Source organism: Trachemys scripta, chromosome 9 (genome assembly GCF_013100865.1).
Source record: "Trachemys scripta elegans isolate TJP31775 chromosome 9, CAS_Tse_1.0, whole genome shotgun sequence".
NCBI lineage: Eukaryota > Metazoa > Chordata > Testudines > Emydidae > Trachemys > Trachemys scripta.
Window position 1 is genome coordinate 25,929,282 of NC_048306.1, and position 70,641 is coordinate 25,999,922.

Sequence of the window (70,641 nt, forward strand, 5' to 3'; positions counted from 1 at the left end):
GCTCATGAATTCTAGAATATGGAATATCTAATTCATTACAACCTAGTGCATTAGTATCATCCAGCATTATCGCTGGAGCACTTTACACGCTCACCTGTATACTCCCTAGCGGATAGCACCATATGCCCACACAATTAAACAATAGAGCTCTGCAAACATTTCAAAAGTAAATACCAATAAAGGAAACATTCTAAAGAGCTTGTTAACTTCCTATTATAGTGCCTCTATGTACTTTACACTCCCAATTTCCTGGCTTCTTTGCAGAAATGCTAACACATGTGGTGCCAAGTCAGGTCACGCTAGGGACTTGTCGGGGGCTGGGGGAAGCGTTTCACTGGCTTTAGAAATGCTTGCTGGAGTTCAGCTAATATTTGGCAGAGAAAAATGGAACATTAAGTGGTGACTCTTCCTTGCCTCTTGACTCTCACCACGAATCTAAGGGGCATATTTCAGAGGCTGAAATGCCAGAACCTATGTAAACAAGCCCATCCTCAGTTGGGCAAGAGGCACTGAGACATGGTGGGAGTGGGGGTGGATGGTGCTGGGGTGTGTGAAAGCCATTTCAGGTATGATCTGGTGGGGAAAATTAGCAAAAAAGCAGGGGAAATGCCCCCTTCCTACCACAGGCCTTTCTTCTTGAGTCTCAAACCTTTCATTTGAATACTTGAGCCCACTAAGTGCAGATCTAAAGGGACTGGGAAAATTTCCCCAGCAGGAGCAATGTAGCTGTAAAACATGCTGAGCTTGGAGTCTCCATTCGGTACAATACCAACCTCACAAATCATCTAAGACCTGCTTTGGAGGCCCTGGGAAACCACCTGGGCCTTCCCCTTTACAAGACCTATCAGGAGGTAGCAGGTGTGCCCTCAGTTATTTCCCCACTCTGACTGCAATGGAAAACTCACTCTGGCCATTTCCAAGAGTCCTGAGGGGTGAAACTGGCTCTGAACTCTCCTGAAGCCCGAAGGAAATGTGCCAAGCCACTGAGCCCGGGCAGACATGTCACCTGGCATTCCATCCTTTCTCAGCTTTCAGCAATGGACACGTCACAGCCTGGCTGCGCCAAATGGACCTTCAATGAGGCATTTAAAAGATTCTCATGCATGCCAGTTCTCTCCTGTTTATTGATTTCCTGGTGGCAATAGGGAGGGAAACAGTCCTGGGCCTTAGGAAAATTGCTCAGGAAAACATTTTATTCATGGATCAATTAGTTGCTTTCATGGGCTTCATTGTCCTGGGGGCTCTGCCCACCCTCCAACCACCTGGAGCTAGGAGAGTTGGGAGCAAAGGTGCTGTGGTGCCTTCTCTGTTAGTTAAAGGGTGAGTCATGCCCTCCCATACACAAAGGGACCGAGACATGTAACAGCATGTACAATACACACACAATTCCATGGCCACTCCGCAGGCTTTAACTCTGTGTGCATCCCTACCCCATCACCTGCATCCTGCCAGAGCCAGCCCCAGTCTCTCTTCTGCATTGCTAGAACCAGTGCCCTGAAAGTGCTTCCTTGCCTGCCCTGGCTGCCTTGTCCACTTGCGTCTGAAGCAGGGAATTCGCTACCTGTGAGTCTCTCGTACTCTTCATAAGACAATCCCTCTGGCCTCCTCCATTTCCTTATGGGACGTAGGGGTCTCTTCTCTCTGCACTCCCATTGGCATTACTCTGGGCAGTTCTCCCATGCTGTGACAAGACAGGGAATATCCCTGGCTCTGAGATGGATGTTTGGTCTGTGTGAGGGGGTGGAGCATGCTCGGAGAGTGGGAATGTAAACCACCTAGTTCAAAAGCATTCAGAGGTTAAACCTGGTGCCAGAATGTTTGTGTGAGAAGCAGACACAGCACAGTGGGGAAATAATTCACAGAGATTAGGAGGAGATGGAGAAGACCTCCGTTCTGGAGTGAGACTAACCCAGCAACTCTACTGGCTTCCCTAATGCTGGTCCCACATTCTGGCCTAGATGCATACTGGCTCCCCAGGCTCTAGCTCTTTCAATACCCCTTGCTGCATCCATTGTCTGTCAGTTTCACCCCCTTTTCTCAGGCATCATTGATGGAGTAGCTGGCACCTCGGGAGGTGGAGAAGCCATTCTTCTTGAGTTGTGAGACAAGGGCTAGAGTAGATGGGTTCTCAGATTTGGGCATTTTGAGCGCAGCCCGACGCAGCCTTCCCCTGTACTTATCCCCAGCCAGGAAGTACAGGATGGGGTCTATGCAGCTGTTGATGCTGGCCAGAGGCCGTGTGATCTTGTAGGTGAAGTTGACAATGTTGAGGGTCCTGCAGTTGGCTTGGAAGAGCCTGGCAGTATAGTACAGTGTCCGTGTGATGTGGAAGGGTAGGAAGCAGATGGCAAAGACTGTGATTACAATGATGATAATCTTGATAGAGCGTTTCTTGTAGAAGGGGATGCTCTGGTTGGAGCTGGATGGGCTGGGTTTCCAAAGCCTCTTAGCCATCAGACTGTAGCACACGACGATCACCAGAAAGGGGATGCCAAAGAGGAGGGCCATGATTGAAGAGCTGTAGTGCACATAGTGGTCAAACTCTTCGGGCTTGGTGGTGTCATGGCAAAGAGTGTTGTTGCCGCTGGTGCTGATGGTGACAAAGATCAGGTTGGGTATGAGGCAGATGGTGACAATGAACCACGCACCCACGCAGATGAGGCGGGCATGCTTGGTCTTCACCCACCCGAGTGATTGAATGGGGTGGCAGATCCCCACGTAGCGGTGCACGCTGATGCAGGTGAGGAAGAGTATGCTACAGTATAGGTTGGCATAGAAGAGGAAGCGCACAATCTTGCAGAGTCCCTCCCCAAAGGGCCAGTTGTTGCGGTCAGCATAGTAATAGACCAGGGTGGGGAGAGAAAGCACGTACAGAGTGTCTGAGACAGCCAGATTGAACATGTAGGTGGTGGTGGCGTTCCAGGGCCTCATCTTACAGATGAACATCCACAAGGCCCAGGAATTGAGCAGCAGCCCCACCACAAAGACAAACCCATAGGACACGGGCAGCAAGATGAATTTAAACTCCTCATTGAAGACGCAATTCTCCTCACCTTCGCTGGTGGTATTTGCTGTCAGCTGGAAAGCAGGTGTTGGAGTCAACAGAGCAGCTGGGAATGTCCCCACCGAAGTGGCCATTGCCTGAAGCCGATCTCTGAAAAGGCAATAATAAAAACATCTGTTAATCACTGATCTCAGCCGCTGTCAGATATGAAGAATCCAGGGGGCCAGATCTTCCTCTCCCAGGCACTCCTGCTGCTTTGATGATCATTTATGGGGGTTTTCCAATGCCTCCCGCCTTTGGGCCTTTACCCAGCCAAGGAAGATTTGATAACTCCCCTTTCTAAGCCCCCTGAGTGACACAAAGCACCTATGAAACCCTACAAGTATGCGTCAGAAGAAAAGCCTGTTTCTCTCCCCGCCACCCCAAACTCTAGCAGCTACTCAGATAATCCCACTGTTTTCCTAACAATGAGACCTTTGTGAGCCATAGCAGCCCCACACTCGATGCCAGCACAGCCTCTCAAAAATTGATTCAGACTAATTAGCATGTCCTCAATGCTGCTGCAAATCCCAGAGGGGTGATTTACAAAGGAAAGAGTGTAGGGTCACTGGAGTGGAAAGAGTCTCACCTGGAGGCACATTCTGCTCTGGAGAAATCCCTGAGGAGCTGCTAAAGGGGCCTCTTGGAAGAACATTGTCCATCAGCATTGAGAGGGGCCTCAGCTTCCCCCGAATTGGAGGCATTCCCAGTTCCAGAACATTGATCTCTGAGCCACACAGAGAAGAGTCATTATAAAGCTGAGTCTCATCCCAGTGCAGCTGTGAGCTCAGAATCCAGGTCGGATATGTCCCAGGTTGCACATCAACAGCAGGGGCCCAGGAATTGTGTGTGTCTGGCAAATGAATCCCCAGGGCAGGGAAAGAGCCATAAAATGGCTCCACTTGCATCTCAGAATATCTACAGCCCAGAGTCCTGATTCTCCCCTGCAGGAGATGAGTAACTTGCATCCACTAGCTTCATCCCATGGGGGCATCGGGCCCCAGAAGGTTCTGAGTACCTCAGCAGCCCCCAGAATCTCCCTAAAGATTTTGAAATTAGCTCATTTACCTGCCTGGCATTTTCAGAAAGGCAGCAGCCCGTCACCCAGGGCACCAGCTGCAATGAGGGACCACAGGCAGAAATCAGGAGAAGGCAAATGACAAAACTCACCAAAAGCTCCTAGTGTCACAGAGGACAAAAGTGCAGCTAACTGAAGCAAAGCAGCTGCTCCAGGCAGGCACTGGATGACCTGGGCACACTTGCTTTACCACCATGCCCCAGTGCCCGTTCCACTGTGAAGCCAACAATTGTGTAGCTCCATTAACAAAAGGCCAAAGTCACATCAAGGGCAAGGCCAAAAGGCATTAGCTGGTGAATGGTGTGCTGGGTGACAGGGCCCCCTCCAAGAATAAAGGGTATCTACAGTATTTGGCCTCTCAATCCCAGAGCAGGAGCGCAGGGTAAGCGGTGCCCAGCAGGCCCCAGTGCTCTCAGGATTGCCACTAAGTCTGGGCCACATCCCATCACCAACCAGACTAACATGGCTACCACTCTGAAACCTGAATCTACAGACATCTGCTGGTAATCCTTCTCACAATGGATTGTCCTGAGATCAGCAACCTGCAGAAACCGTCTCTGAAGCCCTGTTGTGAGGGGCAAGCTTCTTGCCAGAAGCTGGGGATGGAGAAAATATATATTTTGGCTGTAAAGGGCGCTAACTTAGATCTGTCTTTTGCACCAGTGACTGACTGGCTGGTCATTCCCACCACCATTTGCAGCATCAGAGGATTAAATGGATTAAAAATAATCTCACAAAATAACCGTAAACAGGGAATAGTCATCCAATGTGGGTGTTCCTAGCAGGGGCCTGTTCTTGGCCCTAATGCTATTAAATAGTTTTATCAATAATCCGGAAGAAAAGCTAAAACCACTACTGGTAAAATTTCAGATGACACAAAAATTGGTAAATAATGATGGGGACAGACCAGTTGTCCAGGCTAACCTGGATCGCTCAGTAAGGTGTTATCATTTGAATAATATGCATTTTAATACAGCCAGTTGCAAGTCATATTAGCAACAAAGAATGTAGGTCACATTAAATGATGGAACACAGTACTCTAGAATGCAGTGACACTGACAAGGACTGAAGGGTCATGGTAGGTAACCTGTTTAACATGAGCTCCCAGTGCAATGCTGTAGCAAAAAGGGCAAATATGACCTTAGGGCATACATGTAGGAGTAGGGAGCTGGTATTATCTCTGCATGGGGCAGTAGTCAGACCACCACTAGAATAGTGTGTCCAGTTCTGCTGTCCACTTTTCAAAAGGAATGTTGAAAAATTGTAAAGGGTTCCAAAAAGAGCTAAAAGAATGACTGGAGATCTGGAAAACATGCCTTTGAGCTTCTTAATGCTTTCACTCTATCTATCAAGTTAACCAAAAGAAGGTTGAGAGGTGACTTGATCACAGCTATTAGTATCTACGTGGGGGGAAAGATTTTTGATAGCAGACAGCTCTTTAATCTAGCAGAAAAAGGCATAATGTAATCCAAAGGTTGGAAGGTGAAGCTAGGTGCATTCACATTAGAAATAAGGTGCGTATTTTTTACAGTGAGGTTAATTAACCACTGGAACACCATCCTTAGGGATGCGGTGAATTCTCCATCACTTGAAGTCTTTAAATCAAGACTGGATCGTTTTCTAATAGACATGTTATGTGCTTGATACAGAGTATATTGGGTATGGTTCTCTGGCCTGTGTTATACTGGGAGTCAGACTAGATTGTCTTAATAATACTTTCTGGTCTTAAAATCTATGACTTAATGAAATTGCTACATTCTTCTCATCAAGAGCATGATGCCCAGAGAAGCTGCATGTGGCTCACAACTGTAGACATGTTCAGAAGAAGACAAGGTGATAGTGCATGGTAGTGGGGATGCTGGTTTACAGTGGTGCAGGGCAGAAGCCTGCAGTAGCCAGACCTCTGTTTATTTTGTTATAGCAACCTCCCATCCTGTTTGTCTCTTTCATCCACCTGTTTTATCCTATCTGACAGTAGATTATGAGCTCTCTGTGGCAAGGACTATCTTCCTCATTACTTGGCTGTACAGTGCCTAGTACAACGGGGCCCTGATCCTTGACTGCGGTTCCTGGACCTACAGTAATAATAATCCTCCAGGTGGACTGGGATGCAGGTGAGACTGACATGCAGAGGGTGCATATGAGACTGCTGTAGGTTTCCACCTGCAGGACATCCAATGCTAGTGTCAATCATATCTCTTGATTGCAGTATTTACTTGTGTTCTAGATGGAACTGGATCTTGAAGCCCAAACTAAACACTCTCTGCAATTCCCCTCCAGCTACCAAAGGTGCAGATTGCTGCATAGGTTTATTACAGAGCTAAATTATATTTAGTATCCTTGGAGAGCAAACGCCTTGAGTTCAGAGGGCAGACAGGCCCTATCAAATATTAACAAATGGAGCTCAGCCAATTCCACTGTAAACAGATGAGAAAAATGGGAAAGTAGGAAAGTCTAGCAACCTTCACAGAAGCTGCTGTTACCAGATGCAGGACACTTCTGCAAGCTGTGACTTGGCTTTCCTGTGGGGAATGCTGCAGGATTGTAGCATTGTCTTTGGTTATAACAACTTGCTTGAGAAAACACCAAGGGAAATCCAGACACTACAGGAAATGTTGCTGGGGATTTAGGAGGTGGCCCTTGTCCCTCTGAGTCAGTGCTAAATCAACACCCCACTGTGATGCCAGGTGACTGTGCTGTGGGAGGCATGATATTCCAGAGGAGATGAAATGCTGAACCACCTGTGATACTTTTCACAAGAATGTCAGGTTCTCAGCCCCCTAAGGAGGGCGGGTGCAAGGATGTTTCCCGCCCTAGGCGAAACTTCCACCTTGTGCCCCCCCCCCCCCCCCCCCCGGCCNAGATAGGAACAGGGCTGGTGCAAGGATATTTTGCGCCCTAGGCGAAACTTCCACCTTGTGCCCCCCCCCCGCCCTGTGGCAGCTCTCTGCTCCGTCCTAAGGTGCCCCCCCGCGGCAGCTCCTCACCCCACCCCCCTCCACCCTGAGGCGCTCCCCCCGCAGCAGCTCTCCCTCTCCACCCTGAGGCACCCCTCTCCACGGCAGCTCCCCCCGGCCCAGGGAACCGTGCGGCAGCTCCCTGCCCCAGCTCACCTCTGCTCCGCCTCCTCCCCGAGCACGCTGTCGCCGCTCCACTTCTCCCACCTCCCAGACTTGCAGCACCAATCAGCTGTTCCCCTGCGTGCTGCCCCCCACACCCTTACTTGCTGCAGGCGGCCCTCCCCGCACCCCCCCTGCCCCAGCTCCCTCCGCCTAAATGCCGATGACAACCGGGGCGGCCGAAGATCCGGCCGCCGCAGTTACCGCCAAAGGACCCAAAATGCCACCCCCCAAATGCTAGTGCTCTAGGCGACCGCCTAGGTCACCTAATGGGTTGCACCGGCCCTGCCCCTAAGCTAACTAGTTTACGTAACCTTGTGCTTCCCTAAAATTCCTTTGCAGTTTCTATTGGATCCAGGATTCTTCTTTCTCTCCTCTCCTAAAGTGCCATAGAATGTTGATATTAATCAGCAATCATGTGATGAGCGTGATATACATACCCAGTGATCGATTAGATATCTTCAGGTTCATAAATCAGTAGTGCTCTATTGAAGTTAATAGAAATATGCCAGTTTACACCAGCTGAGAATCTGGCCATAGAACCAGCTGCCATGTCCCACCCCAGGGCTCTGTCTGTCAATTCCTTTTTGAATATTCACACGGTAGAGGCTTCCTTTGAGTGTTTACTGGCTAGAAGATCCTTCTGGGTCAGGTGAAGTTTGATTTATTTTGAAGTGGTGCCCACTTCAACCAGGCAATTGGTTTGGCCGGTGTGTCCCTGCGAAGCATTAAACACTTTCTCTCCTAACTGAAGGGTGGTGTAGATCTGGCTTGCTGCCCAGACAGAAGCTGCTCTATTGAACAGTCCTATACAGAAAGGAAGGAAGAATAAAATGGGGTGAATGGAACAGTGGGGACCAGCCTGTGTCCACTCAGCTGCTAAGGAGCAGTTGGAGTTTTCTTTCTAGTAGTAACCACGTGGAAACCATGGGATTCTCCCAGGCAGTCTCTGGACTCACACATGCAGCCACACATATGTTGAAGCCTATCTTCAGTCTAGGACTGGATATTGGAGATGTCACCATCATACACTTCCTCATCTAGGCAGAGACCAGAGCCGTTCCACAATGGTAATGAACAACCAAAGCTGGTCCACCGCTGAAGACTCCTGAACTCCCTAGGTTTTCAACTCGCCCTAGGAGAAAAGCCACACAAACACAAGGCCAAAGTACCAATGAGTTAGTACAGTACAATCACCTGTTGTCCACTACCATCGGCACCCAACCCATCCATTTCCCCCACCCCCGACTGACCAAGAAGACACAAGGGTTGACAGATGAACTACAGCAGCTGAGGCACACACACAGAAAGTTCAAGTTTTGCATCCAGAGATGCAAAAAACATTCTGAATCCCTCAGCCAGCAGCACAAACAACACTTCCAGGACTAGGCCACTGCAGTAACAGAGTCAAAATGAGCCTTCTACTCATCAACAATCAATGCAGCAGAATCAGGGCCATCAGAGCTATTCCATACAGTAAACCAGTTAATCAACTCCGACTGTGTAGCCCAGACTCCAGAGCCAAGCATCGACCATTGTGAAGAACTGTCAGCATACTTCACTGATAAGATCAGCCGAATACCTATGGAGCTAACTGGGACAGGAAATTCCTCCCTGACATGATTTGTATTACCTGCCCCATCGTCTATGACTGAGTCTGGCTTAATCACACAAGCCAAAGCTCAAAAAGCCCTGAAACATATTAGAGCCACAGCCTACGAAACAGATCTATGCCACTTCTGACTGGTACAAGCCAAAGAATAACAAGTCTGCCTACTCCTAATGGAAATAGTCAGTGCCCCTGAGAGATGCACACCTACCAAACTCCTTGGAAAATGCAATAGTTCACCCAGTCGTCAACTATAGCCAACACTTGACCCTGAAGATCTCTCCAGCTACCATCCTGTCTCCAACCTCCCATATCTGGGCAAAATAATTGAGAAAATAGCTCCAACATATGACATCAGCCAACACACTGGATATCTCAGAATCAGGGTTCAGCTCAAGGCACAGCACAAAAGTCACTCTAGTTACACTAAAAGACAATCTTCTCATGGTCATGGACACAGGTCAGATCTCCATGCTCACTCTGCTGGACCTCTCTGAAGCCTTGGATACAGTGGACCACAAGGTGCTACTAACACATACCTATGTGACAAAGCTGGAGTAGTCAGCTCAGCATTACAGTAACTCCAATCATTCCTCTCCAACAGACCCAGAGTGTTGATGGGTAGTGGCTCTTCCTCTCCAAAGGCCTCACCTGCTGGGTCCTGTTGGATCCACACTATATATCCCTGCTTCTCTTCACTACTTACATGAGACCACTGGGAGAGAGAGACACACCTCATGGGCTCAGTTGCCAACAGTATGCCAAGGACACAACTGTTTATCTCATCCTCAATTGATGCAACCACTGCCACTACTGAAGTGTCAGAATGCCTACAAGAAATAAGCTCTTGGATGAAGAGCAGCTTATTCAAGCTAAACCTGAGCAAAACCAAAAGGATGCTAGTTGGAAACAGGAAACACTTTGAAGAGCTGGCCAAGATGTTGTCTCCACCTTCCATTGAAGGCATGCAGTCCCTGTTGGTCAGAATGGTACAAAACCTCAGAGTCTTGTTAGATTCCTTGCTAAGCCTGGATAACCAGGCAGTATCAGTTTCCAAAAATGCCTTCTTTCACCTTCAGATTGTTAGGAAACTTAAGCCATTCCCCCTGGACAAGGACCTGTCCATACTAATCGATGCATTTGTCACCTCCAGACTGGGTTACAGTAAATCATTATATCTGAAGCTGAATGTCAAGATGATGCCCAGGCTCCAACTGATACAGAATGTGGCTGCCCGCCTTCTCCATGGCATGTGCTCATGGCAGCCTATCAGGCCTGTGCTCAAGTCCCTCCACTTGCTCCAAGGCAAGTTTAAGGCCTTGGTCCTAATTTTCAAAGAAATTAATGGATCAGCTACAGCGGGGACTGAATTTTGAACTGTGAATCATCATGACAGCTGTACTCCTCTGGAGCAATAAAAATCTCAAAGCCCTGGGCAAAGCACATGAGGGCTGGGGACAATGCATGGAACAGTCTTCCAGAGGTGATCAAGCAAATCCAGAGCCTGACTATCTTGAGGAACCACTGCAAGGTCTTCCCCTTTGAGAAAGCCTTTCCACTCTATGTGGTGCTCACAATATGAACACCCCCTTCTATTTTCAAACCCTTACCCACTACTATCACCCCCCAAAATACAACCCCACACTCTACCCTAAAGAGTTTTGATTCTGAAAAGGGAGGAGTGTGAGAGACTTTATGAAGTCCACTAAGGACTTTGCTATTGTTCATAGAATCATAGAATATCAGGGTTGGAAGGGACCTCAGGAGGTCATCTAGTCCAACTCCCTGCTCAAAGCAGGACCATTCCCCAACTAAATCATCCCAGCCAGAGCTTTGTCAAGCCTGACCTTAAAAACCTCTAAGGAAGGATTTTATTGTTGATTTTATGTGGATGGTACTATAAAACCCTAAGATAAATAGTAACTACTCATTCCTCCTTTAGCACTGGAGGCTGCAGAGAGCCTGAGATAGAAGCAACTATCAGATTCTCAACTGACACATCTTTCTGTGCCAGGGTCTCTCCTTAGTGGACATAACCTGGCAGTAAAATGTCATGACAGCTGGGAGATAGGGAACATTCCACAGCTCCTTATCTCAGAAGATGGAATGATTAACAAATGGAAACCCTGTAAGCTCTGCAATTCACCATGGGGACAGCAACATTATCTCACTGGTGACAGCAGCTTAAGGTGTTTAGGATTTCACAGAGTGAAGAAGTGGATGTGTCCTCTTTACAAAACTTCACAGGAAACTCCCCAACATTGCACAATGAGCCTAGTTTCAGGACTGAAGGAATGAGTCACTGAGAATAGCAGGCATGAAATTGCCCTGGGTAATTTGGGGAATCTCCCATATAGAACAGAATAACACAAAGCTCCCCAAGGCTGATACACTCTGCCCTGAACTTAGGTTTGCTGAGCTCTATGTGGTGATGAGACCTCAGCTGTAGAACAAATCTTCCATGAGTGGCTTAGGCTGAGCCTGTTCAGATCTCGGGGCAAAAACCATCTCTTCACTGAGATCTCCCCTAGGAATGGCATCTCCCTAAGAGAAGAACATTTCCAGGAATGGGAAGAGACAAAGAGCTGCATCATGCAAATGTTAGTTGTTTGACATTTGAATGCTGTGGTGATGGGCCTTATGAATACCGGAGATAGATACCATCTCCTGAAGAGGATGGAGCAGGGCCAGGGCAAGGAGGAAGGTAGGGAAGAGACATTTGGAATCCCTCTGCTCTGGGGCGAGTTCCTCCTTCAAGAAGTGTTACCAATAGTGGCAGAACAAGGCTCCCAAAAGCTCATCTTCTCATAGGGCAGAAGGGTGTGAGACAGTGACACCCAATATGACACGTCTGCTGCCAGCTCACAGAGAGGGATCCCGGCTTCTCTCCATGCCCTGTCCAGCTCATCATCAAGGGGCACTCCCCTGCCTCCCCACCCTCACCTCCCTGCTGATGCCCTCCCCTCAGCCCTGCCCCTCCCAGCAATCACTCCTATCAGGTTTGTGCTATCCTGGGGCCAGAGCTCTATATTTGCTCTCACTGTTGACATTGGCTGTGAAACTGACTGGGGAAATGAGAAGAAGCACCCTCCAGATGGGATGCAGGAAGACATTCTCAGGCCAGATGCAGCTTGGAGCAGCTCAGAACAAGAACAGGATTCTGCATCCAGCCAAGAGGATCCTCGGTAGCGGTTCTCCAGGATCCCTCCCAGTCCCAGCTGCTCAGCCTAAAGTGCTCCCAATTTCACAATTTCAGGTGTCCTTGACAGGGCACTGAGGATTCATAGGTTACAAAGCCAGAATTGACTATTGTGATCATCTAGTCTGCATAACTGCATAACACATAGGACTGCCCTGAATTCATTCCTGTTTGAACTAGAGCAAATCTTTTAGAAAAATATCCTATCTTGATTTAGAAATGTCCTCTGATGGAAAATCCACGACAACCCTGGGTAAATAGTTCCAATGCTCAATTACCTTCACTGTTAACAAACTGCATCTTATTTCTAGTCTGAATTTCTCTCGCTTCAACTTCCAGCCCTTGGATCTTGTTGCACCTTTGTCTGCTAGATTGAAGAGCCCTCTATTATCAAACTCCTGTCCCCATCTATCCAGAGATATCGGAGCCAAGTCAGTCCCAGAATATTAGAGAAACAAGGTCCATGAGGTAATGTCTTTTATTGGCCCAACTTCCGTTGGTGAGAGAGACAAGTTATTGAGCTTACACTGAACTCTTTTTGAGGGCCCCTGAAAAAGAGCTCTGTGTAAGCTCAAAAACTTGTCTCTCTCACCAACAGAAGTTGGTCTAACAAAAGATATTCTCTTTCCCCATGAAGGTACTTATAGACTGATCAAGTCACCCCTTAACCTTCTGTTTGTTGAGCTAAATAGCTTGAGCACTGGGAGTCTGTTTTAATCATTCCCATGGCTCTTCTCTGAATCTTCTCCAATTTATTAACATCCTTCTTGAACTGACTGTACCAGAACTGGATTCAGTATTCTAGCAGTGATGCCAAATACAGAGGTGATAATAACATCCCTACTTCTACTTGAGGTTTCTGTTTATGCATTCAGTGATCACATTAGCTCTATTGACCATAGTGTTGCACTGGGAGCTTATGTTCAGCTGATTATCCACCAGGACCCCAAGTCCTTTTCAGAGTCACTGCTACCCAAGATAGCATCTCCCATCCTGTAAGTATGGCCTGCATGCTTTCTTCCTAGATGTAGGACTTTACATGTATAAAAACATATTGTTTGCTTGCGCCCTGCTTATCAAGTGATCTGAATGACCTGCCCCGTTCATTATGTTTTCGGTCAGTTCATTGATAAAAATAGTAAATAGCATAGGGCCAAGAACTGATCCCTGCTGGACCCACTAGAAAACACACCCACGCATTCATGAGTCCCCATTTACAATTACATTTTAAAACCTGTCAATTAACCAGTTTTTAATGTGTGCTGTGTTGATTTTGTGTGATACCATCTCAAATGCCTTACTGAAGTCTGTCTATTACCTCACTGCTATTACCTTTATCAATCCAGTTTGTAATCTCATTCAAAACAAAAATCAAGCATTGGGGGGGAGGGCAGGGTTCAGGTCCCATACACTGCACAGAATGGGATCCTCAGAAACTTCTTCACTGTGGCTTATTGCATCTGAATGTGTCAGTGCTCCTGGCCCTGATACATGGGGAATGCCTACAGTGGAGCTGGAGGTGTAATTTCCAGCTCAGGCAGACATACCCACACTAGCTTTGATCAAGCTAGCACCCTAAAAATAGCAATGTAGCCATGCTGCATGGTCAGCAGGATGATAGCCAACAGAAGGAGCAGTATTGCCAGATTCTGGAAGGAAATGGGCCCCATCTGCCTAAGAGAAGGGCAGAGCCTATAGCGGGGGAGGTGATGTAAGGGGTAGAACAGTGATGATCCCCAAAAAGATGTTCAATCAGTGTCAGGCAAGCAGCATGGACTCCCTCTCATAAGCAGCCCCTATGCTTCTAACCCACATGCAATGCTGTTAGTGAAGCACCAGCCCCTGCAATGGCCATGCATGCAAATCTACAGTGTCCAAGAAACAGTGAGTGCCACAGCTGATGGAGGCACTAGGGAATGCCCAGTATCAAGGGGGTATGCACTGGCCTCAGCCCTTTGACACAGGAAGGAAATCTCCTCAACTGCAGACTGAGACTCCAGGCCCTGCCTGTACTCTACCACCCACTCCTAGCCCTGCTCAGACCCCCACTGCCCACTTCAAATACAGTCTGCTGCCCAGTGGCATAACCAGGTTCTAAGAGCAGGGGGAGCAAATATTAAAAAGGTGCCCCCCCCCCCGGCTCCTCCTCCGGTCACTCCCCCTCTGGCTCCCCCTCTGGTCGCCCCCCCCCCCCCCCCCCCCCCCCCCCCCCCCCCATGGCTCCTCCGGCCGCGCTGCGGGCTGCCATGTGCTGTGCCCCCCGCCCCGCTCCTCCGGCCGCGCTGCAGGCTGCCATGTGCTGTGCCCCCACCCTCTCCTCCAGCCGTCCGCCCCCCCCCGCTCCTCCGGCCGCGCTGCAGGCTGCCATGTGCGAGGCGACGGCTGAGGCTCAGGGATTCCGGCAGCCGGATGGTACAAGCCCCTGCAGGGAACCACTGCGGGGGGCGGAGCAGCGCCAGGGTCTGCCACAAGCTTCCCACCTGCCCCACCACGCTCATCGACGCGCAGCTCCCAGCCGCATCGCCGCGCCGCGCGGGGGGCTTTCCTTCGCCTCCCTGGGGCGCTGCAGCCGGGAGCCGGGCACCATAGCCAGGCTCCCCACCCACCGGCTCGACTCCAGGGCGCTGAGACGGCCCCGGAGACTGAGCAGCTTCTCCCTCCCGCCAGCAGCGGCGCAGGCACCGGATACCACCCCGGGGCCCTGCTGCCTGAGCTGGGGAGGGGCCGAGCGCTAGGGCGCAGCGCCCCCATCTCTCCAAGGCTCAGGGCGCACAGCGCGCAAGCGGCTTTCCGTGCTGAAAGCGCCTCCGAGCCCCCCTCGCTCCTCCGGCCGTGCCGCCCCCTCCCATGGCTCCTCCCGCCGTGCCGCCCACCCTTGCCTGCAGGAGCCCAGCAGCTGGCCTGGCAGGCCAAGCTTCAGAGCGAAGTGTGGGCCCTGCCTGCTGGCGCCTCTTTTGGAAAATGTGCTGAGGGGAAGCGGCTGCTTCCCCTGCACCCCCCTTAGCTACGCTACTGCTGCCGCCCCCTCCCACAACACGCCTTGCCATCTCCCACTGCCCATGTCAAATGTGTTCCACTACCCATCTCCCACTGCCTGCACCAAATGCTTCCTGCTGCCAAGTTTTAAATCAAGACTGGATGTTTTCCTCAAAGACCTGCTCTGGGAATTATTTTGGGGATGTTCTGTGGCATGCACAGTACAGGAGGTCAGACTAGATGATCACAGTGGTCCCTTTTGGCCTTGGAGTCTATGAAACTCCCTTCACCTGCACTCGCTGCTGGAAAAGGATACTGAACCCTACTGTGTGACTTTATTCCAGGTGCCTCCTAGTTTGTATATTTACACAGGCAGTTTAAAAGTGTCAATAAAATGAATGAGCCTGTCAGTAAAGAGCCCAGATTTTCCTTTAGCAGCTCAAAGCTCCTGTCTCCTTCCAATGATATAATTCTCTGTTCTATCTGTGTGACGCACCTTTTCTTGGCAGGAAATTGCAAGGGTGTGTGTCCTAAGCCAGCACTCCGGGGGTTGGAGTGCAGATTGCACTGTATACAGGGATGGGCATTTGGGAGTTGCTGATAGAAAGACAAGCATCTCGGTGATTTAGCAGCTGAGGAACAAACCCAGTCAGGGTTATCCTGTGACCTGGGTAGGGAGTAGGGTGACCAGATGTCCCGATTTTATAGGGACAGTCCCAATATTTGGAGCTTTTTCTTATATAGAGGCCTATTACCCCCCATCCCCTGTCCCAATTTTTCACACTCGCTATCTGGTCACTCTAGTAGGGAGGGGCGCACCTTCATCGTCTTCCACACTCCTCTAGGAAATTGCAAAACAAGAGAGGAAGTAATGTAAAAGCTTCCTGTGTAAGGCCCCTGGTCTGTAATCACTATGCCACAGTTCTGTCACAAGGGGAGCATGACCCAATTTCTCTCTTTGAGCCTTCCCCTCACAGCAGCAGCAAAAACAGGCACAGTGGGGCCAGGTCCCCAAGGACCTTTCCCTGAAGCTAAAGACACAGCCCAACACTGCCACACACGTCACATGCAGCCTGCTTCTCCCCACAGTGACCCAGTTTCTCAGCCAGGCAGGATGGGAGGTGAGGGCGCTTTCCTTTTCTCTGTCAGCAGAAAGATGCCAGGAGCCAGTGTTCCCACCCAACAGACCCTCATGCAATGGGATGCATGGGGATTTCACCCTTCACACGCCTTTCGGGAGGCAGGAGGGAACCTGTGCAGTCTTTCAAAGATCAGTGCAAGGAGCAAGTCTACCTTACACCAAGGTGGCCATGTAGGGTGAGGAAGAAGGTGAGGGGGTGGCCATGTTGAATTGAGGAGGGGGAGGCCATGTTAGAAGAGGCAAAGAAGGCAGCCATGTTGGGGTGAGGAGGAAGAGGTGTGTTGAGTGAGGAGGGAGCCACGTTGGGACATGAGCCGGGGCTCTGCCTGGTGACGCCACACATTGCTCTCGGTGAGTCATTCAGCTATTTCTATTTAACACCCATAAAACTCAGACCCCATCCCTAGAGAAGCTTGGGGACAGCTCCTCTTCAGGGGCAGGAATAGTACCATTGTGGCTTGCCTGCTGAGGTTAGCCCAAACACTGCTGGCCTGGACGTGGGGCCAGTGGGGCTGGGAGGGGATAGCTCAGGACTCCATGCTCGGGAGGGTTCGATTACCCGTGTTTGGACTGTGGTGGTGCCAGAGGCTCCCATCAGGAATCAGGGCCCCACTGTGTTAGGCGCTGTACACACAGATAACAAAAAGATAACCTCAAAGCGGTTACAGTCTGTGTCTGAGCACGTCTTGTGTGGGCCCTGGAGTGAAATTTGTTCCCCTCAAAGTAATTGTCTCCCCAGTCCTGGCCACTGCTCCTTTGTTTTCCCCAGCTGATTTTGTTTTGCTGGTTGCTGGTTCTGGAGTGAACCCCACTCTCCAGGGCAGGACCCTCCCTCACTTGGGTTTATTTGCCTTTCTGAGCCTCTGGTGTTGATAGAAGGTTAGTTTTGTGGCAGCACAACAATTCATCCCAGACCCTAAACACCACAGGATGGCGTAGGGCTCCAATACAGCTAGAGGATCTGGGTTTTCTCCCTCCCCCTCCTTTGTGCAGAAGGGTGACCAGACAGCAAGTGTCAAAAATTGGGATCGGGGTGAGGAGCCTATATAAGAAAAAGACCCAAAAATTGGGACTGTCCCTACAAAATCAAGAACTTTGGTCACCCTAGTGCAGGTTCTTGCAGTACCTCTCTGTGGCCCTTTGGGTCAGGCTGGCCATGTTGCCACAGCTCCCTACAGGAACTCCACAGTCTCCCCGCATGCCCAGCCTCACCTGCTCTCCCTGGTTTCAGGGTCAGTTCCTCAGGTGATATGTGTCCCTGTGTTGGGCTGGGCCCAAGCTTGATCCCATCCCTGGCCAGCCGGTGTTGCAGTTCCTCCTGGTCACCATACAGCTTTTGTTCTCCCTGGGCACTTGCAAAGTTTCAGGCTTGCTCTTTGAGCAACGTGCTAAGGAGAGGGAGGGCCAGGGGTGGGGAGAGGCGGGGACAGAAGCCAGAGGCTGTCAGTGCCAACTCCCTCCTTCCATTCAGCTCACCAGCTCAATGTGCACTTCTGAGAACACCCCCTCCTGAAGCCTGCCTATCCAAGGGGCACAGACCCAGCCAGAATCCCTGATCTGCAGCCTCATTGCTCCCCGCTTATTCATTCCCTTTGCCCTTCCTCTGCTCCATTTCATACACTCTCTTCGCTGCCTCTTGGATTGCCCAACAAACTTTCTGGTCCTTTGTAGATTCACCACACTGTGACACTCCCACTGATTAGACTAGAGTGGGGATACAGGGGCTTGGAAGCTGCAGGGGAAATGGGTGCCCTGACTCAGATGCCTGCCTGAAAAGAAACTGCACTGCAATGGAGGGCAGTGAGAAACTTGTCGGGGGAGGGGAAGAGGAGGGAGTGGAAGTCACTGGCTTTTTGATCCCCCATCACAAGTAGGTGAGCCACCACCCCTCCTTTCAGCTTCCCTGCCTCCCTTTGCCAGCACTGCCTTCTCGCAGCCCCCGAAGGGGACCCGCTGGATTCCTGCTGCGGTGAGACAGGACCAAAGGCTCCTGGTTCAGGAGAAGACTCAGAACCCCTTGCTTTGCTGAGCTTTGCTGTGACGGCCCTTGAAGATTGGTTTTACTAATGATGCTTTGCACTGACCCGCTCTCTTGACACCTGCTGTCCAAAGGCACAGCCAGCATTTATGTTGAGCCTTAGCATTCCCTTGTCTGACATTTGGGCCCCAATCCTCCATGCCCTCTCTGCAGCCTCAGATCCCCTGCCCCTCCGTGCTATCTTGCCTGTGGCATCTGGCCTGGCCATCCCATCACCAGACACCTGGTCATCAAAAAACAAATAGTGCATCATTTTAGAAAATTGAACTGAATAATATGAGATTCCCATTTGTGGGACTAAGGTGCCAGCTGCTTTTCAGCCTCGGCCCTGTGCTACGTTCCATACCCCTTGCCTGTGTCACACCCGCTACTCAGCACCACTGCCTGCCCTGTGCTGAGTCCTACCCTACACCACTCCCTTTGGCCAGAACCTTGGAGCCATACTGCCAGTAAGGACAGCCTGAAGTGTTGTTTGTCCCTAGCGTTAGCTAGAGTTGCCCATCTGCAGCAGAACTGAGCGGCAGGTGAGAAACGGGCAGATACAAGGTGTGGGTCACAGCTCTGACTTGGAGCAGCAGGTGACACACGTTGGTGCCCCCTACAGGCTACAGCCTGCCAGGGTTCTGGGGCACCTCACAATACCGTCAGCTTCTGTCCCTGAGCCAGTGAAGGTTGGACACGTGTGGAGCTGACAGGCAGGCCATGTCAGTCTCCCGCCTGTGGCACATTCTCCACAGGAGATATTTCCCCCGCTTGTGAGCACCAGGTTGCAGGGCTTGATATCGGGACAGTGGGGAATTTGATGCAGCGTGCATCACTGGAACCATGTCACTAGGTTCCACCAGGGCCAGGCACGTGCAGGAGCTGGGCAGGGCACAAAGGGCCAAGCCAGCATTTCCCCACCATTTTTTGTACTGGCTATGTCAGTATATAGGAGCTGTAAGGCTGCCATAAGTGCCCTCTAAGCAACCCCTGCTGTACAGAGCAATCAGTCAGTGGAGCTGGTGCTAGCTCAGCCCCCAGCACCTCCAGTAGTCCATGTGTCAGAACAGCAGGGGCTGTGGCTGCTGCATTCCCACACTCTGGTATTCACAGCTGGCAGAAAAGCCCACAAGCCATTGACAGCTAGGGCAGCCCCTCAGGAACTGTTCTAACCTGTGCTGGCAGCTGTGTCAGCTCCCTGCACCTTACAAGGGTTTCTCCTCCTCCATGGTCCCTGTGCTAAGCTCAGCTCCAGTGCTGCTGAACTGGGCCCAGCGGCCCTGAGTGCCCTCCCACTTAGCCCCACCCGACAGCAGAACTCCGGGGGGCCTCAGAGGAGTTACTCCTGATTCACACCAGTGCCAGTGAGGCCCGACCTCTCCCAGGGTTATTCCTGGGACAAAGACTAGTGCTGCCACCTACAGGCCAGTCTGAGGAGAGTGCCTTAGAATGGGTATCTGGGGCAAGTGTAGCCAGCAATACAGCCAACCACCCTGCATGTTTCAGCCATGCTATCCCACCCCGGAGTCGGACAGGCTGACGCACAAACATGCCCACATCCGGCTGACATGGCATTGAGTAGAGGCTTGACTAGATGCTCAAAGGAAACCCAAATATTTGCTCAATGTCCACCCTGAAGCTCAGTGTTAAACAATACACAGAGGCTTGTGTGACCTAGGCCCATCTCTATGCATGGGCAGGGCGCAGCTGGACTGCTCTAATATTAAGAAACAGATTGCTCCATGCTGGGAACAGGAAATAACCTGTTGGGACAGAAAGCACCAGCAGCAACATTGCAAATGGACCCAGTGTTTCCTCCCAGACAGCAAAGTCACAACAGCAGAGGGTGTGGGTGTGTGGGGGGGCACATACATCACCTGTGCACACAAGCTCCTCCAGGACAGCCTTCTCCAGTGTGTGTGACACAGACTCACAAGCACCTCTCCCCGCCATGTCTGTCACCAGCCAACACTTGGCTCTGATTAGGAAAGGTTTGGGTGTTGTAGCTCGGGCTGGAGGGGCATAGGCAGAGCTCTGTGGGAAGACCAGGACTAGCAGGAGGGCTGCAGGTCAGGGCTGGGATGGATGTGTTGCTAGAGCTCGCTGGAGGGAAAAGCTTCAACCAGCCTTGTTCATAATTTGCCTGGTTCTAGCCAGCACTATCACCCTTTTCCTGCCTCAAGCACCGACTTCATCCTGTCACCACAGGGTCATAGAATCATAGAATATCAGGGTTGGAAGGGACCTCAAGAGGTCATCTAGTCCAACCCCCTGCTCAAAGCAGGACCAATTCCCAACTAAATCATCCCAGCCAGGGCTTTGTCAAGCCGGGCCTTAAAAACCTCCAACGAAGGAGACTCCAGAAACCAGAGAAACCAGAAAGTGGACTAGATGTGGAGCTTCCTCGCAGCTTTGGGATTTTATTGTTAATTGAAACAGAAAGTGTATCTCACGAGAAACCAGCAATATGGAGCCTATAAAAACTCCATGTGGCAACTGCAGCTAAACACAGTGTGATTGAAGGCACATGGCAGGAGGATGTGGGGTGCTCTGCAAACATCTAGCTGCCATCTAAGGGGCAGAGCAAGCAGCCTTGTTCTCCCACAGAGGGACCAAGTCTCTGCCCCCAAGGGTGGCTGGACTCGGAGAAGCTGTTGTCCATACATAATAAGTGCATTAGACTAGAGTGTTCTCCCCTGTGACGCACTTGGAGGCCCCATGATGCTGCAGCGCTGGGACTCTGTCCTCCATGTGATGTTTTAAGGTTCAGTTCAGACCCTAGAGAAATCAAGCCCTTGTGACCAAGCTACAACGCACATCAGGTGTCCAGCACCTGTGTGGGCAGAGACTGGGAGAGGTACCCAGCCAGCCCAGGTTGTAGACTCACCACCCACATCAGCTGTATCCGACTCAACAAGGAAAGTCTCAGCTCCAGTGCGATGTGGCCACATGGACTGTTGCTCCCACCTCCCCTAACTCAGAGTGTATCATGCCTCTATGCTGGGTGTAACTGGAACAAGGCTCAGCATTAGGATCCATGCCCACCAGAGGAGAAGTCAGGCCCTTTCTGTGGCTCAAAAAGGGAAGGAAGAAAAGTTAATGCTGGAGTCTCAGTAGCTGCTGGGGCTCCCCTGTTACGTTCTGGCTACTCTGAATTCCCAGTCACCCCTCCATGGAACCCGGCTAGACAGTTTGGGGTTGTGGCCAGTTTCACCACAAGGCTAAATGTCCTTTTGGGTCCAGGCCTTTGGCAGAGCCTCAGCCAGATGCACAGGGCATTTCTGAAGCTACCGCCAGGGGAGATTATGCACGATGACATCAGAGTGACAGTGAAGGTTGCAAAGGAAGGCAGCAAGGGGGATATTTCCAATCCAGAGGCTTAGCTCAGTGACCCCAGATCTTGGCCCTGTCCCAGGGACAGAACATCTTCAGCAGCGCTCCACCTCCTGCACCAGGCAGCTGTCCAGAGGAGATTAAAAAGGCACAGAGGAGTCTGAATGCCAGATTCATTATGGGTTTGGTTTCAGACTGGGTCCCTGCTGCAGGCTCCTGGGGCTGCTCTCATGGAGCTTGGCTTGGATGAGCTTCCGATGAGTGGGGCTCAGCACGCCAGCATCCAGCAAGTCCTGGTCAGTGATATTTCTAGACAAGGGAGAGAGGGAGAGCAACTGAGGGAGAAGCCAGCAATGCAATACAAGGCAGGGAGGAAGGGGACTCAACCACCTATGACTATTGGACACGGAAGGACCATGGGACTCCAGAGGTCATCTCCCCTTAGTCTCTGCCCTGCGCTCTGCATCCAGGGCTCAGCTAGGAGGCCCCAACTCTCCTCCTGCCCCACGCTGAACTCAGAGCTCTTGCAGGATGTCCGTGGGGCAAACGAGCTGGACTGTGTTATTCCAGTAAGGCACAGTGGTACACATGAGCCAATGAGCCCTCACACACCACTATCCTTATGATACCTGAAGAACTCCAGATCATCCCAGCCATTTTCATACAGCCCCGCCTCATACTGTTCCAGGCCCAAGCGACTCAGCCACCTGCCAACGCTCCGGGGGTGATCACCACTGCCACAGGGCCACTAGGAAAGAAGAACCAGGATATGGCCCAACAGCGTCACGCCAGGGGACTACAAAGCAACGACTCTAGCCCCAGCTCTGCTGAGTCTCCTGAATCCAGTCCTCTTCTATCCCTGCTCATCCCCCATCACAGCTCTGCTAAGGTGCCTCCCTTGTGACCTGCTGTTCCAGCCCCAGGCCTTCCCTGAGCCAGACTGACTGTGGTGCCCAGTGTGGACAAGAGAACTAGGATGGGAGACCCCCAAGCTCGCTGATGCCCAATCAACACATTTACACATAGGTCTCCAGAGACTTGTGCATTAACACCCTCCCTACACCTGGAGCTCCTTCAAGGCCAACACGAAGCCCTCGCCAGGCTTGGGAGTGTCTTGTCTTGGTGCATCATGTCTCCCTGGCACATAAGGCAGCTGGTGCTTTCCAGTGTGTGTTGCCCAGGACATACCTCTCCGGCACGGTTGAGTCGGCGAGTGTCCCGCTGGGACCTTGCCCCCTCCCAGCAGCTCTGCTGTGGTGGCTCCAGTGCACTGCGGGTGTGGCGCAGCAGGTTCTTCCGGCCCTCTGGCTGGCTGGGGCCCAGGCAGCTTCCTCTCTTGGGGGGCTCTGTGTCCACATCACTGAGGCACCAGGCCATGTGCAGGGCAGTGAGGGAACAATCACCTGATGTCTGCGGATCTCTCGTCAGAATGGCTGACTTGGGCCTCTTGTGCCTCCCAATCTGAGAGAGGCTGAGCTGGTGCCCACAGGAGGTGGTCTCGGACACAGGGTAGTGGGGGCTTCTCTGTAGCTGTTCCTTGGAGGAGGAGTAGGCTTGTGCTCCTGTCAGGCTCTGCAGCCTGCGGCATGGAGAATGGCCCGGGTGCCTGTCAGCCTGCGTGTCACTGGCCGGACTGTAAGGAGGCTCAGACAGGCTGGGACACTGTGCCCAGGTGTTGGGGACCCCCTCAAATATGAAATAGGCTGGATTGGTGTAACTGCTGGCTGCATCCGGGAGGCTGAGGGGCCGGCTCCTGAAACACACAACAGTCGAGTGGGTGTTTTTGCCCAGAAAGACAACTCCAACAGATAGATAATCCCAGCACTCTGGGACAAACCCAACCCCAGTTCCTGGCAGAGACAAACTGACAGACATCCCAACACTGTGACAGAGAGACAACCATGGCACTGTGGGGCAGATGGACCGACAATCCTAGAAGACAAACAGACAAGCAGCTATTTCACCCACTCAGAGTGCGCCCTCATTCGGAAACCAAACCAAACAACTCTCATCACGAGCCCTGGACTGGCAGCACTAAGTGTCCTAGCAGATTAATGGCCAAGGTGCGGCATGCTGGCAGTTACCTGACGGCGCGCAGAGCTGGCTTGGAGAGGGTCGGGAAGTCAGACTCCGTCTCGTCGGTCTCAAAGCTGATCCACTCTGCAGAGAACAAAGACTGTAAAGGTTAATGGGAATGCAGCAAAGTGTTTTGACTGAACTGTTAGCCCAAATGGTGGGAACTCCCAGCTGCTCCAGTACCAGCCTCTCCCAGCTGGGAGCTCTAGAGGGAAGGGAGCACAAGGAACGGCAGCAGGGGAACTCCCACTTATTCCAGGCCTGTCCTGTACTGGTGCCTCCTGGGGCAGAAGAGATGGCTGCAGGGGAGCTCCCCATAGCTACTCTGGGTTTTCCCTGGTCCCCAAGCAGGGAACTGGAGCCCATATTTCTGAAGCAACAGCAGTTCAGTGGCATGGCTGTATTACCGTAGAGCCTCTCGCGTGTGCTCCGCCTGTCCTTGGGGACTCGGACCTTCATCCAGCCACGCATGGAGCCCGTTTCTTCACCCCGGTGGAAGAGGAAAGTCTCAAACTGCTGGGCCAGGCTGCCAATCATAGATCTCATGGCAATGCAGCACTCACCTGCCCAGAGAGCACAGCATCACCTCAGAGGGCGGGGCACCCCATGGTCACTCAGGCACCCACCGACAGCAGCTAGCATCCTCCTCCTCCCACACTCTCAGGTTCCCATGGAAAAGTACTAGGACCAGGGACTGGCGGATGCCACACCACAATGTGACACCCACCAGGAACATGGAGTTGTTCATATACATAGAGCTAGTGTCCATGGGAGGTGGGGGTAGCCTGTCCTGCCAAAACTCCAGATGTGCCTCTAGTTTCCCAGTAGCTTGGATAAACCATTTTCTCCTGAGGGAGACAAGACTCAGTCTCCATGGTCACCACATTCAGGCTACAGCACATGTCTTCAGTGAGGCACCAGCCTCTCCTTTCTGGGCCTGCTCTGGTGGTCAGGGCCCTGCACTATCTACAGGCCCCAGGTCCTCCCCCTGAGTCCCAGGGGCAGCAGGGGCTGAAGGACAGTGCCCTGCACTGCTGGGAGAAGACTTGGCTGCTGCCCCTGGGTCTAGTCTCTTGCTCCCTGGTTCAGGAGGGAGCAGGTGAAGCCACAGGGGGACTTGGACCCTTCACTAATGTAGGTGCTCACCCTGATCCCCCTGATCTCCTGCTCTGGGCTGCTCCAGGATACAGGAGCCCTGTAGAAATCACCTTAGCCCTCTGTGGGGTTCATGTGCCATCCTGGCCACTCCCAACACTCCCCCTTTCCAGAGGAGGTGTTGGACACACACCATATGACTCGCAACTGTCCATGCCCTTGATGCTGAGGAGCAGGTGCTGGTCCAGCAGGTACTCCAGGTCCGACAGGATTGGGCTCAGCTGCACAGGGAGAGACAACAACTCTCAGAAGGTCGGCAAACCGCCAATCCAGCCACACAGCCATGGGACCTGAGCGCTGGGCTTAGGTACAGAGACATCACAGTGACCCCACTGTCCTATAGTACAAGGGCTAAAGCCCCAGTGCTCACCACTGGGTTCACTCTGTGTGCAAAAGAACTTGCTCAGGAGATCAGCCAGGGAAAGGGAGCACCAGGGAGTCAGGGCAGAGGGAGAGGGATGGGTATGCCAGGGGAACAGGGGATGGGGGTGTGTTTCAGAGCCAGTGGGGTGGGAAGTCAGGACCAGAGAAGGGGTGGAGGAGCCAGGGAGTCTAACAAAGTCTACAGGCTGTCACTCCTTATAGTCTGCCTATGTCCTTCTCACTTGCCTCCCCTTTGTTGTGCCAGCCCCTGCCCATGCACATACCCACCAGCCTGCACCCCCCCCCCCCCCACTGTGCTTACCACTGGCAGCTGTTTAGCTGACCAGCTGAGTTTGAGGAAGCCCGGGATGTCGCTGCTCTGGGAGCTGTTCTCCCCACTCCGCTGAGACTCTGGCAAGAAATCAAGAGAGAGAATTACAAGAGCAAAGCTGTGTCCTGCTGTCAGGGCCGGCTTTAGGCCAATTCCACCAATTCCCCCGAATCGGGCCCCACGCCTAAGAGGGCCCTGCGCCCAGTGGCAGGGCTGCCGGGGTGGGGCAAGTGGCCGAGAATCCCTTCCCTGGCTAGAGGCTCCTTTTTAATTTTTACTCACCCGGCGGCGCTCCGGTGGCACTTTGGCGGCGGGTCCTTCACTCGCTCCGCATCTTCGGCAGCACGTCCTTCACTGCCGCCAAAGACCCGGAGCGAGTGAAGGACCCACCGCCAAAGACTAGGAGCGCTGCCTGGTGAGTACAAGCCCCATGTGTTTTTTTATGTGTTTTTTTTCTTTTGTCATCCCTGCCGGGGCCCTGTCAAAACTGTTTGAATCGGGCCCCGCACTTCCTAAAGCCGGCCCTGCCTGCTGCCAACTTACCCACCTCTCTCTCCACCTGGGTACGAGCCTCCCTCCTCTTTCCTGCCAGCTCCAACCTCTCCTAGGCACCAACCACATTGTGATGGGGAAGGGGGGTGAACTCAACCCAGGACAAATCCCAGTTGTTTGTCATTAAATTAATGGAGATATCCTATCTACTAGAACTGGAAGGGACCTTGCAAGGTCATCGAGTCCAGCCCCCTGCCTTCACTAGCAGGACCAAGTACTGATTTTGCCCCAGATCCCTAAGTGGCCCCCTCAAGGATTGAACTCCCAACCCTGGGTTTAGCAGGCCAATGCTCAAACCACTGAGCTATTCCTCCCTCCCATTGAGATAGAGCTGCCAGCCCCATTGCCCCCAGAAAAAGAATCCCAAAACATGAACAGACTGCACGGAGATGACATCACCCACTGCTGAAATGCAGCCACCTCTGAGGTGAGATGTAGCAGCTGCTTATACCACGCACAGCAACAGTGCACAACCATTTAGGACAGGAAGTTTAGAAGAGGCCTAATCCTAGTGAAACTAGAGGTTGTCACAATCTAACCAAGTGTGACATCAGCGATACACCTCAATCCTTACACAAAATGTCCTGGGATATGCAATGAACACAAAAGGCCAGAAGCTTGGCTTTCCATCTCACTTGAAAAACAGCAGCCTGGGCCCTGAGCTCAGTACTGATTCTAGGGACAGCACCCCCTTCCGAGGAGCCCTCTGCAGCACAGCGCCCCTTAGCACTGCACTGGGGCATTGGGGTCAGCAAGGACTCGGTGAGGAAAGTCACCTGTGCTGCTCCCTGCAGCACTAGGTTTTCCTTGCTGGTCTCCCTTCCAGGTGCTAGACAGGCTTGGCATGTGGCCAGTAGAGACGCCCAGGCAGCGCTCACCTTCCAGGCAGTAGGAATGGAACTCAATGTAGCACTTGCTGCGGCTGGCTGTTTTCACAATCACCTCGACGCTGTCCCACTCGATGCAGGCCAGGGACTCGGGGCTGGAGCCAGGAGCTGCCAGCACAGAATGGCCAATCAGTGTATGCTGAAGGGGCCCCACCCTGTCGCCAGATCTGACCCCTCAGATGGGCTGTTCTCGTGCTGGCTGATATGACCCCTTGAGGACCTGGGCAGGGTGTCAGATTGCTACTACCCCAAAGGTAGCAAGGAGGGGTCAGTCATAGCTCAGGTCTGTCTGTGGGGTCAGCAAAATGAGTTCCCTGGATCCTATTCCCCAGGCAAAGACTGATCTGTTCATCTCCCCACTAACAATGCTAACCAGCACTGCTGGCTGGTAGCCCTGTGGCGACATGTGTTGGCCCTGAGAACACTGCTGTTTGGAAGTGATGGCAGAACCTACTCAGCACATACGGGGCCAGGACTGCAGCACTCCTGCCCTAGATCCACCAGGGGAGCAGGCCCTCCCCACCCTGTCCAGTGGCCAATGGGGGCAGCCTCCTTACCTTTCCTAGGCACGAACTGAGACGTCACTCCCACCTCAAACGTGGCAAAGACGGGCGAGTGGTCACTGGTCACAATGTCATCAGTGCAGCCTGAAACACCCAAGAGGGAGCCCCGTCTGCCACAGAAACCCACTGTTCCATGCACCTGTTCCAGGCTGGGCCTTGGACGTGCCAGACTAATGGCCTTTGTGCTCCCAAGCAGCCCCCGGGGCTCCACACTCACCATACGAGTTACAGAGCACGTGAGTCTCAGGGCGTGACTTCCATAGGATGCGATCACACCAGGAGGGAACGTTGATTCTCACCTGCAACCAGGAGCAAAGAAGCTTTAGGTGCATGGCTGAGCCTGGTTTGAGCTACCTGGATTTCCCTGCAGCCTCCCACACTCCCAGCACATCTCCCCTCCCAGCTGAACTAGAGAGGTTACCATCCTGTTTGTTCCTAAGGGCAGGGTACTGATCATCCCAGTGTCACTGAAGGCGTGGGGTCCCCCGCTGCTCACTGTTCAGTGACAGCACAGATCACAGTGTGAGAGAGGCAGGGAGTGTAGGGTGAGGCAGTGTGGGCTGAATACAGGGCTGGGAGCCAGGAGCTCTCGAGCCCTAACCCCAGCCCGCCATTGCCTCACTCTAGACCTCCTTGGTCCAGCTATTCCCTCATGGCCACAGGCAGCCAGCACAAGCCAGAGGAGCTTCAGAGACCCAGCCTGAGAATAGCGGTGGCTCAAAGCCACTGTGTCTTCACTCCTACCCTGAGTGCAACTCAACTGGAAGACAGAATTGAGCCTGCTAGCCCAGTCCTATTCCCTCTCCCAGCCAGGTAGTGCCATGGAGCACCTCACCTGGGACAGTCCCTCATGGGAGCCCTGGCCAGATCCCAGCCCCTTCCTCTTGGGGCCAGACACTCACCCCTGTGGTTTTGAACTTCTGCCAGACATAGCTGTCCCGGGAGCCCCGTTCGTATCGGTATGTGGGGGGGAAGGAGATGTCTTCCTCACCTGGAAATGGAACAAACAGGAAGACATAGAGGCGAGACTGCGCCAGGCAGACACTGCCCGCAGAGCCAATGGCAGGGTCAGAGAAACCCAGCCAGATTATTCTGTCAGACTAGAAAGACTTCCTTTTCCTCCACTGATACACACAGATCTACCATTTCCTCTCAGCCCTGAACTTCATCCCTGCTCTTGCTCTGCCAAAGCACTTCCATCCTGGCCTGTAGCCCCTCTGCTATCCAGCCCAGGGCCTCTCCTCAGCACAGGGAACTGTGTACAAACATCCCCTGGGGACTAAGCTGAGCCAACAACCTCACTGAGCTTACCACCTGAGGCTGGGTTTCTTTTGTGCACATCACAGCCCTGGCTGGGAGGTGACACTAGACTGTTTATGGCTGGGCTAGGGGACAGACTGATGGTTTGGATGGGTGAATCTGTGGTGTCTGGGTGTGGGGGGTGTAGCGAAGCTCATTGGCCCATAGCTGTTATCTGCATCATGGCAGGGGTAAAACCCCAACCACAGGGCAAAGCCCCATCCTGGCTGTGCTGTATCTGCTGCTGTTGGAGACCTGGGGGCTCCTGTCTCTCCTGCACATTTTGGCAGCAGTTGTAGAGCTTGTCCTGCCTTAAAGCACTGTTGAACTGTGAGTGCAGGAGGTGGCGATGGGGGCATGGTATACGGGAGCCTTGCTGGGGGCGAGGCAGCAGACAGGCAGGCGGTGCTCTGGGAGGGCAGTGTGGGCTCCCCATCTGTCCCCATCCCACTCACTAAATCGCAGGAACACCTTGTTCTTCTCCCGCTCCAGGGTGAGCTGGTCCACGGCCAGCAGGGCCTCAAACTCCTTTTTGTTCACATGAGCTAAGATATCCTGAGAGGGAAGAGAGAAAGGTCCATAAGCACTAGGATTTGCAGGGCTTTCCTGTACTCTTCCCCCAGCATGGGATCCCACCACAGGAGTCCTCAGAGAAGACAATGAGTCCGTGTTCACAGTCCACACCCATCCCCTGCAAGCCTTTGGGGCTGGGCTGGGAGGAGGGACTGAGCTGCCTGCCCCAAGAGTGTTCCCACAGGTGGCCTATTCTCGAGAGCAGCTTTGTGGAGCTCAGCAGCAACCCTGGGCACAGATGGGACCAGTGTCCTACCTGGACTTCCATATCAAGGCGGTAATTGAGGTCTCCAAACCAGAAGAGGTGGGTGAAGCGCAGGGTTAGGTCGAAGCTGCTGAGTCTCTTGTCACCCAGGACCAGAGAGCGCAGAATGTCACTGTAGTTCTGGTTCCGCCTGCACCGGATGAGGGTGGCACAAGGCAGAGAAAATCAGGGAAATCCCCCAGGACTCCATTGCCCTGCAAATCCGCAGAACCCCACTTGCCTCCACAGATCCCACCCTGACCCCTACCTGCCTCCACAAATCCCCCCAGCATCCCATTGCCCCACGAATCAACCTGGGACCCATCTCACCCTGACACCTACCTGCCCCCACAAGGCCCCCTCTCCCTGTCCTCACCGATTCCCAGCCCCCACTTTCCAATTTGACAGTGATCAAAGTGACACTAACCCCAGCTCCTTCAAGCCAACACCTTGGCCTCTCCCCAGCCCTGCAGTAGGCTGGACAGAGTCCCAGCCCTGCACACATCTACCCCAGCCAGTTGGAAGAGAGCAGTCATTGGGTGAGCATGTCCAGCCCAGTATCCAGGCTGTCTGGCCATGGCAGGGTGGCTGAGATGAAGGCTGACTGTGGCTGAGACAGAGGAAAGACCAGGAAGTGGCTAGTCAATGCAGGAGGTGATGCACTGGCTATGGGGCAGCTGTGCTGGCATCCCCAGCCCCCTGAGGGTCTCATGCAGGCACGGGGTCAGGAAGCAGCCCGCCAATCACCTGTGTGTCTTCTCACTCCCCGAGGCCAGGTGGCAGTTCACAAAACCAAACGACGTCCCATTGAAAAGGAAGGAGACGCCCACAGCCCCTTTGTTACCTGAGGAAACACACCAGGCCCAGTCAGCCCTCAGCCCTGTGTGTTCCCCTTGCCGGGGGCTCCTCACAGGACCTGGCTGTCCCCGTATGCTCTGATCCCCACTGGGACCTGAGACCTCCTCACCCCCTGGTATGGCGCCCAGAGCACTCCCCTATCCCCAAGATATAACCCACAGAGTAATCCCCAGCTCCCCTCCTCCTGATCCATATACAGACCCCAGACCATTCCTCTGCCCCTTCCCCAGATATGGCCCTGGAACATGTCCCTCCTCCCACCCCAACATAGCTCTTCAAGCACTCCCCTGCCCCCCAGTGTTCTCCCCTCCTCTCCTCCCACTCCAGCCCCAAGATGCCCTTCCCCTTCTGCTGTACCTAGTGTGTTTGCAATTCCTGTTTTCACACTTGACGTGTTCACATGGCTGATCCGGCATTCGTGCTCTGGTTTCACCAGCACCACAATCTTGATGCTCCAGAGGCACTGTAAGGCAACCTGCAATGAGATTGGGGAGGGAGTGAGACCACCCCAAGCAAGAATAGGGGAATGAGAACACACTGTCCTCTTCTAGAAATCACACTGCAATAGGCAACCCTCCAGCAGCTGGGCCAGGTATCCCTGAAGTCTTGTGTACAAACACCCTCTCCCTGGGCCCAATGTCAGGTTTGGGTTTGCTGGGTCTGGCCTGGACAAGACTCCATTAGCTCCCTCCTGGGCTGTGGGCAAGACCTGCTTGAGCTCAGGCTGTGGGGAGATTTCTCAGGCCTGCTTCCCAGCTCTCTGGGCATGACCATGGCCATCCGTGCCACAAGGCCCTGGCTTCAGAGGCCACAGCCTGGAAAATGGCACCACACAGATGAGAGAACGTGTCCTGCCTAGGCAGGCACCAAGGAGGATGGCTAAGAGAGAATTCAATTCAACTGTAGAAATTACTCTCCCAATGGGGAGAGAGGGAGAGAGAACCCAGGGCCATGAGACAGAGAGAAGAGGACACAGGTGAGAGGATGATCTCAGCTTCCCCATCTCCCACTGGAAGCATCTGTGGGTCCCTGAACTGTTCTCCAATCCTTCAGCCAACAGATGGAAAGGGGGATGGTGAAGGAAGCAGAAAAGTGGGGTCAAACAAGCCACCAAAGTGTCTGAGCACCAGGTCTCAACAACAGGCTTGGGGAGGGCATCTTTCCTGCTTGTCAAGGGCTCTGGTGGTGTGTTGGATCCCTCTGGCTTTATCTTAGGCAGTTGGTTATGGGTGTAACAGCCCAAGGACAATTTGTTGCTAAGCGATCTACTTCCAATAATAGTTGGATGAAGGTAAGTCTTTCCAATAGACTCTTAACTGAGTGAGTGCTGGCAGGCACCACTCCTTACAAAGCCAGAGAGGGCAAGTAAGGTAAGGAGAGTCAACAGGGACAGGGGATACTAGGGACGTGGGCACTGTCCCTCCCTCAGCATTGCGTGAATGGGGTGGCCTGGGCCCATACCACTCGGAAATCTATGGACATCAAGGTCTTCAGAGAGGCTCGCAGGAACTCCACCCATTCGCGGTCCCCCAGCGAGTTCTCTTGGGTGCCAATAACATAGATGTCATGCGGGATGCCAGCTGTGGTCTCATCCTGAGTCCGTCCCAACCCCCTTGATGTCAGCCATGAAGCCATGGATCTGGGGGGTGGAGCGCTGCCTGGAGGGAAAGGAAAGATGGGATCAGATTGCTACATTTCATTGCCTCCCCACGCCTGCACCAACCCAAGCACATTGGTGGAATATCATGTCCATAAATTGGAACCACGCTGGATGAAGTGGGATTTGGTTACCTCTCATTCTGTGCCAGGACCTGGGGGGGTCTAATAGGTCCCCTGTCAAGGATGGAAAGTACCATGGCAGCTCTTGAGTCCAGCCAAAAGACAGCTTGTTTCTGAGGTTCGCTGACATGTCCCACCACCACTGACCATATCAGCAGCTCTATTTACTCAGCAAAAATACAAGATGCGGCAGGTGCATCGTGATATTGACCCACCATAGTGCAGACAAGCCCAGGTAAGGCCTGAGGGCGAGGGCTTCTCCAACCTTCTCACCTCACCAGGACTCAACAAGAATCTCAGAACTCCTGGGCATGGCTCCCTTTGGAAATCTGCAGAGATTTCAATTCCAGAACTATCCCTGGATTCACGACAAGAACCCGTGGTCACGCTGGAGGTCTCTGACCTGTCCTTACTCCTTACCCATGTTCCACGTCCCAACATACACAGAAATGAGGTCGGGCTCATCCAGGTTGGAATGCTGGATCTTCATGAGCTGCAGCAGTTGGCAAAAGGCCTCTCGCTTCTGCAAGAGAAGAACACGACTATCTGCTTGGGTCCTGACACAGAAGGCAGAGTTCAAGAGAACATGGCACCTAAGCTGAGCCACAGGCCTGTCCCCACAGAGCTGCAGACTGGTAGTGGCCAATGTTAACTACCAGTCTTCAGTGCAGGGCTCATCTGTATTACTATGGAGCATCCCTAAAGCCTCATAGTGGTGGACAATCCTGCTTTTAGCTGTAACCCCATGTCTACTGATGATCAATGGATGTAATTGTCCTACAACCCACTTCTTAGGAGAAGAGCACAGGAGGAAGGGCCTCCAGGACCACAGTCAAGCTCACATGGGCATCATGGAAAGAGGCAATGAGAATAAAATTTGACAATGGTTGGGCTGTTGGTGTGGCAAGACCACTGTCAGTCGTGCTGACCAGTATTGTCTCATTGTGTCCTAGTTCTCCCCCATCTGTCTATCCGCATCCACCTGTCATCTCTTGTCTTAACTTAATGTGAACTCTTTGGCGCAGGGACTGTCTTTTCATGTTGTGTGGTACAGTGCCTAGTACACTGGGGTTCGGGCCCACTATAATAATAAACCTCAGGGATCACAAATCTCTAGGCTCCTGCCAGCTAAGGAGTAGAGAGAGAGGAGGCCCCATGCTCCAGCAGAAAGCAATGGAGCACACTGCAGCCTCACAGGCCAAGCCTCCTTGCTGAATAGTTCAGAGTCTAGGGTTAGTCTGTGATTAGCTCTCTTCAGTGCACCTCCCAGCATAGTATCTAGGTGATGCATATAAGTGCCATGTTCATCAGCCACCTGTAAACACACAGGGCAAAGCAAACAAACAGGGATTCAGGATACTGGCCCCCTCTCTACTGGATACCAGTAAGCTAAGGGCCAGCTCTGCCAACTCACACCAGAGATGGAAACAGTGGTGCCTGAGAGGTCTCTCCCACACCAGCAGAGGGCAGTGTTGCACAGCCACATGAGCATCAGGCTCGGAAGATGGGCTGAAGCCCCTTGTTCCCCCTCTGGTTTCATGTTCCCCTCTCTGCACGTTCCACCTCCTGGGTGCTGAGGGGAAGCCCTCACCCACCTTTTCAATGATCCCTTTGGGGGGGAACAGAATACCCCCCATGTGTCACTCAAAGAGCTTGCTCTCAGGCCCCTGCGCTTTCCACGCCAACATTGCCTACATACAGCAGAGCATAAGTGGGTTTCCTACCAGGCAATTCTCAGAGGCCAGGCAGAGAGAGCCTGGATGCCAGCCCACAAACAGGGCTAGTCTGCACCGGGGGCAAATACAGCCCCGTGGTCTGAGGCCTGGCCCTAGTCTTTTGCTGCAGTGAAGCTGGCGGGAGCCCAGACCTTGGGAGGATCCCTTACCCGTGCGTTCTGGAAGATGAAGTCCCTGGTCAGGCTTCTGTGCTGGTCTCTGTCATACACTAGCCTCACTTTGCTCTGCATGCTCTGGTATTTAATCAGCTGCAAGACTGAAGACAGCCACACCAGCAACAGTGAGACACAGAACGGCACAACCCCCAAAAGCACAGCCAATACACCCCTAAGGAAGGGCACTGCTGCTGCCTCTCAGCATGACACAGAGGGGTGTGGATACGGCTGCCCCTCACTCCCCCAGGATGTCACGCTGCAGGAAGGCAGCCAGCACTGAGCTCACCAAGCGGGGCTCCTGTGTGCATCCAGTAGGATCTGGCTTATCCCTCCCATCCTTGGGATAACTGTTCAGCAGATTACCCTGGGTGAAGGAGCCCATCGGCCTGGCTTCAGCCAGGAAGCCTAGTGGTGGTCATGTTCCATTTGTGCACCACAGAGTATTCTTGACCTCTCACTGCTGCTTCTCCCAGGGGTCTACTTCAACAATGGGCCAATTACTCAACAACCTTCCAAGGCCTACTCCAAGTCAATGGACTGAAGGGGTTTCCCCTACTTTTGTCCTGAGAGATGGTCTCCTCTGGAGAGCTGCAGCCCCTCTTTGTGATGGCCATTGTCCCAGACTCCACGTCCACTGTCAGGGAAGCCCTCTGTGTTTTGCCCACTTTCACCTGCAGCACAAGGAACTAGGTTATTAGGGCAGGTGCAACTAGGTTGGGGGCAACTGAGGGCAGGAGCAGGGAATGTATGCCCCTTTATCTCTGTATCTCCCTGGCGCATACATTTGGGCCGGGGGCTACCCCTCTCCTGGAGGGGCACTGCTCGCATGGCACCCCGCTGAGCTCACTAGGCAGGTGCTGTAGCTGCATGGAGGCTGGCTTCCTCCACACCCTGTGTCTGAACCCCAATTTATTGTGGCAGGTATAAACCAGCTCTTCTCATGCTAGCTCCCGCTGTCCATTGGAGAATAAGAGAAGGGCAGCCCCACAGACTTCCTGCCCCTCCCCCCAGATTGGCTTTCTCATCTGTCTGAAGGGGAAATCACACCCCATGTTGACTCTCCTACAATCCCACTGCCCAGCTGGCCCACAAGCTGCAGGTCCCACATTATGTAGGGCCCAAGCTAATCATACCCACTCTAGTCTCTGCCTGTGCTGGGAAAGGCCCCATCAAAGCCCCTGAAGGGAGCAGTGCAGTGAAGCTCGCCACACCTAAGCACCTCTCTTACCTCAAAGTTCTGCACAGCCATGGGCTTGGCAGCAGGGGGGTGCGCCACAGCCACACTGGGAAGAGCCAGTTTGTGCTTGGTCACTGTCTCCTGCAGTGTCTTCAGCACCTACAGAGAAGGAGTCAGAGACAGGCAGGTGTTGAGAGACACAAACAGAGAGACCAGCTGTACAAGGGAGAGGGTTCAAATCCAGCTGCCTTTCCAGCAGGCGAACTAGGGTCTAGTGGGAGCAGGAGATTCTAACATGTTGCTGACTGCAGGGCATGGATGGGACTTCCTGCTAAGCACAACAAGTGACAGGGGGAACTTTGGAATTGGGTCCTGATGAGGTACCACATGCTGTTTTCTCTGTGTCTGCACAGATTAAAGTGAAGGCAACACCATCTACTAGTCAGAGGGGAAGACTGGAGCCCTGGGTTCTGTTTCTGGCCCTGCCACTGACTTGCTTGCAATCAGTCACCTCCTCTTTTGGTGCCTGAATTTACCCATCAGCTATTGGCACTATCTGGCATGTATTGACTAGGCAGTGCTGGAGCCATCAGTGTGAAGAACCCAGGCAACAGTCAGCAGAATGTGCTCCCTCCCGCCCAGCGCTCCAATCACCCAGGGAGGGGACAAGGTGAACAGCTCATGTTTGAGAGAGCCATACACAGACTCTGTCAGCTTCGCCATGGAGGCATCCAGAGCAATGGCTTGGCTACAAATCACAATGCCCTGCTCTAGGAAGGAAGCAATGACACAGATCTGTCCCTCATGGCTGTCCCGCAGGAGGGCAATGTCACACTGCTTGTGATAGAAACCTCAGGGATCTCAGCAAAAGTGAGCAGGAATTGGGAACCAGGTGACCCAGTGGGCCAGCACAAAGAGCATGGAGACCCAGAGGCAGAGGTTGGTTTGTGAAAGTGTTAAATTGGTAATGTGTGTTGTGAGTAAGGTGGAGGAGGCTGATTGGCTAGAACCTGTTAGGGGTGGGACTAAGGAACTATAAAGCATGCTCCAGGTGGAAGGAATTCCTTTTCCTCCAATTTAATGAGAGGCCTGTGCCCTTCCTGAAGTGGTCTCTAATGTCTGGGAGCTCAACCTCATAGAAACTTGCTCTGTCTGGGAGTTTTAATTTATCCTGGGAGTTTGCTCAAGTTTAAGGAGCTTATTCTAGTCTGGAGAGCTAGGGGACATTAGTAAAGGTTGCAATTAGTAGCTCTTCTACCCTTCATGGGGGAATTTATAAAGGGGTATTTCTTCAGAGGTTTTTGCTATAATTCTTGTAATTTAAGTTGACTTCTTCTAGGATCTTAAATTCGAAACCTGCCTATATTTAATGGAATTCTAACTTCTGCTTTCTTTGCCTTCTTTTTGTAGCTTAATCCATGGCAAATGCACTGTTCATGTGCCATGGCTGCAGTGTGGCAAACTTGTACCCCTGGGCTTCTTTGCAGAGGAATGGTCCCAAGCCCTAGCGATGTGTGCTGAGATTACAAACCCACTAGGCACCTTTTTCTCTAGAGAGGAGAGCAGGTGGTTGACAGTGGAGATCTTGCTGAGGAGCAGTTCAAGGTCTGGATCGCTGGCCAAGAGACCCTGAACAGAAAGAGAGACAAATTCTGATACCTGGTGCTCTTAAAGCAGCAATGACAGATTAAACTGTAGTGGACATGTCCAGAAACCTTGGTGAGTTTCCAGGGTCACTTCAGTACCTATGGAGATTAGAGCTGCATGAATAACTGTTTTTCTCCCCCCAAGTTTGGTAGCTAAACTGAAAAATCTGGAAAAAATCATTGAGTCAAAACTGATTTTTTTTTCTTATTAAAACACAAAAACATGTTGCTTGGGTCAAACAAAGCATTTTGGAGGTTGATGTGAATTGAGATTTTTTTTTAACTATTTTGACATTTCTGAAACTTTTAATTTTAGGTATTCTCAGCCTAAACTATTTGCTGAATTTCTGAATAGTTTTGGTGCCCCACAAATGCATTTTTTCAGAAAATTTACTATTTGCCAAACTTAAAAAAAAAAAAGGCTCTCTAATGTAGGGTGACCAGACAGCAAGTGTGAAAAATTGGGATGGGGTGAGGGGTAATAGGCTATATAGGAAAAAGCCGCAAATATTGGGACTGTCCCTATAAAATCGGGACATCTGGTCACCCTACGCTAATGGTTATTAACTACACTTTGGGTCACTAGCAAGGAGTTGGGAAGCTCTGGAGACACTTCTCTATGGAACTAAAACATGCACACACAGTTTAGCACAATTAGCACCTTTGTGCGTAGGTCTGTGCAGGGAGCTGCGGAGCAGGACTGAGGCGCACAGGCAGAGCAGTGAGGGCAGGCTGGGGCTGGAACAGCATGGGGGGCTTTGGCTCAGGACACAGGTCTTCACCCCCAGGCAGATCTTAGAATCATAGAATATTAGGGCTGGAAGAGACCTCAGGAGGCCATCTAGTCCAACCCCCTGCTCAAAGCAGGACCAACACCACCTAAATCATCCCAGCCAGGGCTTTGTCAAGCTGGGCTTTAAAAACCTCTAAGGATGGAGATTCCACCACCTTCCTAGATAACCCATTCCAGTGCTTCACCACCCTCCTAGTGAAATAGCGTTTCCTAATATCCAACCTAGACCTCCCGCACTGCAACTTGAGAGCATTGCTTCTTTGTTCTGTCATCTGCCACCACTGAGAACAGCCTAGCTCCATCCTCTTTGGACCTCCCCTTCAGGTAGTTGAAGGCTGCTATCAAATCCCCCCTCACTCTTCTCTTCTGCAGACTAAATAACCCGAGTTCCCTCAGCCTTTCCTCATAAGTCATGTGCCCCAGCCCCCTAATCATTTTCGTTGCCCTCCACTGGACTCTCTCCAATTTGTCCACATCCCTTCTGTACTGGGGGGGACCAAAACTGGATACAATACTCCAGGTGTGGCCTCACCAGTGCCGAATAGAGGGGAATAATCACTTCCCTTGATCTGCTGGCAATGCTCCTACTAATACAGCCCAATATGCCATTGGCCTTCTTGGCAACAAGGGGGCACTGCTGACCCATATCCAGCTTCTCATTCACTGTAATCCCCAGGTCCTTTTCTGCAGAACTGCTGCTTAGCCAGTCGGTCCCCAGCCTGTAGCCGTGCATGGGATTCTTCCTTCCTAAGTGCAGGACTCTGCACTTGTCCTTGTTAAACCTCATCAACATGCTCTGGGTCAGTCCAACTGAGGTGTCCCAGACCAGATCCCTGACCTGCCCCATCACTGAAGTATTTTCCTCTCCCAGGTCCTTGCATTGCAATTTCCACCCTTCACTGTAGCATCTAGCCTGCTGCATCTGAACTCCCTCTGGATTTGAGCTTTAGCACTTGGTTCATGAACATAGGCAGCTGGCTCGGCCTCGCTCCAGGAAAGGAGCATGGTGCCCTCTATGGGTGCAGATATGCAGGAAAACCAAACCCGAACAATGAAATCCCCCATGACCAACTTCCCCCTCCAGGCCAGGCTCAGATGCAGAGATGTGCTGTCGCCTACCATGAGGCTCCCTGCCCTGGGCCAGCACTTTGGGGAAGGGGAGGGCTCACCTGCTCTCTTACGGGGCTCCGAGGGGAAGCTGGAGGGTCAAACACTTTGGCCAGAGTCTCTAAACCAGCCAGCGTGAAGTCAATCTCACTGCAGAGAGAAGAGCACTGAGTGGGGAAGCTCTGTGTGGTCCGAGGAGCCATTCACCAGGACACCCCTGCTGGTCCTATCCCAGGTCCTGATAAGCCACCAATCACATCCATTCAGAGAAGCCGGGCTGGGGGCAGCAATCCCACATCAGGCCCCTCTGTCTTACTGGTGGGGACTGCCATCAGGTGGTGCCACCTGACACCTCAGTGCCAGGAGCAGGTCCTTCCCACCAGAGAGTGCAGCAAACCAGAGACACTTTCAGTGCCGGAGGAGTCTAAGCAGGGCTGGGCCTAAGACTCCACAAAGCTCAGGGGGGGTTGGTATCAGGCCCCTCCCAGAGTCCCAACAGGGACAGTAACTGCCTAAGAAGCCCCATCACAGTGCCCTGCAGCTGACTCAAAATGAGGAGGCTGCTAAGGGCTGGATTACAGACGTGCCCTTTCCTGGTTTGCAGGGCTCAGGGAAGTGGTGCAGGAGGCTAGTTCAGCAGCCTCAGGCCGGTAATGTCTGAGCTGGAACCCCTGCTGCCCTGAGCCTTCCAGTCTCCAGAGGTAGCTGAGGCCTGGCTGCGGCATCTTGCCAGGGCCTCCAGATTTAAAGCCTTGTTGCAGGGGGACTCGGCTCTGCGAAGTGGGCGTGCTTTGCAGTTACTTGCTAACACAGCTGCTGTTTAGGCACTTGAATCTGAAGGATGCAGCCACTGAGGGGGAGTGGGAAAGGGGCTGTAATTAGGGCTGAGACCAAGCAAAGGAACAGCATGAGACCTTCGGGGTAGGGATTTCTCGGCTTGTGGATGAGCTCAGCGAACCACACTCCCCCAGCACCCACACAAGAAGAAATGCACACATTTCTCACTGGCTGCAGGACACAGAGCCAAACTAAAAGGGCAAAGCAGCAGGTGCCATCTGTACCCAGCACATACGAGACCCCCTAGGGGAAGGTATTCAAAGCAGCAGATGCCAATTTTACCCAGCAGAGAACAGCCTGCCAGCGTTTAAAGTAGCAGATAGCATCTGTACCCAGCACAGATGAGATGCCCAGAGGAAGGACTGAGAGGGCCGGATATGAGACAGATGTCCTGTCTCTAGAGAAACCTGACGTCCTGTCTCTAGAGAACAGACAGGAAAGAACAACCCAGCCCTGGGACCTCATGGGGCTTTTCTGCCTCTGACTAAGATGAGTCTATCCCCAGCCCACTTCCTTTCCCTCCACTGCTCACCTGTGCAGCCCACGGCAGGCAGTCACTAAGGCTGTGCTCAGGTGTTTCAGCTGCAGGTTTCCATTCCTCAGGGCCTCCAGGTCAAGCTGTAAGTGGTGGCTGAGGTACTCGGCCATGAATCCCATGAAATCGCTGGCCGGGCTGCAACAGGTGGGGATGTGTGAGCGTGTGAGTGAATTTCTTATTGAGAGCCCCAGCTACCTGCCCCAGGTTGTGCTGATGCAGGTACTGCCGCTGGCACCACGATGGGGAAAGTCAGCGGATATTGCAGACCTCAGGGAAAAGACAGGGCTGGCTGCCAGTCACCCCGAGCTCTCCAATCTCACTCTCACCATATGGGGTTGGGTGAGAAGGGGTGTTCTAGTGCCACCTGTGGGCAAAGGCAGGTGCTAGAGGTACAGCTCCCACTGTGTCCTTTAATCAAGCTGTCCAATTCCCCCCCTCACTGCTGTGGCCTCGCCCATCCCAGTGGGACAGTTTCCACTCTCCAGAGCAGGAAGGGAAGCTCTCCTCACACGTGCACTGGTAACTCACTCCAGCAGCCTCTGGACATCCCAAAATATAGGGCTTGCTACCTGCTCTGTGAGGTGTGGAAGTGCCAGGCAGTACCTGCTGTGAACCTGCTCCTGCAGCCTCAGCTGCAGCTGCTGAGATATCTGGGCCTTGTTTGGCTGAGCGGTAACCCACCCACTGGTGCTGCCCGCGATGTTCCCACTGTGAGGCACCAAGCTTGGAGGGTGGCTGGCTCTGCCATCTTCACCATCTGCAAACACAAAGGCACAGCATCTTAAGAGAGAGAAGTAACCAGTTTCTCCTCCCCCAAGCCCACCCCTGATCTCCCCATTGTGTCCAGCATCCTTGCTGGGTCAAGGGGGCGTGGGGTGAGTGGAATGTTACACCTCATTTAAGCCATGACCCCCAGGCACAATTAGGTGCTGGGGAGACTATAATTCACTCTCTTGGGGAACTGAATGGCCGATCTGCACCCTCCACATCCCCCATTTCATTTCCTTTCCTAGCCCATGGCTTCATCCAGCCCCCCAAATGCTCCCTTCACCACACACGCACCCCCCAGTCCCTCCAGACTCACCAGAGTCCTCATCCACTGGCTCTCTTGCTCTGTTCACAGGGTAGAGCAGTGGGATCACCAGGCCATTGTTGGGCTGCTGGTAGGCCCCTATTAGATCAGTCAGGGTGCGGAAGCATTTGGCTTGGATGCCCTGGATGGTCTAAGGGAAGAAGAAGAATGGCTGTTGCTCTGGCACGTCCCACCCCAGACTCTGGATAGACACGGCATCCTGCAGCCAGCCCAGGAAGGATTCGAAACATACAATATTTCTCTGTTACATGCAGCTAATGAGCCTGACTTGGCTCAGGGTACAATGGAAGACCGTTCCCGTCCCAAGGAACTTACACTCCACAAGACCCAGGGGAGCTGGGGAGGGCGCTCACTTAGAACATTAAACAGCCTTAGATTTCTCTCCTCTGCCCTGACATCGTGCTGGGGAGGGAGGGAGTTTGCCTAATGTGGGTCATTGTTCATGGGCATCGATCTTTAGGAGAGATTTGAGTGAGGAGAGGATGGGGGCCCTGGGACAGGGAGATGATTCCACACACAAGGGGGCAACCTGGCAGCCATTAGACAGATGGGAATGGGAGGAAGACCCAAAGAGGCAGGGAGGCTGGTGCCACTGGCACAAATAAGGGGAGAAGTGGGGACATGCTAAGAGCCAAGGTCTGATCTGAGTGGGTGGAGCCGTGCAGGGCTATAAAAGGGAACACCTCTGGGATGGGATGTGATCACTGTTTTCTGAGAGCTGTCACCCAATCCCAGTTTAGGACAGGAAGTGAACAAAAATCCTGTATCCAGCAGAAACTGAAGATGGGTCAGAAAGGAAATGGGGAGGAGTAGATGTCTCTCTAGAGCCACCCCAGTTATGACAGTAACGTCTAATGCAGGCATGCAACATCAGCATGGAGCGGCCAGCGAGCTGCATTCCCAGGCTGTTGCTGAGCGCAAGGCCGTACCAGAGATGAGTCTGAGGCTGTGACGCACTGCGTCTGTGCAAAGGAAACACATCCTGTGGGCTCTGAGCACTGCAGGTTCTTACGCTGAAAGGAAACCACAGTGCTAGCTTGTGGCTCCCAGCAGGAAGGGAGGCACATATACCCCCTAGTCCCATCCCCAGATGCTGCCATTGCTGTGTCCCTCCCGTTTGCACCTGCAGAGTAAAGGGTGAAGGCAGGGCCCTTCCACATCTGCTTCCTGTGCAAACCCCAAATCACGCAGCCAACAGGGGATCTCCACACCTAGAGGCCATGGAGAGAGGTGCCTTAAATATACCCGAAGGAGAGAGATTCAAGGGACAGCAATACTAGTGATTGGGCATCTCAGCTATAGCTGCCTCCTTCCCACCTGCAGCCAGTGGACCCCACTCCACCCACCTGCACAGATAGCAGCCCCTCCTCATCGGGCAGGATCCTATAGGTGTGCACGTGTCTCTGGAACCTAGGAGGAAACAGAACAAGGAATCAACACCAGATTTCCACCCTTGTAGGTCTAACAGTCAGGTGGGGCCAGTGATGGTCAGAGGAGCCTTTAGCCTATTAGGAAGGCAGGGAGGGATCACAGCAGCACCCATGAGCTCAGCTATATCTGGATGAATCTGGAAACCAGTTGTTCTCAGGGAAATGAGGGACAATAATACTCCCATTCTCCCAGCTTCTGTCTTGTCTGGGGAGCTTGTAATCTCCCTGAGGCAGGGACTGTCTCTCACCATGTGTATGTGAGTGCAGTCCCTACGCAATGGGGCCACAACACAAATACATCATAAGTTTCTCTCCCATTTGGGAGCAGCAGTCAACGATCCCCAGCACTGTGATAAAGGGCCCAATTGGCTCTCAGAGCATTACCCATAATTAGTACCTGGGACAAAGGGGGCAGAGAAATTAAGCTTCTAACCTTGGAAATAAAAATATCACCATAGGCCCTAAGCTGTAGTAATGCCCCCAACCCAGGCCACACAACAAGGAACCCCATTGATGGACGGGTGCCCTGCCCCCATTGAAGCCTGAAGCTAACTTGTCACATGGATAAACATCCTTGTTTGGCCAAAGAACCCCCTACAAGGCCATTGCAGCTGGATACTGGTTCTGACTCAAGCCCTCACTCCTGGTGTGTGAGGGAGGGTTTGAGTGACACATGTCCCTCCCTCCTTCTCAAGTGACAGGCCAAGTACGAAAGGACTTTATGGGCAAAGTTTTCAGGAGAGGCCACTGATTACAGATGCTTCCAATTCTGGGTCTCAGCTGAAGTACAGTGGGCCTGATTTTTCAGAGGCGCTGAGTCCCTGCAGCTCCATTTGGCATCAGCAGAAGCTGTAGATGCTCATGCACAAGCTGTCTCAATTTGGGTATCCAAAATCTGAGCCACCTAAAATTAGCTGCCATTGTTGAAAATAATGAGGAGTCCTTGTGGCACCTTAGAGACTAACAAATTTATTTGGACATAAGCTTTTGTGGGCTAGAACCCACTTCATCAGCTGCATGGAGTGGAAAATACAGGAGCAGGTATATATATACACAGGACATGAAAAGATGGGAGTTGCCTTACCAAGTGGGGTGTCAGTCTAACGAGACAATTCAATTAACAATAGAATACCAAGGGATGAAAAATCACTTTTGTAGTGGTAATGAGGGTGGCCCATTTCAAACAGTTGACAAGAAGGTGTGAGTAACAGTAAGTGTGAGTAACAGTAGTAAGCTCTAAGATACAACCGCATTTGCTCCAATCCTTCAGACAGAGACAAACACCTACAGCAATAGTTCTCAAAGTTTTGTACTGGTGACCTCTTTCACATAAGAAGTCTCTGAGTGAAACCCCCACTTATAAATTAAAAACACTTTTTTATATATTTAACACCATTATAAATGTTGGATGCAAAGCAGGGTTTGGGTTGGAGGCTAACAGCTAGGGTGACCAGACAGCAAGTGTGAAAAATCGGGACGGGAGTGGGGGGTAAAGGAGCCTATATAAGAAAAAGACCCAAAAATCGGGACTGTCCCTATAAAATCGGGACATCTGATCACCCTACTGACAGCTCACAACCCCCCATGTAATAACCTTGCGACCCCCTGAGGGGTCCCGACTCCCACTTTGAGAACCCCTGACCTACAGGATCTCTATCAAGCTTTCTTAAAACTACTATACCCACCTGGTGAAGTGAAGAAACAGATTGACAGAGCCAGAAGGGACCCAAAAGTCATCTACTACAGGACAGGCCCAACAAAGAAAGTAACAGAATGTCACTATCCGTCACCTACAGCCCCCAACTAAAACCTCTCCAGTGCATCATTAAAGATCTACAATCTATCCGGAAGGATGATCCCTTACTCTCACAGACCTTGGGAGACAGGCCAGTCCTCACTTACAGACGGCCCCCAACCTGAAGCAAATACTCACCAGCAACTACACACCACACAATAAAAACACTAACCCAGGAACCAAACCCTGCAACAAACCCTTGTGCCAACTCTGTCCACATATCTATTCAAGGGACACCGTCATAGGACCTAACCACATCAGCCACACCATCAGGGGCTCATTGACCTGCGCATCTACCAATGTGATATATGCCATCATATGCTAGCAATGCCCCTCTGCCATGTACATTGGCTAAACCGGACAGTCTCTACGCAAAAGAATAAATGGACACAAATCTGACATCAGGAATTACAGCGTTCAAAAAACAGAGGGAGGGGCTTCAATCTCCCTGGACACTCAATAACAGACTTAAAAGTGGCAATTCTTCAACAAAAAATCTTCAAAAACAGACTCCAATGTGAAACTGCAGACCTAGAATTAATTTGCAAACCGGACACCATCAAATTAGGCCTGAATAAAGACTGGGAGTAGATGGGTCATTACAAAACTTAATTTGACCATACTAATTTCCCCCTACTGTTACTCACACCTTCTTGTCAACTGTTTGAAATGGGCCACTCTCATTACCACTATAAAAGTGATTTTTTCCTCCCTTGGTATTCTACTGTTAATTGAATTTAGGGTGACCAGGCAGCAAGTGTGAAAAATCGGGACAGGGTGTGGGGGGTAATAGGAGCCTATATAAGAAAAAGATCCAAAAATCGGGACTGTCCCTATAAAATTGGGACATCTGGTCACCCTAATTGAATTGTCTCGTTAGACTGACCCCCCACTTGGTAAGGCAACTCCCATCTTTTCATGTCCTGTGTATATATATACCTGCTACTGTATTTTCCACTCCATGCAGCTGATAAAGTGGGTTCTAGCCCACAAAAGCTTATGTCCAAATAAATTTGTTAGTCTCTATGGTGCCACAAGGACTCCTCGTTGTTTTTGCTGATACAGACTAACACGGCTACCACTCTGATTGTTGAAAATGTGGTTCTGGACATGTCGGGGGCAGGGCTAAGCACCCCTATGACAGCCAGGCCAGAGGCAGCAGACAGTGACCCATGTTGTTTTGCTGAAGAGCCGGACTTCCTGCAGCTCATGTGGCCACTCCTGTTCAAGTGTGAATTAAACTGCCTACAAAAGGACAGCCTAGACCTGGGCTAGTGAGAGGACATCCTTCTCTGGGAGCCCAAACACCCCACAGCTACTCAGAGCCAAGGCAAGGGCTTTGGAGAGAAAAAGTGCTTAGCAGTATCTAAGCCCCTGCAAGTTCGGGGGGTCTGGGCAGCTCATTGGTTAAATCCCCAGCATGCACTGCGCCTCCCACACTCCTCAGGACCATGTGTTTGTAATTTGTACCATGGTCTGGGCCAGGAAAATCATCGGAAATGGAACGGCATCCTTCCAAGACTCTTAAAGGAACAGCATCTTATTCCTGCAGCACCCTGACTACTAGCTGAGCTTTCAGTGAATTATGCAGACGTGTGACTTGGCTGGGAGTCGGGATCATTGTGGCAGCTCAGTCACTGACAGCACAAAGGGACTCCTGTCCACTCAGATCACACCCAGCAATCAATCTCCAGCCAAAGGCTTTAAACCAAGTTTAGGTAAATCTGATACAATGTTGTCCTCAGGAATACGAGCAATTGGACAGCACTGGCTAGCCAAATGCAGTGCAGAGCCCTGCTACTACATTCTGATCCAGAGTTGCAGCACCCTGGCTAGTCCAGCCCTGAGCTCCCACACAGATCTGCCAATGCACTCAGCCCTGACCTACCTAGTCCCTGCTACTCCAGTCCTTGCACACATGAACAGCTTGCTCTGTCTGCCAGTGCAAATTTTAAATTGTGGTTACGATCAGAAATGCGACTGTATAAAAATGGCTCCTCCTTACTCACCAGATCTGAGCACCATGCATGTCAGAGTCAGATCTGCTGACTTCAGGGACAAATTGGTTTTCACAATCTTTTACTCCTGTAAAGCCTACAGGAGCCAGTGCAGCTAGAGTAGAGGGAGCTGGCTCAGTGGTAGCTCCTGCATCACCCACACAATTCTTAATTAACTAGCCAATTGCAGAACCTTATTGCTGGTAAGCCAGAAAGAGCCCAGCCCAGCGCAATTCTCCGATCCCAGGGGAGTTTGCTGCTAGAAAAAAAACGACAGCTTTTCACTTCCAAACGGAGCTAGTTTGATCTGCAGTTAAGATACAATGAACATGGGATTCCACATTTGCCATTTGTATACAGGCATGTTTAGAACAGAATGCCACTTTAGATTTCAGGGCACTAGTAGGGTCTGGATACCAGGGATCACCTAGCACAGAGTGAATAGAGGGATTACTAGTACGTGAAGCATAGGCGGAATAGGCTGCCCCCATCAAAACTCCACTCTGAGTTACCTGCACATAGTGTCCTCATCAGGGACCTGTCCTTTTTGTGCAGTGCCACGCATGGGTGAGGACTTAGCAAACACATTCCCATGCCAGGGATGGACATTTAAAGGATCTCTGTGCCCTGGAATCTAAAGAATTAACTGTGTGCTCTGGCTGCTGCTGAGTTTTGGGGTGACTTTGTTTTTACAGAGAGGGGATTGCACCCGCCTGAGTGACTCACTCCCTCACTCACAGCACTAGCAGGGTCCTGCAGTCCCACACAGTGCGTAGTGGCTCCGCTGGACACCCACATCAGAGGCAGACGCTGCTAGGACGAATGGGGACACAGCTGGGGCAGGCGCTCTGGAGTCTAAGGACCTGATTCTGCTCCTCCTTACACTGATGAATTGAACATGGTGTGAATGGAGAATCACACCCGAGATTCACTGCCTCCGCAGCCACATTTCACAGATCCTGTTCTCAGAGCAGGGCTGCTGGCTTACAAACCAGGCAAAGCCACTTGCACTCCAGGCCCCCTTAGAAACAGGATTTTCCCTTGCATGGGGAAGGGCCGGTGGTGATAGGTATATCTCATTTGCCCACTTCTCAGAAAAGAGGGTTCCCAGGCTACATAGCTCCCAGTGTAGCCAGGACTGTCGTACAGTCAGGCTGTGTAGTTACTTCCACTAGAAAGACTCATGCTTATTCCATTGATACAGCTGCACTGTGATCTAGGGGTTGGAGCATGGGTTAGGAACCAGGGACTCCAGGGGGCTAAACCTAACTCAGCCACTGTCTCACTTTGTGCCCTTGGCCAAGTCATTTCACCTCACTGTGCCTAGTTTCCTCATCTGGGGATACAATCCTTACCCACTTGGTTAATGTCTGCGCAGGGCTTTGAAGGCTATCAGCGCTCAGCAATATTATTAGTCACTTCCACAATGAGCAGCCTGGAGACACCATAGCCAGATTCTTACAGCAATGTGCGAGTGTGTGTGCATGTTTACACCATAGGATCAGGTGGCCCATAGTTAGAAAAGGGCATCTCTTTGTCATTATTTCCTATTGACCTCTCCAAGAATGATCCAAGGAGTCTTAGCGCACCATCAGAGACAAAGGGGATTAAAAAGGCTGGCACCAGCCTGAGGTGCAGAGAGATATCTCCAGGAACCATTCACCCAGGTTCAGCCTGCTTCTCACCCTGGGTCTGGGCACTGGGGATTTGGGCCTCAGGGTCAAAGCCTTTTGGCAGAACAAGCAGGTTTGTAAGTGACAGGTGTCAGAACCTGAAAAAGGAAAAGGGTCAGAGAGAGACAAAGATGAGAAGTAAGATGGGCACTTACAGCAGGCAAAGGGCGTACGCCCCAGACACGGACTCGCTGTCTCGCACCAGGAAGCACCCATCCTTCCCAGCTTTGGCCAACAAATCCTCAGCCACAACACGACTGATGTCCCGGTGATACCAACTTGCTGCTGTCATTCTCTGCACCAGTTGGGCATGGACCGAAAGTTGTCCCCAAAGGCAAGTCCACCCTAGGGATCCTGCTGCCACAGAAGCTCTGGGATCAGCACCTGCTGTCAGTGATCAGGCCAGACTAATGGGGTCCAAGCCAGAGGGTTCAGTACAGAGGCAGTAAGAGCTGTTGAGGCGAGAAGGGCTCCCAGCCCTTGGATAAATTAGGGGCTGAAGATCAGAACACAGCTGTGCCAGCTTCAAATCTGCATGTCCTGCATGTGGTCTCTGATTCATCTGTTCCGCCCATTAGGGGACACTGCCTTGGATCTGCACAACCATGCGAACCGAGCCAGGCGGAACCCCCACGAACATTTAACTTGGTCCAAGCAGAGCCAAATGGGGCTGAAGTTTGCTGAGGAGAGTTGATCGTCCAGAACGCTGGTACACTCTTCATCTCAAATCATTCCGATGGGCCTGTCAGATAGGAGAGGGAACGAGCTGGGGAAGGTAAAGACAAAGGGGCCAGTTAGCAATCGCACTTCTGCCGCAGCGACTTCCAGTAACCGTCTACCCCAGGGAGCTGCCAGGCCCCTGCCTGATCTTCGGTTAGGGGCCTATGGTCCCCGTGAGAGCCTGAACAATCTCTGCAGCAGTGAATGTGACCCTATCACAGGATGACAAAGAGACCCATTCTGTACAGGAGTCCAATAAAAGCAATCTCCCTTTAATAGGGATGCTTAGAAGGGGGAGCTGAGTTCCAGCCCGGGATTCCCTGGGACTGTCCTGGGGAGCAGGATCTGTGCTACAGTCAGAAGGGGAGGGAGTTCCCTCAGACTGACTGGTCCCATGGCAAAGGGTCTCCATGCTGGGATTCCCTGGGGTCTGTCCAGAGAGCAGCCTAAGGACAGGGCCCATTCACTTCATTAGCCAGAACACACCCAGGCAACCTCCATACAGGGATTTTATGACCTCTTCACACATGTGCCCCATCCAGAGCTTGGGCCATTTCTCCGGAGCACACGAAGCCCGTCCCCTGTGCCTGCGGGACTCTCAGTCACTCCCTGGGGCAACTTAGTCCTGTGCACTCCGGAAAGCCGACTGAGCCCCGCTAGCTGCTGGTAGCTGTGCTGCATGCTAAATGTCCACTTGATGATTTCAGTTTCCCCCCGAGCCCATGTCTCCCGACTGCACCAGGCATTCACCCCAGCCTGCTGCAGCTCCCTGCGGGACCCCTAGCTGCTGCACCAAAGCCGGACACATCCCAGACTAAGCTTGGATGCTTAGCCCAGGCCCCCACAGTCCTCCCCTCAGGAACACCCAGGCCCAGGAAAACTTTCTCCCATGGCTTTTTACCAATGTCCCGTGGAGCAGGAAAAACAGCATCACCCTGCCTGCTGGATGGGTCCTCCGTCCTTCACCTGGCTATAGCTGGGCCTGGCTCCTCTCCGCGCAGTCTGGTTCTCTCGCTTGTGCTCCTCTTCCTTCTTCTCACCACTTTTCTCTCCTCTGAGGCTGTCAGGACCAGCCTCCTCCTTCCCCCTCCCCCAGGTTCAGTCACTCTGCAGCAGGCGCAGCGGCAGCCGCTCTGCTAGAGGAAGCCAGTATTAGTCATGTGGGTGCAGTACTCACATGCTGCCTCCATTCTCACAGCTCCAGTGGCTCAGGATGCAGCCCTGTTTGCAAGGCAGCCCCAGCCCTGTGGGGAGAGGCAGCCAGAGAGCCCCTCGGGGGGGAGCTGCTGAGTCCTGGCAGTGTCTTAGCCTTTGCTTCACAGAATCCTCGGGGTCAGCAATGGAAACGGGCACGGCCCATTGGAACACCCGGCTCCTCTCCCAGGAGCCAGGGCAGGGTTGTCTCCTGTTGGACATTGTCGAATGTTTTCTTCTGCATAGTTCAGAAGGTCTCAGGCACTGAGGCATCCAGCCCATGCCCTGGGGAGATCACACCACAGCTTGCTGGCTTGAAAGGTTTTCTCACAACCAGTCTACACTTTTCTTTTCATTGGCCATGTCTGCACTACGGGGACTATAGCGGCTTATCTAGGTCACTGTGGCTATGCAGCATAATCCACTGCATAGACGCAGCTTACAGCAATGGAAGGGGTTCTTACATCGCCGTTGGAACACCACCTCCCCGAGCAGTGGTAGCTAGGTTGACAGAAGCACTTTCTCATCAATCTAGCTACGTCTACACTGTGGCTTAGATCCGCACAGCTACAGCGCTCCCAGCATATAATAAATAAATATATGGAGATATTCCTATCTCATAGAGCTGGAAGGGACTCTGAAAGGTCATTGAGTCCAGCCCCCTGCCTTCACTAGCAGGCCCAAGTAGATTTTGCCCCAGATCCCTAAGTGGCCCCCTCAAAGATTGAACTCATGATCCTGAGTTTAGTAGGCCAATGCTCAAACCACTGAACTATCCCACCCCCTAGAGACAGTATTGGATTTTTCACACCCCTGAATGCTGGAACTATATTGGCCTAAAGTTTAAGTGTTGACCAGGCTTTTGTTTCATCCTATTTCTCCTCATTTTACCCCCTGGTATCACCCTAAATAAGTACATTCCTTCCTTGGTGTTGACACCCTTCATGTACTCACAGATTGTGAGCATCAGATTTCAGCCACTGTGGTAGCCGATGACCAGAGCCTCCTTTTCCACTGGTGGAACAGTGGGTTATCTGGGAGCAGACTGCACTGCCCTCGTATGGATTCATTATTCACATTTACTTGGTGAATAGTTGCCTTATGTGGATTGATCGCAGCATGCAATACTCAGTATTTGTGATTTCAGTGTCTTGGTTAGTTTTGATTGCTAGAGCATTCATGTGGTATTATTTCCGATCCCTAAGTAGATAAGCATAAGAGAACTTCTGATATGAATACTCACGCTTGTGACTTGGCCAGTTGCTTTCTATGAACATCCAGGCAAGTAAAACTTATTGGATCAAATGTTTTCAGGGAGCAAATACAGAGGGGGCATGCAGTGCTTAAGTTGTACTGAAAGAGGTGCTGGGATTCAAGCAATTTTTTTACATTAATAAATGATGCAGCAAGCTCAGAGGTGCTGGGGCTATGAACTGCCAAGCCTAGAGGTGCCGGGACTCAGCCCTGGAAAGCCCTGGCACAAATTAAGCACTGGGGGCATGAGCTTAGCCTTAGTCAGTGAAAAACTCAAGCATATATTCCCAGAGACTATTTTAGAGCATTCCTCATCAACCCCTCGTGTTCACACTAGGAAAATTACCTCTTGCTGTTGCCAGGTGTCAGCAAAACATTCAGCTGAATGGGTGCTAGTGCGGCTTAACTGCAAATATAGACCAGAGCAAAACCATGGTTAAAATTTGCTCTATGCTCAGCTCCAGCAAGAGGAGCCTGGTTCAGGAGTAATGATGGGTTCCTGAGGGGATCACCTTCCAGCCAGAAGGGTGGGTCTGCCCAGCATGTGGCTTTCAAGGGAGATGGGAAAATAAAGGAGAAAATAGGGAATGGCCCTCTCCCCTACAAACCGACCTCAACAAAAGGAATGGAGAACCCAGCAAGCTCTGCCTGGAGCAAACAGCAGAAACAAACAGCTCTGCTGACTGACCTCCAAGGGTCCCATGGGGTAGGACCTGGTCAGTGGGCCAAGCTTCCCACAAGGACTGCTCTGTGACTCTGCCCTTGGGACACGTGCCAAGGGAGACTGTCCACATGGGAAGAGAAATTCTCAATGTGTTTGGCATCGGCTGTAATCACACTTATGATGGCACCACATCCCCATCCTCTGGGACTGGGGAGGGAAGACGTGAATGAAGGGCTTTGGGGTCCTCCTGGAATTTGGGTGAGAATGAATGGTGCGGCTCATGGGAATAGGTAGGCAGGGCAGAGCGGCAATACCGCCAGAGCTTCATAGGCTCTTCCCAGCCAGAAATCCAAGAGCTTCAATCAGCGCAGCTATAAATAGGCTGTTAGAGGGAGTCAGTGTGTGTGTGCGCGCGCGCGTGCGCGGTGCTGGTGCAGGGAGGTACTCTGCTGTGGCCTCTGGCTCCTGAGAGAGAAGCTAATTAGGGTTTTGTTAGGATGATTATCAGCACAGAGTTCAATTAATTACAGATGAGCAACAGCCACCATCTGTCACTGGGGAGGCTGTGGAAAGGTGAGACCGGAAGGGCAAAGAGAGGGTGATGGGTGACAGCCAAGGCCCAGCAGGAGGGGCCCAGGTCTCAGGCCAGGAGAGGTGCCCCTCTGCCTTAGAACCAAGGCCTATGACCCTCCAGCAACATGGGATGCAACAAATCATAAAGCCAGCTCTGCCTCTGAGCCTCTTTAGATCCCTTACTCAGCCCTTTTCACTGCAGAATTGCCACGTGCCTTCAGCACAGGATGACTGTACCTCCCGCGCTTCGTTTTACTGTGACTGCAAGAACCACAGGGACTATGGCTTGGACAGCACTCATCTGCTCAGTCTTCTGTAGTGAGCAAGGCAGAGGTTCTTAGGGCTGAATGAGGAGTATGAGTGAATGTCCTGGTCCCCCGAGGGCAGGCTGGGGCGGGGGAGGGCTGAAGAGGTCAGGGTGGGGAGCCCTGTGCTAGAGGACCTTGGAAAGCCCAGGAGTGAAGGAAGCTGGGGACTGAGACCTTGAATCTCAGCTGCAGCTGGTGTAGTCCAGAATGTAGGATGCGCAAAGGTGGCTGTGCACCCCCTTCACAGTTCCTGGGTCTGCTGGGGACAGGTTTAGCCTCTGCTGTTAGCTTTACCAGACCCAGCCTGCAATGGTCCCCAAGGAACTCTTTAGCAGCTCAGAGCAGCCATGCCCCATCCTTCCCCAACACACCTTCTCCTTGCTCTGGGCCTACCCCTGAATTGCGGCCCGTGGAGGGCAATTCCGCTGACCCTGCAATCTCCTTTACTCCAGGACTATTCCCAGCAGGGAGAACACAAAGGAAAATCAGGATTCTACAACCATTTACATAAAACTGCAAGATCTGAAGTGGCCAAAGCTTCTTTCCAAGGGTGGCAGCATCAGGCTGCTTCCTGTACACTTTGGTTGCTGTCACATTTACCCTTTAACATCAGTGGGAGGGTCTGTGGGCTGGTCTGCTGGGAGGTTCCGGAGAACCTTTGCTGCCTGCTTTGTTTTCAGTTGGTGGCTCCCTGGGTTGTGAGCAGCTCCGCTGTGTTTGTGTCTCTGACCCCTTCGGGGCAATGGTGAGGGAGAGACGCTAAAGGCTGATACTAAGTCCTCTGGTGATATAATGTGTGTAAGCAGGACAGGCTGCTCACCAGTTACACAAGCCACCAGGATCAGAAATAGCAATCAATGGACAGCCAGGAGACTAGCTACTTAGGGACTCTTTCCATAGAGTCACAGAGGAAGCTGCCCAGGGACCCTCTCCAATACAGATTTGGCTAGTAGGGGGGTGCTTATCTCCCCTTTTAGACAAGCAGGGGTTATTTAACAGCATTGCACTAATTTGTCAGACCTAAGAGGATGCCCAGATCTGGGAGCAGAGCTTGGTGATTAATGCCACTCACACGCCTTAATCCAGACCAGAGAAGGAAAGACAGTTTGAAGCTTTGAGGGACTTTGGGAAATGACGAGAATCTGAACCAGTCATACAATGGCTCCAGCACAGGAGCTCTGTAGTGTTTATGTAACGATGGGGGATGCATGCACATACAGACACCATGGCTGTCAGCTGGGATCATATTTCGGGCCTTGAGCACCAGAAGTACAGGCTTTTACCGCTTGAGTTAAGGGAGAGCTCCATTAGCTGTGAGACAGTAGTAGGCTGTTCTGTCACTGGAACCAGCTACTACAGGGATACATGATCACACACACACACACCAGTGTATTAAATGCAGGCTCTGTTTCAGGGCTGGCCAACCTGTGGCTCTGGAGCCACATGCGGCTCTTCAGAAGTTAATATGCGGCTCCTTATATAGGCACCGACTCCGGGGCTGGAGCTACAGGCATCAACTTTCCAATGTGCCAGGGGGTGCTCACTGCTCAACCCTGGCTCTGCCACAGGCCCTGCCCCTACTCCACCCCTTCCCGCCCCCTCCCCTGAGCCTGCCGTGCCCTCGCTCCTCCCCCCTCCCCCCCAGAGCCTCCTGCATGCCACGAAACAGCTGATTGGGAGGTTCTGGGAGGGAGGGGGAGGCGCTGATCGGTGGGGCTGCTGATGGGTGGGAGGCACTGGGAGCAGGATGGGGGAGCTGCTGGGGGGCTGCTGATGTATTACTGTGGCTCTTTGGCAATGTATATTGGTAAATTCTGGCTCCTTCTCAGGCTCAGGTTGGCCACCCCTGTTCTATTTGGAACACAATGTGTTATGCACTGGGTGGGTGGCCACCTCAAAGTGAAAATGTATTGAGGAGAATAACAACATGGGGGATCTACATTCAGAGCTGGGCTGGGCTGGCCTGGTAAGTGGTGAGAGGGCAGGCATGTTAACACCTTTCCCAAGCTGCCATTTGTGCTCCAGAATCTCAGCTCTCATTTGTCAATAAAGTAAATCTAAAGCTGCTGTGGTTGCATGTGAAAACGTGTGAATGGAGTGTAAAGGTTGTAGTGATTTCTGCCTGAGTCTGGAACAATGGCTCTGAGAGGTGTGAACTGGCCCATGCATCTCAATGAGGGGTTAACTCTGATGCCCAGTGAAGATTATTTAAAAGCTAGCATTGTAACTATTCCATTGTTCATTAAAATATGTGGGAAGGGAAAGGTGGGATGTGGGGGAGGACGGTCTCTAATCTCCACAATCGTCTGGGAGTGGCATCTCATTTTGGTACCATGGTGGATGGCATTTGGGAGATATCAATACTGGCTTTCTCTCCCTGTCAAGGAGCAAAGCCCTGGGAGCCTAGCAGAGTTCAGGAAGGCATTCCAGCCCACCAACGGGGAGCCATGCTCAAGGAGCCCAGTAGAGCCAAGCAAACACCCATAGTCATATTCCAAACATCTACTCAATCTGCAGTGAGTGGTGCCTCATGTGTGTGGAGTTTATTTTGTGGGGTGGGGCTTGGAAGAGTACCATCACCTTTTTTTCACCAACTTGACTCCTGAATTAATATGTTAAAATGTGAGTTTTCCAGGAAGCTTCCAGAGCCCCCTGTCACCATGTTGCTCTCCATAGCCGTGCAAGGCATTGGGGTCTCTAAGACGTCCAGGGTGAGGATGGAGGATAGGATTCAGAGAGGGCAAGCCTCCATTTGAATGCAGAGGAAAGCAGGAGACTTCCAGAGGGAGTTATGGCAAGTTGGTTAAACGCCTTACTACTGGTGTTGGTTGCTGCTGTGATACAGAGCTGACTTTGCAGAACTTTGAAAGTCCCCTGCTTAGCTCTGCATTCCAATGGGAGCTGCATTCCCTGAGACAAGCCTCAGTCTACCTCAGAGTCTCAGAATACCTTCCTGGTGGCTCCACTTTGGCTGTTCATTGCAATGCTATTGCTATAGGCTGCACAATGGTTCCCTCTGCTCTGTGAGTCAGTGTCATAAGTGGGCTCTCTTTATATGTCCCTGCACTTTTCCTGTAGCCTCAGTTGGCTTTTATCATAGCCAAGGGATCAGATGTGCCTCCTGAGTCCTTGTGCCCACTGCTCCCACCCAACCCTGGTGGCACTTCATCCTCTTGTCTTCATCTCCTCTGATGTAGACCTTACACACCCAGAGTTACAGCTCCTCCGAGTGGGAATTGTACACAGAGGGAGCGAGCAGTGCATTCTCAGAGCCATGTCATCCTCCCCAGTGTAGCCATGTGCCCTGCACAGTATCGCAGGGACTCCCTGCAGGACCAGCACACACACACTCCAGAGTAAGAGGATCCGAAAAGGGCAAGACTGACAGCTTCTGTCTTATCATAGATAGAATCATAGAATATCAGGGGTGGAAGGGACCTCAGGAGGTCATCTAGTCCAACCCCCTGCTCAAAGCAGGGCCAGTCCCTAGACAGATTTTTACCCCAGTTCCCTAAATGGCTGCCTCAAGGATTGAACTCACAACCCTGGGTTTAGTAGGCCAATGCTCAAACCACTGAGCTATGGGGGTAGGATATGGAGCCCCTATACACACGTCAGACTCTGTTAATGGAGTTGGAGCATGGATCCTCCATACACATTTCACATGCTGTTAATAAGGATAGCAGAGTAAATGGGGCCAACTTCTGATGCAGACCAAACCCTTAATCCTGACCCTACCAGAGGGAGCTAGAGTAGTTTGCGGGGAAGGGACATCACCAGGACCAAAGGAATGGTGAAGAGTTTTCACTGGTTTTATTTTCTGTACAGCCCAACCTTTGTCCTTCCAGACTCACGAAGGATTAGTGCCTCCAAAAGATCAGTGAGTGCACCCTGCCAACCTGCACAGTACTGTCACTGCAGAGACCCTTGTCCTGTGGAGACCCACAATGCTCCAGCTAGCTAGTTAGGGGCCTCTCAGCACCCAGAATCAATTTCTGCTCCTATGTTGCATCCCTTTTCCCCCACCCTTTGTCTGCCTTGTCTTAATTATAAGCTCTTTGGGATAGGGGCTGTGTTTTATTATGTTTTTGTACTGCTTCTAGCACAATGGGGTCTTAATCCTCATTGGGAGGCACTATGGCACTAGATAGATAGATAGATAGATAGATAGATAGATAGATAGATAGATAGATAGATAGATAGATAGATAGATAGATAGATAGATAATACCAGCAAGATGTTGTCAGGTTGGATGGATTCCATGGGGTCTGAAAAGATTAGGACTAAGTCTGTCCATTCTGGCTACTGGATATGCTAAGGATCTGGAAGAACCTGATGATTGCAAATGCCAAGAAGGGGGAGAGACTATTTATTAATGGGACCAAACTAGGAGGAATGGAACGGAAAATCCAAAAGAAAGTCTGAGAGGCAATCAGGAAGCATTGCCAACCTGTGAGATTGATCAGTCTGTGGAATCATCTCAGAAGAGAAGGGCTGGGAAATGCAGACCTAGAGACATTTAAAACTGGACTGGCAATGCCCTGGAAAATCCACTGTAGGAAACAATCTTGCACTAGATGGGACCTAGGTGTTGATACCAATGGATTCAATTCTTTATTGATAAGACATCAGATAACTCAACTCAGTAAGTTTATTGAGCATAGATAAATCAGCACAATACAGAAAGGGTTAAATACTTTACCCAATCAGGAGAACAGGCTTGCAGCTTACATCTTCACTGTCCCAAATGGATTACAACTACCTGTTTTTATACCCCACCTGCTTACAACAGATAGAAAATTCTACAGATTCCACTTCATTAATTAAAGCACTTACTCACCTTTTCTGATCTAGTTTCTAATTATTTTGCAGGTCACAAAGACATCTGAAAGCATCTTATACCAATTATCCCTAAAACTAGCACTGTTCATATTTGGCAAGCCTTAACAGAACATACATCTTCTTTTTGTTGGTTCCTATATGTACAAGGAACAGTGTCATACACAGTTTACCTATTAGTACATTTCTACTATAAGCTTAGCATGAATTGAAAAGCATGACAGAAGTATGTTCATAGTTATCCAACTTAGCATATGTGATATTGTCTGACATAAGGCTTTTCTCAGGCACTCCTTTTCAGGCACTTCTGGAAACTGGAGCCCCTCCCTCATGGGAAGGGCCCTGTGTAAATTACAGTTCTATTTGATTTTAATTTTTTTAGAAAATTCATGCCAGTGTAAACAGCAAAGTGTTGAACTTTACAGAGTTTTCATGGAATTAATTTTACAACTAAATTTAATCAGTTTCAGGGACAAAAGCTCACAGTTTGGGGGCACTTTCACGATTTCCATGCTCTCCATGAAATGGTGGTTTACACAAGGCCCAACTGATGGGCAAATGGAGAGACTCCCTGCTATCTGAGAACGGAATAACCTCAGATATTGAAACCAGCTGGGATAACTACCCCCAAGACTACTGTTGGGTGGATCTAACATGTCATTAGTCTTTATTACCAGCAGGTGTCACTGTCCTCAATTCAGGAATAAAAATGAGCACATTGTGAGCAACTAGGAAATAGGTTTCAGAGTAGCAGCCGTGTTAGTCTGTATCCGCAAAAAGAAGAACAGGAGTACTTGTGGCACCTTAGAGACTAACAAATTTATTAGAGCATAAGCTTTCGTGGACTACAGCCCACTTCTTCGGATACATTCGAAGAAGTGGGCTGTAGTCCACGAAAGCTTATGCTCTAATAAATTTGTTAGTAACTAGGAAATAGTTAACTCGAGCACCTATACGCACCCTGTCCAAGCCAGCCTCTGCACTATCACAGGTCTGCTCAGTGAGATGGCCTGATACGCTCCCTTATGTCTACACCAGATAGCAAGTGTAAAAAATCGGGAAAGGGTGTGAGGGATAATAGGTGCCTATATAAGAAAAAGCTCCCAAAATCGGGACTGTCAATATAAAATCAGGACATCTGTTCACCCTACTTATGTCTGCACACATTCACGCTCTAACACAGGCATGACAGAGCTGCAGTCACCTATTCAATCCCTTCAGTCCTTTAAGCGAAATGGGACAAGGAAGAGGTCTTTGTATCTGCACCCAGATCAGATTGAGGATAGGGTCTGAAGGTGCACCAGGGTCCGAGTTCAGATTCCATGGCGCAGAAATTGCAGCAGTTATTCTCAAGAGATTTGCCTGCATCTGAACTGGAACCAGAAAATAGGCTTCTTCTGGGTTTGATCCAACCCAGAGCCCAAATGGAGGGGTGGGTTTGGATTTGAGGAAGCTCTTAAGGGGTTCAGATTTGAGGATCCAGTTCCAATCTCGACTTTAAACAGTGTTTGAATTTGGGGGAATGGGTTCAAGTGGGAGGGATGTGCCCAAAGTTGCTTCTTAGGCATGGTCTACACTTAAAACTTAGATTGACATAGCTACGACACTCTTAAGTGTGAAAAATCCAGACCCTTGAGTGCTGTAGCTATGCCAAACCATCCCCTCTGAGATCCAGATAAGTCAAAGGAACTGGTAGGGAGGTGGCAGAAAAACCCCTCCTGTCACTGTAGTCTGCGTCTATGGTTCAGAGTTACAATGGTATAGTCACGACACTGTAGCTATGCCACTATAGCGCCTGTAGTGCAGACATGGCCTAAGGTTGTATACTCTTTGGGCAGTGACTCTCTTTTTGTTCTGTGTTTGTACAGTGCATAGTACCATGGGGTCCTGGTCCCCGATGGGCTCCTAAGCACTAGAATCATACAAATAATAATAATTATAATAAGAGAAAAAAAGGTGGAAAATGCACCCCTCCTACCCTTCCACTCCAAACCCTGTCTTTCTTCTACACGTTCCCAAGGTGTCCATCTGATTAACACTGTTGAACTTTTGCCTTGTTGGATGATAAGATCCTTGGCTGTTGGCAGTTTCTTCCTCTATGTTTGTTCAGCACCCAGAACAACAGGAACCCAATCCTGGCCGAGGCCTTTGGATGCTACCAAAATGCAAATAAATAACAAAGAATCATAACTGCTTAGACAAAATGTAAATGATAATTAGAGAGAAATGCTAAGGATAGCTAGAGGAATGTCAGCTAAGGAGGTTAGGTTGAAACGCGATGCGGGGACGAGGGGGATTTCATGCACTCACATGGATTGGAGTCACCAGAAGAGAATACGTTGTTTTGTGCTTGCTCAAAACAAGCCCACAAAGATTTGGCCGAAAGCTATTATCTCTGAGAGTGCAGATGGGAGTTCAGACTGGAAAGGCCGAATCAGGTGTGTGCATCCCTGCACTGATACACATGCTTGCATACACTAGCAAACACACTGTCCTGTGCCTGACTACAGTGGGCTAGTGAAAAGCCTGAGATGTTTCTTCTAGCCGACCTATCCCCCACACCTGGTCCGTAATTCAAAAAAAGAGCCATTGAATACAGTTTATTTGTTTTAGTCAGGGAAATAAGTTCTTCCCCACTGGGTCAAGATAATGGGAAATAAACTGAACTGAACCTCTCGACTGTGGTTCCTTGCATCCTGCCTGGACAATATTCTGATTGATCTATCCACCTTCATTTTCTATAGTGTTCATGGCCACTGCACCACTGAAAGAAAGCAGGCTTTAAGGGCTATCCTAAGAGCCTGAGTCTCAGGCCAAAACCTTGAGATTAGGCAGCTTTGATACATGCTGAGGGTTCTCCATCCCCGCTCATCACAGGTGCCTGTGTAACTACCACCAAGAACACAGACCTGCCCACTCCTATGGCTGTATCTCTACCCACTACATCTGTGCAGAACAGGTCTCTCAGGAGTGTGCATCCTGTTCCCTGCAAGACTGTCACTAGAAAGGTCACAGTTCATGTGTCCTCCTGACCTTGATGGAAATAGCCAGTGCTAATCTACAGACTAAGCAGCTCTCCTGTGTACAATTACAGGATCACAAGCCGCAGCGATGGGCAACGTGTTCTGACAGATAAAACCCTCCCAGCAGAGGCTAGCCTGACAAAGATGCTTCTTTTCAGCTTACAGAGACCTGAGAGCACAGGTGGGCTTAGGGTGACCAGATGTCCCGATTTTATAGGGACAGTCCCGATTTTTGGGTCTTTTTCTTATATAGGCTCCTATTACCCCCCACCTCCTGTCCCGATTTTTCACATTTGCTGTCTGGTCACCCTAGGTGGGCTAAGCGTGAGGAGGGGGTACACAGTGATTAAAGGCTGGTGACAGATTTCATGAGCATCAGAGGTCCCTGGCAGCCCTGGGAGATGGGCATAAAGGGGTCCCAGAGGCAAATCTATGAGACCCAGAATCCGAGATCTTTACAGTCCAATATTCCACCTTCCCTACTCCCCTGCTGCTTTTGGGAGTCAGCTACCTTGTGAATGCACCAACCATGAAGCACAATGGCAAAGCAATAAAAATAAATACAAATGCTCATAGGAACCTGAGCCTCAACTATCTACAGTACTGCTGGAGCCCTGCAGGGCTGTCGGAACAGAGTAGCAGAGGCCTAGGAGCGGAAACAGAAACAAAAGCATACTTAAGGCAACCTAGGCCTGGGATTGTGTCTGAGCACAGACCCTGGTGAGCTCACTCATGCACTATACCTTGCACGCACAAATGGTAGCATGTCCGTGCACAAACCCCACTAGTGCTCAGTCAGTCTGTGCTGGATTTGTGTTTGCAAAGGCGTTTGTCCTGCCCATCTTTCAGTGGTGCCTGCGAAGCTGCACAAGCACAAATACAGGCCACATTCTAAAGCACAGGACAAGGACTGCACTTGGAATTGACAAAGTGGCAATAAAGCCCTGGGCCTATAGTTTTGGCACTGTTGTCATTTTCCCAGTCTGCCAGACAATACAGTAGTTCTTGATCCTATAGCTTAGTTGTGCTCAGTGTAATGCTTAGTGAATAACATACACGAGCCCCAGAGAATTCAGGTATCAGGCTTACGCTGCTGCACATCTGATGCTGTGCAATCCCACCACAAAAGAGCTGCTTCTGTTACAGATGTTGATGGCTGGGAGGTCTCTTTTCTCATCTCCTAGTAACAGCACCGACATTGCCAGGCACAAATGTTCTTTGCTGCATTCAAAGTCTTCACACATCCCCAGATTTGCTACTTGATCAGATAAACAGAAAGGCTAAACCCTTATCTTCTCCTTAGCAGGTGGAATTTGCAGGGTTTATATTCACCCTGTGGGATTTTTTTGTTCTTGGGTTTTATAAACGCTAAACTGCTCCATAATGGCTGCCTCATAATGGACACTTCTGGCTGGGTTCTGATAATAGTCCTTGGGATCTGAGCTTCATTCTCAGACCAGAACCCCTCAGTGTAAAAGCACATAGTCTCGTGTTGCTGTGAGTGCAGTCACTATCCTGCTGCCAGGTGCAATCACAGGAACTCAACAAATCTCTCCTGGTGGGAGAGGAGACTTTGGCACACTCTGTATGCAGAGCGATCAGCACATGTTGCAGCGCATTGCAAATTGACAGAAATCACCACATTTTTTCCCCAAAGAAAACTCATTCCGGGAGGATTTTCTTGCTGAAGGAGGGAAGGAGACTTTGTTGTTGAATTTCTTTTCCTGGGGTTTTAGCTGTGATCAGAGGCTGTTGTAACTCTGAACTCACACTCTGTCAGAGGCCAAAGAGAATGGGCTTCATCTAGTACTTTAGTAAGACCTTCCTCTCTCTCTCCCTCTCCCTTTGGCAAAATATGTCACCCCATTTGACAACTCTGACAGCCTGGGACTGCGCCAGCTGATAGCCAGACAGATAGTGCTGTAGAATATTTCCCATGAATGAGCTCTAGTGGTTCCTGATCTTGCTGCTTCCGGGGGCCTGGCACTCCCTTCACATTGACTGGCAAATCAGATTATGTGCTGGTATTAATATAGCATGATCCAATGGCTGGAAGCTGAAGCTAGACAAATTTAGACTGGAAATAAGGCATAACAGTGGGGGTAATTAACCATTGGAACCGTTTATGAAGGGTCGTGGTGGATTCTCCATCACTGACAATTTTTAAACCAAAGTTGGATGTTTTCCTTAAAGCTCTGCTTTAGGGATTATTTAGGGGACGTTCTCTGGCCTCTGTTATGCAGCAGGTCAGACTAGACTCACAACGGTCCCTTCGGACCTGGGAATCTATGAATCTATAATCATGTTCAGACGTACACATTGGAGAGGCAGCCTCAAGGGGAGGCTATAGAGTTTGATGAGTGTCTCACACTAAATGTAAAGCAGATTCCAGCAGATTGATAGGGCAGTCTCACCAGGGGGCTCAGGGTGACGGATATGATTAGCATTGAACTTGGCCCTGATCTCACACCTGATCATCCACATTCTCCTGAGCGTCCCACTTCCTCAGGGAGTTGCCTACCTCCCACTTTCCTGTTGGGCTAGCTGGCTCTCTCCTCCTTTGGGCCTCCTGTGCATGAGTCCATCACACTGCAAAGAGAGCAGGATAGCCAAGCACTGAGCAGCCCTGGAGGAGTCACCTAACCTGAGAAGCTTCTCATCAGGAGAGTGCCTCCTTATCCTGGCAGTAATGGGGACAAGAGAAACCAGAGGGAGACTCTGGAGTTGCAGTAATGAGAAAGGGCAGCCTTGTAGCAACCAGGCAAGTGAGGGTACCAAAGAGGCTTCCCCAGTTCTAAACATAAGTTTGGAAACATCCTTTCATCACATCTTCAATTTGGAATTGGGCACTCTCCGTCTGTTGGCCTGTCTCTCCCTCTCGCTTTTGGGAGCCATAGGATGACACAAGGCCAGCCCTTCTGAGAGAGGCTGGGGAAATTCCTGCTATTTGGCCCAGTCTGTAAAGGCAGAAGGAAGTTGGGAGTGGAGGCTATTTTGTCTCATAAAACAAAGCCACCTTTACTCTTGCAAGAGTTTTCCATTCACAGCAGGAAGCCATTGATTAAAGGCATTGTAATAGGATCAGCTGAGGCCAGCACGTGTTGTTATGAAACCAGTAGGGACATGTGAGCCACATTCTTATAGGAGTATGCTGGAACTGCCATATGGGAGAGATCATTGGCCCAGCTAGTCCCACCTCCTGCCATACCAGAAGAGATGATTGACTCAGCTAGCCTGACATCCCACCTCCAGCAGCAGACAGTACCTGCTGCTTTAGAAGAAGATGAAAACATCTTGATAAATTGGAGAATTGGTCTGAAATCAACAATATGAAATTCAGTAAAGACAAGTGCAAAGTACTGCACTTAGGAAGGAAAAAATCAAAGGTACAACTACAAAATGGGGAATAATTCACTAGGCAGTAGTACTGCTGAAAAGAACCTGGGGATTACAGTGGATCACAGATTGAATATGAGTCAATAATGTGATGCAGCTGCAAAAAAGTGTATTATCATTTTGGAGTGTATGTGTAATGCCGACAGACCCCGGTCGATAACTGGTGTAGCATCTGTTAACCACCTAGTCTGTCTATCACCCACAGGTGTTACCACAGCGTGTGTCTCAGTCTTGAACCCTCTGTCAGAATACACAGAATATCCCTGATTAATGCACTGAGGTACTCAGCACAGAACCAGTGGACATAAATGGCAACACCTCAAACTGAATAGGAGTCACATCCTATTTCTGCCCTAGCTTCTGCAACACATTTTCTTCCTATGTGTATCACAGAAACAGAGTCTTCAAATTAACAGAGAATCATATTCTTTTGTTCTCCCTTCACCCGCCTCATATTAGTCACATGACCAAAGATTCTCATAGCCCTCTTAATGTCTGCTGTACTATCAACAGGGGACACATCAGTGACCAAAATGGTCCTATAGGGATCTAACCCTAACTGTATATGAGTTTCTATTATCTTAATAATATTAATACAGTGCACAAATTCAATAATGTTCAATAACACCACATTCTTTTATAACTAACTGCAATATTCCTCAAAAGAATTCAGAGGTGAGTTCTGAGCAATCCTCAAGTCCCTGTCTGTTCGAGCACAAATTTGTAACTTTTGTGGGGGCTAGAGTTCACTTCATTTCCCATCTCCAGTGCCTTAAAAAAACCCAACTCCCATAGAAAGTAGCTGGAGACCAGAGTTCAGTCTCTAAGGATTTTCAGCAAGGATTGCACAGGGTCAACCTCCCCATATTCAAGTCCCCAAAGGAACTAAAGAAATGAATTTAATTAAATAACTTTATAAAATCTTATGATAAAGAAACATATAATCTAATTTTTACAGCATAATATGGCTATTTTATAATCCACAGACATTACCTTCACAGTTATACATAAACATAAATAAAGAAAACAAATTAAAATCTGAACAGTTCAGTCCCCACAGAAATACAGTGAGAAGAAACTGAAAGTTCCCAAAAGCTTAGGTTTTGTTCTCCTAAGTCTCAAGTAGTGTCTTCAATCACCAAATCTATACAGTCTGAAGAGTCTAAAACAGTGGTCATCAACTGGTCGTTGCGACCGACTGGTCGATCCTAGAGGATCTTCCAGTCGAGCGTGATCTCCGGCGGCAGTGCAGTGTGGCTGCCACTAAGGCAGACTCCCTGCCTACCCCGGCCCCACGCCACTCCCGGAAGCGGCCACTGTAGCCCCACAGCCCCAGGGGCGGTGCCGGTGGCAGGGGACTCCCTCAGTGTGCTGCTCCTGCCTGCAAGCACCATCCTGCAACTCCCATTGGCTGGGAGAGCTGAGGGGATGGTGCTTGCAGAGAGAGACAGCGTGCAGAGCCACATGCCCCATTCTCCCCAACCCCCCAGGGGCTGCAGGGACGTGTTGGCCCTTCCAGGAGTGATGTGGGGCCTAGGTAGGCAGGGAGCCTGCCTTAGCCTCACTGCACTCGCCGCCGAGCAGGAGCCACTGGAGGTAAGTGCTGCCTGGCGGGAGGCCACACCCCAACCCCATTCCTGAGCCCCATCCCGGAGCCAGTACTTCATACCCCCTCCTGCACCACGAACCACAGTCCTGAGCCCCCTTCCAAAGCCAGCACCCCGTACCCCCTTCTGCACCCCAAACCCCAGCCCTGACCCCCCTCCCAGAGCCAGCATCCTGTACCCCCTTCTGCACCCCAACACTCTGCCCGAGCCTGGAGCCCCCTCCTGCACCAAACTACCTCCTAGAGCCTGCACCGTGCAACCCCACCCCCTGCCCCAGGCTCAGCCCTGAGCCCCCTCTCACACTGTGAACCCCTTGGCCCCAGCCCAGAGCCCGCACACCTCCTGTACCCCAATCCCCTGCCCCAGCCCGGTGAAAGTGAGTGAGGGTGGGGGAGGAGCAAGCGACTGGGGGGGATGGAGTGAGCAGGGCAGGGAAGGGGCCTTTGGGGAAGGGAAGGGGCCTCAGGGAGAGGGCAGGGTAGATCCTGGGTTGCCCTTAGGGCTGGTCTACACTTGGGGGGGGGGGGAATCAATCCAAGATACGCAACTTCAGCTACGTGAAGTTGAAGTATCTTGGATCGAATTACCTGGGGTCCACATGGCGCGGGATCAACGGCCGCGGCTCCCCCATCGATTGCGCTACCGCTGCTCGCTCTGGTGGAGTTCCGGAGTCGACGGTGAGCACGTTCGGGGATCAATATATCGCGTCTTAACGAGACGCGATATATCGATCCCGGATAAATCATTGCTACCCGCCGATACAGCGGGTAGTGAAGACGTACCCTTAGATTCAAAAAGTGATCTTGGGCATAAAAAGGTTGGAGACCACTGGTCTAAAACAACATCTTCCCTCCACTTGCTTGTAGGCATCTTCAGTTGGAATCCATGCAGACTTTTCCTCTACTGAAATCACTGCTAGCCAGTCAGCTAACTGATTAACCACTCAGTTAAATGTATAGATTTAAAGAAACCCTGTTACAAGAAAATACAAAACTGAGAAGAGCAAAATAGAAATGACTCTTTCTACCCATTACTACATTTAAAGAAAAGTTAGTGAATCAGACTAGTTGACACAATTTAACTAGAACAGTTTGGCTAACATCAAAACAACATTCAAAGCATACAACTAAAATAGAAGTTATTTTTCCCTCCCAATTTCCCTTTGCTATAATTAGCATTGCCCAGGCTTCTCTGTTAGAGGGTTAACATTAACAATATCACTAACCTGCTGCAAAATGCTTCAGAGTTAGGGACAATAGCCTGCTTTCTGCTCCTGGGTAGGGCTACAGATAGCAACTATGAAAAAACAGGACAGGAGTGGGGGGTAATAGGCGCCTATATAAGAAAAAGTCCCAAAAAACGGGACTGTCCCTTTAAAAACGGGATGTCTGGTCACCCTACTCCTGGGCTCAGCTTCTCCCAACTCACCCAGGGGACATGACCTTCTGCAAAGCAGCTGCCCTGACAGCTCGCCCTCATGGAGCCTGACCCCAGCAACATGGAATCTATTAGGGCAGACCCAAAACTACCACACCCAATTCCAGAAGCTTCTGGATGTGGAGTGCTTAATCTGCCTAGCAACAATGACCCAGAAGTGTCTTCCGACTCAAGGCCCTGCAGAGGCTCATTTATGGTGCAGGTAGTCCGGCATGTAGCGTACGGGCGCGCGCCCTCCTGTGCCACTTCTGAGGGCTCCGATAGGTCTGGCAGCTCCTTTATCTCCATCCGAGAGGTCTTCTGTGAGACTCTCTGGGCTGCCGGTCTTCTACCAGGACCTCCTCTGGACCTGGAAACTGCTCTTGGTGACCAGGTCCGTGGCAGCCACCGAGGTGGTGGATCTGCTCGCGGAGCCCCTGCTTCGTGTACAGGTGGCGGAGTCCCCCTCGGTGTGCCAGAGGTTGATCCTGGTAGAAGTCACCAGAGTCGGAGACCTCCTGGACTACAATCGGGGAGACTGGCTGGATCCCTTGATGTTCACTCAGTGCATGGGGCTCTCCAGGCCTCGTACTCTCCGGCACGTATTTCAGGAAGTGAGGGCCCCTAACCACCCACTGCTCAGGGTTTCCTTGACCAGGTCCTGCAAGAGGGAATACCCCACTCATCCTACACCCCAGGCCCTCTGGACCATTTCATCGGGCTCCTGCCCCATGGATCTACCTGGTCATTGCACCCCTTTACTGCAAGCCAGCTGCACAAATTGCAGCCAGTTCCATTCCGGACTGCACCAAGGAAACATCTGTACACGCTCATGCTCCACACTCTTTACATCCTCACCCTCGCGTCCCGCCCCAACACGGAGTGGTGGGACCTCCTGCCACCTCTGGAGGGTGAGGGGCCCTGGTGGGCCAGCCTATATTTCACCCTGGTCCTGAGGCTCGCCAGGGACATCAGCTGGCGGCTCCTTCATGGAGCCGTGAGCACGGGCATGTACTTGGCGTGGTTCACTCCCCTCCCAGACACCTGGCCCTTTTGCGGCATGAGGGAGACCCTCGCATGCGTATATCTGGAGTGCACCAGGTTGCAGCCCCTATTCCAGCTCCTCCTAGATATATTATTACGTTTTTGGTTGCACTTTTCCCCTCACCTTCTCATCAATGCACTTCCTATCCATGGCCCCACAAATTCACGGGTCCTCCTTGCCAACCTCCTCCTAGCCCTGGCCAAAATGGCCATCTACAAAACCAGGGAGAGGAGGTTAGCCAACGGGGTTTCCTGCAACTGTGGGGCCTATTTCCGTTCCTCAGTCTGTTCACACATTCGGGCAGAGTTCCTCTGGGCGGCATCCGCTGGCTCCCTTGACACCTTTGAGAAGCAGTGGGCGTTGCCCGGAGTTCTCTGCTCGGTGTTCCCGTCTGGTTCCCTTCCTTTAGCCCTGTGACCTCATTCCTGTTCCTGTTATATCTTTAGTTGTCCCCTGCAATTACTTGGAATCCCGGACCTGTGGATCCTACCCCTAGGCTGGGGGGGAGGTCCTTTAGCAGTGGGCGGGCTTCTGTCCGCCCACTTCCTGGATCCCAATAGGAACAATGACCCAGACACAACTCACTCCTACCTCCCCCCCAATTGGTCTCTTAAAGAGATATCTCCCTATTAGGCACATGGGTTACATATGACCAGGACTGTCATATGGAAGACATAGGAGGTAATTGTCCCACTCTTCTTGGCATTGGTGAGGCCTCTGTTGGAGAACTGTGTCCTATTCTGACCGCCACAATTTAGGAAAGATGTGGCCAAACTGGAGAGAGTTCACAGGAGAGCAACAAAAATGATAAAAGGCTTAAAAACCTCACCTCTGAGGAAAGGTTAAAAAACTGGGCATGCTTAATCTTGAGAAAAGACGACTGAGAAGGGACCTGATAAAAGTATTCTGATATGTTAAGGGCTGGTATAAAGAGGACCTGGTCACTTGTTATTCATGACTATTGAAGGTAGGACAAGAAGTAATGGGCTTAATCTACAGCAATTTAGGTTAGATATTAGGAATTTTTTTCTAACAATAAGGACCATTACATTTTGAAATAGGCTTCCAAGGGAGGTTGTGGAATCTCCATCATTAGAGGTTTTTAAAAACAGGTTGGACAAACACCAATCAGTGATGGTCTAGTTTTCCTTGGTCCTAGCACAGTGCGGGGGGCTGGACTTCATGACTTCTCAAGGTCCTACATTTCTATGATTCTATGATTGACGAATGCCAGGAAGAAACAAGGACCACAAAGCTTCCCCATTCCAGTGTCAGCTCTCTCCCCGGGCTTCCCAGGGCTCCTCGCCACACCTCTCCCTGCTAGCTTCTCAAACCAAGTCTCCTAATGACCTGGTGTGATTTTGCAGCAGTGCAGTGATTGTGGAAACAGGCTCCCAGCATTGTGCAAACTTCAAATGTGCAAGAGCAAAGCATCCATCCTAATTACAGTACCATCATCAGGGTTTAAGCCTGCTCTACCTATCCCTCTAATCTGCCTTCTCAGGGCTCCAGCAGAAGCATTATTTATAGCCCACTCTTACTTACTAAAAGTCCCCCAACTAATAAAGTAATAGGATTCTAGCCTCAAAATACTCCCCCTACAATACGCACACACACACAAATCACATCTCCAGTCAAAGCCCCTCTGGCAAGAGCAGCCTCCAGGGGAGGGACTAACAAGGAGCTATAAGAAGCCTACAAGCAGAGAGCAGAAGCCTCCTAGTAACTTGGCTACAGAAGAAGGGTCTGGAAGAGGAGCTGGGCTCTGTTCACTCATCTCACAGGTAAGACCTCTCTACCTCCCTTTTTCTCAGGCTGGGAGAGGGAGGGGCTGATTCTGTCCCTCCCATCCAGTACTCTGGGGGAAGGTCGCTTACCCTGTGTGGTTACGTTATGAGCTCACTGGGGTAGGGACCCTTCTGGGTCTTGTAAAGTGCTGCGGACCAGTAATGTTAATAATCAATAGTGGCTAGGTAGGTGGGTAGCGTCTTCTGGCCCGCAGGGGGCTAAAAGAGGGCTGTCTGCCTGCTGAGACGCTAAAGAACTTTGCCGACTCCAAGCAGGGAACCCAGGAGCCTGCATGTGGTTGAGCTGGAAACCAGAGAACAGAAGTGTTAATGTATCAGAGTAGGAGATGCCCCATCCTAACCAAGCCATAATATGTCTCCAAATCCCTAGTGCACCTTTCCTCACTGCAGCCTTAGGAGAAATAGGAGGGGACTCAGCTCCTTTCTTCTCTGGCTTCCTCCTTCCACTTTCTTCTTTAATTCCCATCACATCCCACCACCAACATCCTGCCACAGCCCGGCCTTGTCTCCAGCTGGGGAATGGATGAGGCCCATAATATCCTCCTCTGCTTCCTCTTTCTCTGGACTCAGGATAATCTGCCTGCCACTGCTCCTGAGGTCTAGCTAGGGCAGGTGCCCA

At 51.2% G+C, this 70,641-nt stretch overlaps 2 protein-coding genes across 5 annotated transcripts; both read right to left on the minus strand.

Moving 5' to 3' along the window:
- Nucleotides 1-840: 840 nt before the first annotated feature.
- Nucleotides 841-17,458, minus strand: P2RY4 (pyrimidinergic receptor P2Y4). The gene is made up of 2 exons (XM_034781339.1): nt 17,378-17,458; nt 841-3,154 (listed from the first exon to the last, which is right to left on the minus strand). Exon 2 carries the CDS (start codon nt 3,136-3,138, stop codon nt 2,038-2,040), a length of 1,101 nt encoding a protein of 366 aa, XP_034637230.1. The 5' UTR covers nt 3,139-3,154; nt 17,378-17,458; the 3' UTR covers nt 841-2,037.
- Nucleotides 17,459-20,579: 3,121 nt separating this feature from the next.
- On the minus strand, nt 20,580-49,996 carry LOC117883242 (phosphatidylinositol 3,4,5-trisphosphate 5-phosphatase 2-like). 4 transcript variants are annotated; one of them, XM_034782356.1, is made up of 28 exons: nt 49,862-49,996; nt 48,331-48,941; nt 42,627-42,690; nt 41,272-41,410; nt 40,791-40,944; nt 40,182-40,322; nt 38,875-38,962; nt 36,809-36,895; nt 35,318-35,425; nt 34,646-34,760; nt 34,084-34,190; nt 32,619-32,721; nt 31,881-32,077; nt 30,777-30,894; nt 30,309-30,405; nt 29,574-29,712; nt 29,200-29,299; nt 28,348-28,436; nt 27,663-27,744; nt 27,440-27,529; nt 26,874-26,990; nt 25,435-25,523; nt 24,883-24,970; nt 24,002-24,157; nt 23,603-23,678; nt 22,707-23,271; nt 22,148-22,266; nt 20,580-21,827 (listed from the first exon to the last, which is right to left on the minus strand). In XM_034782356.1, the coding sequence occupies exons 2-28, from the start codon at nt 48,465-48,467 to the stop codon at nt 21,695-21,697; spliced, it is 3,498 nt and encodes a 1,165-aa protein (XP_034638247.1). In that variant the 5' UTR covers nt 48,468-48,941; nt 49,862-49,996; the 3' UTR covers nt 20,580-21,694. The 4 variants fall into 4 exon arrangements, with proteins under 4 accessions (XP_034638247.1, XP_034638248.1, XP_034638246.1 ...); XM_034782357.1 differs by having other exon boundaries at nt 40,869-40,944; nt 49,797-49,996; XM_034782355.1 differs by having other exon boundaries at nt 49,797-49,996.
- Between the last annotated feature and the right edge of the window lie 20,645 nt (nt 49,997-70,641).

Coding starts and splice junctions, on each gene's coding strand:
- P2RY4 (XM_034781339.1), bottom strand. CDS start 3,138: ATGGCCACTTCGGTGGGGACATTCCCAGCTGCTCTGTTGACTCCAACA.
- LOC117883242 (XM_034782356.1), bottom strand. CDS start 48,467: ATGACAGCAGCAAGTTGGTATCACCGGGACATCAGTCGTGTTGTGGCT. Junction 36,896..38,874: donor GGAGCCCCGTAAGAGAGCAG/GTGAGCCCTCCC, acceptor CTTTCTGTTCAG/GGTCTCTTGGCCAGCGATCC. Junction 21,828..22,147: donor GATGATCTGGAGTTCTTCAG/GTATCATAAGGA, acceptor TCCCTTGTCTAG/AAATATCACTGACCAGGACT.